This window comes from Dermacentor variabilis, chromosome 4, assembly GCF_050947875.1.
Source record: "Dermacentor variabilis isolate Ectoservices chromosome 4, ASM5094787v1, whole genome shotgun sequence".
Taxonomy (NCBI): Eukaryota; Metazoa; Arthropoda; class Arachnida; order Ixodida; family Ixodidae; genus Dermacentor; species Dermacentor variabilis.
In genome coordinates, this window is record NC_134571.1 from 189,119,494 (window position 1) to 189,191,582 (window position 72,089).

Consider the following 72,089-nt stretch of genomic DNA (forward strand, 5'->3'; position numbering starts at 1 on the left):
CTGAAGGTAGCACGCTTCGAGGAAGATGGTGTTGCGAGAATTCGTGCACCTGCTACTTTCATGGATGCAAGCTCGTCACTTATTGACCACTCTTCAAAATTTAGGAGCATGATTAATACATCGCTCCCCTCTTCGCACCAACAACTACCTCAAGAGCTCCTTGCCTGATGTGCTCGAGTGTTTGACTGCACAAGAGCATCTGCATTCATCACTGCACTCCCGCGCACACCACCGCATCAGTACTGGAAAAGCGTCGCCAATACAACAGAAACCGTACCGTGTTTCTTCTGCCGAGCGCAAAGTGATCGTCGATGAAGTTACAGACATGCTACAACAAAGGCGTCATCCAGGAGTCCAGTGGTCTGTTGGCGGCTCCAGCTATATTAGTCAAGAAGAAAGATGATTCATGGCGATTCTGCGTCAGCTACAGGCACCTAAACACAGAGAGAAAGAAGGATGTGTATCCTTTCCCATATGTAGGTGACGCCATTGACTGTTTACATTCTGCCTCGTAGAGGTGCCTTTGTCGATATGCGCTCAGGTTACTGGTAGACAACTATGCACCCCCCAGACAAGAAAAGACTGCCGTCATAACGCCGGATGGACTCTTTGAGTTGAAAACTTTTCGGAGGCCAACATCGAGCGGAGCATGGGCTTAAGACTGTTTCTAACCCAGGTGCTGCTTGCTTCATGGATCATCTGGCCAGCAACCTTCGTCGAGGAATTCATTCAAGATGCCACGCCTGCAGGTCATATGCTTGGCTATGACAGCGACGGAGTTAACATAACAGGGCAACTTTTTCCGCTCAGCATATACCAGACTGCTCCATCCATCTGGCAACCTGGTACATCGCCAACGAGCGTATCTAAACGCGCACCGCATGCGGTTGCATTTGCGGCCAACAGCGAGCGGTGCATGGGCTTACGGCTGTTCGTACCCAGGTTAGTTACTTGGACAATTCGAGGTGATGTAGGTGTTCTGACAGTTTTCTGCTTATGGTGTGGTGCCCCATTGACATTGACATTCGTGAATGTTCGGAAAACTTGCTCACTGGGTGTTTATATTTGATGTGTCATACTGTTTCTTTGCGTGCGCTGCTACTGTTACCAGGCGATGTTCAAGTCAACCCTGGCCCTAGGAGAGCCCACTTTAACTTTCAGACACACTCCTCCGAAATCGCAGCCATACTCGAGGCGGTCCAGCGAATCGAGTAAGGACAGTCAGAGTTACTGTCAGGAATGGAGACATTGCAACAAATGGCAGGCCAATGTTGACGCAAAACTGGAAAACTTTCATGAGAGAATAAAAAACCTTTAGCAAGCCTTGCCAATTACCGATAATGCTGGTTTTTCTCGAGATACATGTCATGGTGATGCCATATCGCAAATGTCGCAGAGTATCGCAACTTTCAAGGCGGCGGCAGAGGATGCTGACAATCTGTCACAATGTCACAATTTTTTTTGTTTGCCTGACAGCAAGACCAAAACATGGGCTTAATCCGAGAACTGGGTCATTTCTCTGTGCTGAGAGCATGTGGGCATAACGCTGGAAAAATCCAAAATTGAAACAGCGCACAGCATTGGTCATTTTCAGGCTAACAAGAACCGTCCGGTAGTTATGTTCTGTCGCTTTAAAAACAGAGAATCTATTCTTGCTTCAGGGAGTAAACTGAAACCCACCAATTCTGCTGTACGAGGGGACTTTCGTTGCGAATTCGGCAGGCCATTAAAAAGTTTTTGAACTTGTTAAACCAAAAAGTTCTTGCTTCAAGATTCGATATAATGAACTGCCACTTGATGACCGTGGTTACGTTTGGGATGCAGTATCTGACAACGTATTTCAGTTGACGTGATAACTATATGATTGCCCAAATGAAGCAGCCGGGTACAAGGACAGGAATGGTTTTCGATCTCAATCCAGCAAGGCAACTAGTCTCGCAGAATTAAACTTTTGCTGATAAACGGCCACAGGATCAAAAATAAAAGCGACGCACTAGCAAATGTTATTCTCTCGTCGGATACCCAAGTTGTTATGGGTACTAAATCTTGGCTGGATGAAAGTGTGTGTAATGCAGAAGTGTTTCCATCTGGATTTAAAGCATACAAGAGTGGCAGAGGTGGTCACGGCGGCGGTGTTTTCATCTTGATCGATAAGGCATTTTCGAGCACTCTAATTCATAGAAGAAACCATGAATGTGAGGGTGTCTGGTGCAAATCGATGCTACAGAGTGGTGAACATATTGGGTTTAACTGATTTTAACTTAGTGCAGGTGATGGCAGCATTGAACCCATACAATCGATTTCGGACATAATAGAGTGCGACGAGCACGATTGTTTACTTGGAGGGGATTTCAAGATGCCCCATGTGCTATATGTTGGACATTCTTCTCCTTTCTAGCTGTCCCTCTGCATTATCGTTCGAATTTAACAATATAATCACTGCAAACGGTCTCTACCAGAACGTTCATTTCTCAGCACGGAAGCTTGGAAATAAAGCTTGCATACTTAATTTAATTTTTTCTAGCTCCTACAATATAGGTAAAACCTGTCTTAGCGCACCATGCTATCAGCGATCATCAGGCCTTTATGGCGCGGATATCGTGCACGAACCCTTGTACGATGGCTACTCCACCTAGAAAAGTGTAGCTTTTCCACAGAGACAATTACTACTTGATAATGCGAGGCCTTGTCGACTACTTCGAAGAATTTCTAACCGCTAGTACATTTACAAATGTTAATGCCTGATACTAGCTCTTAAAAAACGCGCTACCGGAACTCCTAGAGAAACGCGTTCCATCTAATATCTTCACTGGCATAAACAGGCGAAACAAGCCATGGTTCACTAATTGCATTAAATGTCTAGTAAACCGCAGACCTCGGTTAATTAGCAGGTATAACAGAAGTAAGAATCTCGAATTACTTAATAAAGCGGAACAAATACGGTCAGAAATAAATTTAGAAATAAAGAAAACCAAGGATACATTTTACTCTACCCTGAGCGATTAACTTCGCAACTTCCGTTCTTGGTGAAGGGCTAAAGAAGCGAGCGCGCCACTTTCCAGTCCATTGTCAACACCTACTTCCGTTTCGATAAGGCCATCTACAAGCAAGTCCACGGCATACCCATTGGTGCCTGTCTCGGCGACCTTTTGCGAATCTTACAATGGAATGACTGGAAAGTCGCGCGCACGCATCTTTCAACCCTTCACTAAGAATTTTTTCTACGCTACGTTGACGATTGATTTTGCGTAATTAAGCGCTGTGCTTTAGAACTTTTCGCCACGCATCTAAACAATCAAACAGATTCCATTCAGTTCACGGTTGAGATGGAGACAGACATGGAACTGCCTTTTTTATGTATTGGTGAAAAGAAGCAATGGTGCGCTTTCTTTCAACGTTTTCAGAAAGGGTACACAAACTGGCCGGTACCTGAATTTCTTGTCTGTATCGTGATCTGATAGTACGCTTACCAGCGCAACCCACGTCATTACTTCTACTCGGCACGAGCCGCGCCCTTTCTCTTCACTTTTTCCTCTTTGCTCTTGGCGTGTTTTTATAAGCAAGCGCATTAAAAGACGCAAGCAGTTTTTCGCCCTTCACCATGTCGGCGTGGTCAATGCTTCGCACACGCCCATAACGCACGGAACCTTGCATTGTCCGTGCACCCTGACGCTCACAAGAGACCAGTAGTTGCCTTCTTGTTAAGCCTTGCGAGCCGCTTTTGCACCAAACCTGAATGCTTAAATTCCAACGTGCAGACAATCCGGAAAGATCTTTCCACGAGTGGTTACCGGCCTGCGTTCATGAATGCTGTGGAACACCGTTTGTTCAACCCTTTCCACGCTGGCAGTGCCCGTCCAAAGAAACGCGCTTCCATTCCTTACGTGCCCGGGATAAACGAGACCTGATCACGCGTACTGCGTAAATATGATGTTGAGGTGGCTCACGTTCCTGTTCGCAAATTGAGGTACGTAATCATTAGGGGGAAGGTCAAGCTGCCGAAGGAAGCCTTTCCTGGCATTCTTTACAAGATCCATTGTGAGGATTGCGATTGCGTCTACATAGGGGAGACGGGCAGCTTCAAACAGCGACTGCGCCAACATCAATACGATGTGGATAAAAGGAGTGACATTATATGCGTTGGCAGAGCACGCAGCCATGACTACGCTGGATTCTATTAACGCACAATATTGACTGGATGAATTCTAGTCTGATCGGCCAGAAAAGAAATGAAGTCACGGCTGTACCTGGAGTCTCTCGATATGCAAACAGAACATGCGCTCAGGCGAAACAAAGGAACCCTCCCCCCGTATTACGCGCGGTGCTTAAACGCTGAAAGCTATTTAAACAGGCAATTCAACCTTTTTCGCCCCCTTGTGAGCAAGGCTCGGTATGGAAGCCGAAGCGTCCCGTCTTTGAATAACCTTTACATGGTCGGTGTACGTCTTTCTTTGCCAATAATCACGTATCCAACGCACCGGCTCCCTTCATTTCACCGCACCTAGACCACATGATCAAGGTTAGCTTGCCGCGTCATAACATAGTCACGTATTCCCAGTCCTTCGTTCTTAAAAAATGCCACGACTGGAACCTCCTTCCTGCTTTGTTAGTCAGCATTGCAAACACTGATAATTTCCCCAGATCACTTGCAGCGTAATCTGAACATCGCGTTTTCTGTCATTTTGTTTTCGCGCTCTTATCTGTTCAGTTTACGCATGCTTTATATTTTTCTTCGTTTATACGCCTAAAATACAGTTGCGCGAGGAAATATATTTGATGAAAATATTGTTTATATTGTCACTGTTTTTTTATTTTCATTTTTATGTTTTTCCTTAAACGTGGATGTGATGATAGCCCCCTTCCCTCTCTAATGCATCGTATGCCCTGAGGGTACAATAAATAAATAAATAAATAAATAAATAAATAAATAAATAAATAAATAAGAAAAGGCAAGGTAGGAAAAATGCGGGTAGAAGACGCCTACAGTGACTATCCAAGTACGCGCATAGCCGAAAGGCATTATGCATGAGCACTGAACAGCAGTCGAGCTCTTTTGTCGCGTTTTGGACACGCTGCGCCTTCTGGTACGCGCAAACCGAGTGGCCTATACACAATCACCTTAGTTGGCGCCAAAGAGGCTCAAGGGAGAGCGGTACGTACACATGGCCGCATGCCGAATGGTACAGGCCCAGTGGCATGTATAGATCACTCTATAATTTCCTGTGACAAATTTGGCGTGGATAGTAGGCGTCATTGTACCAAGTACGAGGACACGTGTCCCGCGTCTCGTGAGGCGCTTCTTTCTCAACAATCTCGGTATTACAGCACACAGCGCCATAATCTTGCTTCGAGCGGCGGTTTTCTCACCTGCAAAGACTGGTACCTTCCTTCGTTGGTCGGAGCGAACCATCGCGTGCAGGTACCTCGGCAATTCTTCGAGTACAAGGTCCAGCGCGAGCGTGAAAATTCCGAGGCAGAGCAACACGACGAAAAAATCAGCGCGCATAACATCTGCTACTTCTTCTTACTCCTTCTTGCTTGCGTGTTTCCCATTCCATGGAAAGTACCCACTACGTGGGATTGGTGAACAATCCCAAGGTCAGATTCGGAGGGTAGACAGAATTATGGCTACACTTTATTGTAGACAACCACTACGGTGTGCGGGCCCGTCAGAATATTATACACACAATTTGTCGGGCCCCGTCACTGATGAATTGAGGGGCCCCTTTTTATTCCATCGCGTCTTATGTGCACAGAGTTTTGCTAGTCAGTGAACGGTGACGGGTGTGGGGAGATTCTCTTACAAAAGTTCTTAATCTGCTGCACTTACCCGTCATTATAGTGTTATGGCTATAATAAAGGGCCCCCTGAGTATAATTAGTTCCTATATGCTATGAGAGCGTTTCCCAACGTTGATGCTGCAAGAGAGCTTCGCACTCTCGCGCGTACCATCACGTTGAGCTACTGGCATACACCGCTAAACTCTAAGCGTCGATTATACAGACTCGTCCCATCACTGAAATTGAAATTAACAACAAGACTATCACGACACCACGAAGCACTGCTGTGTCGGCTGTGGGTAGGAGTGGCATTCACTAACTCCTGCAACTATCGTACTGGAATGCACGTTAAGTGCAAGTGTGAAGAGTCCATTATTAATATTCTGCACGACTTTTCTTGCTTCGATAATGAACGTCATACTCTCCAGAGTGCTTTGAATAGACTGGACGATAGGCTATTTCCTCAAGCAAAGGTCTTGGGAGCCTGCACTCGCAGTTCATCAGCCCAGAAAGCCATTCGAGCGCTCCTTCTGTATCTGAACCCAATAGATTTGAGTGCCCGACTGTACACATGCTGCACCTAGATTAGTGCATGTGAAAATGCGATACAGACGCATGTCATCTCTCTCTCTTTCTTTCACTCCCGGCCCCCCTTCCCATGTGTACGGTAGCAAATTGGACTCAACCTGGTTAACCTCCCTGTCTTCCTCCCTCTCTTCTCTCACTCTCTTTCTCCCGGCGTTGACACTCAGCCACGCAGTTCTTGAGTTTCTCGTATGAGGCGGGAAAGCTGTCCCAACGGTTGCGTCACTGTCGCGATGCGTCTTTCTTCATTTTCCTGTGCTACTACCTGCCGCACACCATCGAAAACAATTGGGAAGGGTTCCGTCAGACCAATTTGAGCTACCTAATGTTGCTTGGAGCAAGTTGGTTCGGTGTGCGACTTGTTTAGCTGAGCGTATTTATTGTCAATAGCCTCCGCGGCCAGCACATAGTTCCGGGAGGCTAACTGGCTCTTACCAATGGCTGGATGAGACACATACGTGGTCCTACGCTAACACAATGGCTCATAAACGACTACCCACTGTCCTCGGGTACGCGTTGCGATCGCCAGTTGCGATCGCCAGAGGGGTCGACATTTCAAAGAAGGCTACGTCAGGAACATGATGTACAATCATATTCTTTGCTTTTTGATCACGTTGCATTTGCGACGTTGCGCATCTTGCAGTTTTCTCGGCGCGTACCCATCTGGCGTGTGCGTGTGCATGCAGTCGTTGGTCACTGTAGCGTGAGCAGCAGTAGCCCAGTCGTTCGTCGTGCTAAAGAAAATAACAGCGCAAACCTATCGTTCATTTTCTTTGCGTCTTTTCACTCGTTCACCGTGTGGCAGGCGTTAGAGAATTGTGTTCTATTTGCGATGATACAGAGCTGGCATTCGATATTTTCATTGCAGAAGTTGCTTTTCCTGTATTTCATGCGTTCCACCTTAACTGTATTTTCTTTTTATATTCGTTTGTCCTGCATTTGGGTTTAATTTTTAGCATTTCCACTGTGCGCCTTCGTTTCAAGTAATTGATTCTTCGTTTAATATTGTCACGGTGCCAGGACAGGGACAAAGACGACGACCACCAACAAGACGAAAGAGGCGACCTCGTGGGGAGAACCTAACGTTCGGCCATGCTGGTTGTGCCGGCCATATCTTCTGCAGAGTAAACACGGTCCCATTTAACCTTATATCTCTGCCTGTTTCATTTTTGGTGGAGGTGCAGGGTATTGCACAAGACGCAACTGCGCAGCGGGCTTGTCCTCGGCCGTCCTACCATGCTGACAAACGACCAGGCCGCTGGGTTAAGCTCGGCGTCAGCACCCGGCGCAACCGGGCCGTCAGCATCCGCGAAACCGCAACCATCAGTCGTCTTGGCCGATCTGCGCGACCTCGTCACCTTCTCTGGTAACGGCACCGACAAGGTCGGCATCGAAGAATGGCTTGGCATATACGAACGCGTCGCTGCACACAACCGATGGGACCCAACAGTGATGCTCGCAAATCTTCTCTTCTACCTTCAGGAAACAACACAGGCCTGGTATCACACACGCAGAAGAGTTGACGAGCTGGGACGTATGCAAGCAAACACTTCGCGACCTCTTCGGCAAGCTCGCGGGTCGCAAGTACGCCGCTACGAAAGACCTATCCTGTCGGGCTCAGACAGCTACCGAGTCGTACGTTGCGTACATCCTTAATGTCCTAGCTCTTTGCGGCCGCGTCCATGCCAGTATGCCCGAGGCTGACAAAGTGAAAGCACACTCTGAAAGGCATCGCTGATGATGTGTTTAACTTGCTCGTTTTCAAAGACTTCTCGACGGTAGAGAAAATTACCCGTGAGTGCAGACATTTCGAAGACGCAGAGCCGTCGCATTGCCATACACTTCGTGCGGCTTCCCAACACCGCCTCTCGTCGTCGTGCGAAGACGCTCATTCGGCCCTTCAATCGTACACTACGGATAGCGTTGTCCGAATTGTGCGGCGCAAATTCGAGGCAGCGTCGCCATCTTGTTTTGCGCGCCCTTCTGGGAATACGCAATCGACGATCTCCCTCATCCACGCAGTTGTCCGCGAATAACTGGGCAACGCAGGAATTCAAGCCGTGTGCTCCATAGTACGTGCTCCAGTTAGCCCGGCGCCTCTTCATCGACCTCCACCGACATTTCGGCGCTATCGAGATCCGGCCCAATGGCGAACACCAGACAACAAGCCCATATGCTTCCAGTGTAGCGGCGTGGGCTTTTGGTTGGCTTTTAGGACAGAGCGCCGAAGTTGAGCATCGCATGCATACCGGCGATGCACCGCCTATTCACAGACGGCCCTATCGCGTGTCACAAGCCAAGCGCCGAGTAATACAACAGGATGATGACAAGATGCTTACTAAGGGCATTATTGAACCATCGTCGAGCCCGTGGGCTTTTCCTGTTGTCTTGGTAAAAAAGAAGGACAGCACCTTGCGATTCTGCATTGATTACCGCCATCTAAACACGATAACAAAGGAAGATGTTTATCCACTTCGACGCACAGACGACGCAATGGATTGCTATACGGTGCAACGTATTTTTCATCGATAGACCTGCGCTCCGGTTACTGTCAGATTGCCGTCGATAACATGGACCGTGAGCAGACCGTTAGTCCACATGGCCTTTATCAGTTTCGTGCCATGCCGTACGGCTTGTGCAAGCCTCCAGCCACCTTCGAGCGCGTGATGGACAAGCCCATGCGCAGCTTTAAGTGGTCTACATGCCTTTGTTACATCGACGACCTCATCATCTTCTCGCCCACCTTCGCGACACACCTTGAACGCCTTTAGTCTATTCGTTCCGACTTTCGTGCTGTTGGGCTACAACTAAATTCTCCGAAGTGCCACTTTGGGCGCCGGCAAATTAGTATCCTCGGTCATCTGGTAGACTCCTCTGGCGTCCGCCCCGATCCCGCAAACGTTCCTGCTGTTCTCGATTATCCTGTGCCAACCTGTGCCAAAGACGTCCGCAGCTTTGTAGGCATAGGCTGTTACTTCCGTCGGTTTGTCAGAAATTTTGCGTACATTGCTCGGTCTCTGACTGAGCTTGTGTAGAAAGGCGCCCTCTTTTCATGGGGTCCTGACCAAGATTCTGCCTTCCAACGCCTCATCACCCTGCTCACTATTCCGCCAATTATTGCTCACTTCGACCCATCTGCCCATCTGGCTATGCAATCGGCGCGGTTTTAGCTCAGTTCCAATGTGGATGTGGCAAAGTTATTGCGTACGCAATCGCCTGCTTTCACACGCATAACGCAATTACTTCATTACGAATTCCGGACAGGCATGTCAGCACAGGATGCATTCATCCTCCTCAAGGAAGTCCTCAACGCACAAACGGGCAGTAACAACAACATACTCCTAGCCCTCGACGTGGAAAAAGCCATTGATTATAGCACACGAAACCACCCTAGATGGCCTCGGCGCCATAGGATGCGGAGAGAGAATATATCAGTATACCGTGGCTATTCTCAGTCACCGCAAAGCCCGCGTCGGCACAGCAGGCATACAATCAGACATATATGATCTACCGCAGAAGGGCACTCCGCAAGGATCAATAATATCTCCTTTCCTCTTGAACAGCGGACTTAGAAAACTTGCTTTACAACTAGAAAACATCCCACAACTCGGATGAGCCTTCTATGCCGACGATATCACCCTATGGGCAACCAAGGGTTCATACGGCGACAGAGAAAACACATTAGTCACAGCTATCGGACACATCGAGTCATACCTACCCAAGCAAGAATGAGGTGTGTCCCGCACAATTATGGCCCAAGCAAGCTAGGATACCTCGAGCCCCGCCGATGCATCTCGAGATTGCCGGGAAACCTATAAAGCGCGTCCCGACAGCACGCTTACTAGGTATGCACGTCCAGGAGAATTTACAATCACACATTTATTTATTTATTTATTTATTTATTTATTTATTTATTTTACATACTTTCAAAGCCCTGTAGGCACAACAGAAAGGAGTGGTAAAAATATACTATAATTGCAGTACAGGACAATAATAGAAAATCAAACTATATGGCGTTTTGAATGGCGATATTGAAGTTAGTGGAGTCACAAATTAAGACTCCGGAGGCGGGAAGGCGGTTCCATTCACTGGCTGTTCTTGGCAAAAAGGAAGAATGGCACAAGTTCGACAAGATGACACTTCAATTTTGTGTTGATAGTCGAAGCGAGATGAGATGTGTGGGATGAGGCGAGAGGTGTGTCGCCCGCGACGGCTGTTCCAAGCTTTTATTCGCCTTTGACGTCACGACTCCAGCCTACGCGCGTGGGGTGCGACGAGGTTACGTGGCTCGGTGCTCTCGCAGGTGGTTGCTAGGTGTTACGAAGCGGCGCACTGCTGAGCTGAGTTTTCTGATCACGCTCCACGGCGGAACTAAAAGCTTAAACAGCTCCGCTGTTAAAACGAACTTGGTTGTCCTGATTATTCTGAAGGCGTTGTAGCTGAGGTCACAGTTCTTTACATTAACACTCGGCTCCACTTCCTAACAAAAAGCATGAACCAGAGTACTGCAAAAAAAAAAACGTGAAGCAACTAAACACATAAAGCTCAGTAAGTGCTAAGTATTGACCATGTCTATCTAACGCGTAAATTGTGGTGCGTTTCTGTGGCATGCTTTACAAATAATGAGATGTCCTCGTTTTCATGTTTGATATTTAGCACTGTATTCCGTACAGCAACCTCCTATGTTATAAGCCTTCACCGCAACTATATTTAATTCACGTGAAACGTGTAGTCCTATATTTGGCTATTAATTGCGTTCGCTGTGTAGCGAAGGTTCTGAGCGCTGGTGGTAAATAAAAAGAAATATATGGATGTGGTGGTCACCAAAATATATACAAAGGCTAAGCCACGCTCTGATTAAAATGGCTATTTTATGTTTGAATTAACCAGAAAGCGAACACGCGCATTAGAACTGCAGCTGAAACTGTTGAAGGAACCCTACAACGCGGCCGAAGCTTCTAGAAAGTAGCAGTGGCTACATCTCGCGGCGTTCGTGGAAAACGAGGATGCCAGAGCCCGGCCGGTAGCACCACTAGAGTATCTTCTAGTTCACTATATTTTGAAGCAATCTAGCGCGTACCCATCAATGCAGCGTGCATGGCAAAGACAACGCAATCAGACAACCCGCAGTAGTCATTGCTGATTGCTAGATGTGATCGAATATGCGTTACGGTGAATTGGTGCACCGTGGCCGCTCAAATAATTCCCCCTGGCCTTCAATATAAACGAAAAAAGAAGAGCAGACACTCTCGTGTAGTATGCTTTGTCGGTGCCAGGTGGCGCCAGTGCTCGCCTTAGCGCTCTCCTCCTCACTGGAGTGCTCCCCGAAAAATCGATCACCACCGAGTTGCGCCTCATCCGAGCTCACCCATCGCTGAAGACAACCCATTTCCTCCACTTCATACGACGTTCTCATTTTCGCAGCAGTGCCTGAGCAGTGAATTGTTAATTGAAAGGCCTTATGGTGTCTGCAGCTGAAGCTAAGCGTAGCCTGAGCGCAGTATGATTTGGCAGGAAAGCGTCCACTTGATAAGCGTCCTCGCGCGCCGTAGTGGAATAGTATGTTCTTTCCTTTTCAATAGAACGATAGGAGTCAACTGAACAAGGGTCTGGATCTGAGCTAGTTGCTACGGCTCTTTTCGCCGTCCGTGTCTATGTGCGCTTAACCTACCGAGAGGAGTGAACGCTTTCAGCTGCTGAACGCTTAAGAATATCGATGAAGAAATATTCCTGGATAAAGGACAACTGCGTGCCGCGCACGTCTTGAAGCAACAATAACACCATGCTGTTTTGGTAGCTTTGCCAAGGCTGTGGCTTTCTAGAAGTGCGGGTGAGTGCTGTCAGGAAGAGGGAACGACGGGTCACGGAGACTGAGACATCATGGCGGAGAGTGGTCCTGCACCGGACGGCGAACCACCGATGGAGGAAGGCGCAGCAGGGAGTGAATGTGGGTGAGTTCGTGTTTTTGCGTATATCCCTATCTATTCCCCTATCACATGATGCACCAGTGACCGGGTAACACTAGCGTATTTCGAGCCAAAGAATAAGGTGAATTATATCATTGCGCGCTTGACAAAACAGTTCGAAGGGCAAGTACTTTTCCTGACTCCAGTCAAGGAGACGGGAAAGGCAAGACAACGTTGCTCCAGCTCAACGCCAACGTTAGATGAAATAGGGCTGCGGCATGCGTGACGTGTTGTGTAAGCATCGTTCGGCCTGAAATTGAGGAGTAAATAAATAAACCTGGCTTGGAAAGCTCTTTTCTCGTGAAACTGACGTGCTATTCTGAAATGCACTCACGTGAATGCCGCTTTGGATGGCATATAAAGCTCGTCTTGCGTTTCAAGGCAAAACACACACACACACAAGAACAACACGCAAGGACAGAACGACTGACGATAGAAACAGGACCGGGATCTCATGCAGAACTTTCATACTCGAGTTCAAGCAGACAAGAGTCTTATAAAGGAGTAGGAGGAATAAATTATTTTTTCTAAATATGAGCTGACGTTGGAGTAGTCCGAGGTTAGCGGCGCCCGTAGTCCAGAATGGGTTAAAAAAATGTACTGAAGAAATTTCAGCGAAGGCATCAGAGTTTACCATTAGCGTTGTTTACTATGTAAATATAATTAACGTGCATTTGCCAGGTAAGATTAGTAGCTGTGTATATGAGATCCCACGTACATGTATTGCATGCAAATTTTTTCTAAAGGAAATCTTAGAATGTAACAATCTTGCACACGACTAACTCATTGTATGGCGGTATGCGCGTAGTAATTTGCATTTTTTCGTATTAAGACGCATTTCCTGCGATTTAAACGTAGCGCTGATTTTGTAGAGCTCGTATGTTAGGAAGAAAAAAATTATTGCAAAATTTCAAAGGTGGCCCATATGAGAAAGTTTTGCAACTTTGATGCCCCTTTGCGCGTTTGCTCTTTCATAGAGACACTTGAAGACAGAGTTGAATATGGAATGCTGCCTTTGCAGCATTCCTGCAGAGGATGTGTTGCTACTTCACATAGAACATAAGAAAAAAATAGGTAAATAAGCAAGGTTTTGGAGAAAAGCTCCTTTACGAAAAAAGAAATAAAGAAAGAACCACGAGAACAACTTTTTAATTTTTTATTTGTAAGTCCACTTACATAAGGCAAAACATGGATGCAATATGTTTTTTTTTCATTCCCCCTATTCACAATATACAATAAACCAAAGTGGCCAATTTTTAGCGTCCTGTTTTTAGTGTACTGAGGCCGCGTTCCGGTTTTTTTAACGCTTACTCTCTCTAAAATAAATAGAAAAAGAAAAGCAACGGTTGCCATAAATGAAGGGAAGCTTGCCTCGGATTTTCATTGTTGCGAGAACAGTGAACGTGTTTTCTTCTGGGTTTCCTGGGACTCAATGCCTGAGAGAACCGTCTCGACCCTATTTGTGGTGCTCGAACAAATTTATTGCGTGTCCCTTGCACTTAAAGAAGCTTAATCACCGTCAGTTGCGCGGCAGCGGCAATTCTCGCAGTTCTCGCATCAGCGGCAGTTCTCGCAACGGGCATCACATATCCGCTTGACTGCTCGTGGGCGCCACACCCACACATGCCACGAATCCATTTCCGCTGTCGATGCTGCTCGACGGGTGCAGCAGGCGCACGCAGCAGCGCCACATTCTCGAGCTTGACGCCAAGTTGGGAGAGCATCTCGTGCGCCGTTTGAATGGAGGCGGCACTTGCAGGCCTCTGGTTGGGCAGACAAGCTTCGTGCTTGAGTCCACCCACACCGTGACAGGCTTTCCGTGCCCGGCAGCGGAAAACGTCCGCCTCGCGGACGTCTACTTGGCGCGCCACAACTTATACACTTGGTACTTATTTTTAAAACGGCTCGCTCTACCGATCAATGGCATAGGTGAGGTGACAGCAGATGGGTGCTTTTTCATTGAACATGTCGTGCACCCTACCTAGGGCGTAGCAGGCGTGCGCTGCATCGCGACGCTTGTTGTCGCTTATGACAGCGCAGCTGCGTGTTCCTTTCCTTGTCGCGGAGACGCAGGTGAAGATTTAGATTTGTTTCTCGTGCCAATGATACGATTGTGTTTCATTTGAGAGAAGGAGAGTCCAGTTTCCCGCGAAATCAAAACGTAGAAAGATGTTTCCGCGCGGCTCACACTTATTGTCCTCGTGAATAGCCATGGCTTGATTGCTGCGTATGCATTCGTGAGAAATTCACTTGGCCACCAGTTTCCCTACCTCATTCACAAAAATTTGGAGGACGCTTAAGCTGTAAGAGTGGAACGCGATAGCATTCAAATATCCCTGACTGCGTCTCACGCTTCCCGACAACTAAGACTCATATAACCGTAATGTTTACCTGGAAAAGCTGGCGGCGAACGCTATGCATTAAGGCAAGCTTTCTGGCAGAAACGCAGCCTCTTGCGAGTGCCGACCCCAGAGGTTGTGCACTGGCGCGCCATAAAATTACATAATTTTCACGTTTCTCTTATCGTATCGCATTTTTAAAATTTCAGTCCGAGAAGATTTCACATAAAAGGCATGCACTGTTGGTGTTTTGTTTCATGGAATTTGTTTTTGGGCTGTCATAGTCAAAATTCCAAGGAATAACTTAGTAAAAAACGTAAGACAAGTTGTGAGCAACTTTCATGACATAAGGGGAACTTTAGTACCGTATAATATATATGCCAATTTCGCTCACGGGACGCCAACGCCGGCTACTGCGCCGGACGCCTGATTTTCTGTGACAGGGGGCCGTTAACGCTATCGCGTGAAAAATGGTTGGAGATGACGTCTTCTTGATTAAGTCGCCGCTTTCTCAAGCAGCGAACGTGATCTTGTCCTCGTCAACCATTCTCAGACGAGCCAAAGTGAGGTTTTCACTCCATGGGCAGCTCTCGCATTGACCTACCAAACAATCTACCATCGGGGAACCGCAAAGACACAATGTTTTCATTCCTTGTAGCGAGTTTTCGACCCACCATGGTTGCTTAGTGGCTACGGTGTCGGGCTGCTAAGCACGACGTCACGGGATTGAATCCCGTCCATGGCGGCCGCATTTTGATGGGGGCGAAATGCGAGAACACCCGTGGTACTTAGATTTAGGTGCACGTTAAAGAATCCCAGGTGGTCCAAATTATTCCTGCGTGCCTCATAATCATAAAGTGGGTTTGCCACGTAAGATCTCATAATTTAGTTTTTAAGCGAGCTTTGCATGCCACTTACGTTCCCCGGCAGTGAGACGCAAAGGTTGGCGCAGCAAACCTCATCTGGTGCGAGAAGCACCCAATTTGGACGCAGGCTGTAAAATTTTGACAGAACGGTGGAAGTTCTGGGTTGAGCAGCATCGAACATCTGGAACCGCTCGCGGATAGGACGTGTAATAAATTGCTTTGAGACGTACTCTCTCTGGCCGTCTGCGATGGCTGACACAATGTCCTCCTTGTTCCGAGTCTGGCGAGAGCACCCAAGTTCGTCCTTGGTGAAGTAGCCGAGCGCCGCTTGCACATCCAATGGGCTTAACCTTGACCTCGTGTATGAAATAGAATCTGACCACATACCACGTTCCTCGCGCCAATTTCGGGCCTTTCTGAGCATATACGTTGTGACAGCTGGGATTGCCTCTTGAACGCTTTTGTTTTCCACTTCTGGTGGCACTCTGATCAACAGACAGAGACGCTCTCGAGAGGACCTTGAAAACTTGTACGCTTGCTTCAATCTAGTTAACCAGTCAGCGCATGCCCGACAAACTATTACAGATAACCCAGGTGTACTGACGCTTTGGTATACAGCGTTTAGAGTTGAGCGTATCTTTGTCACAACGATGCTCGGCCCGCTCGCTTAGATCTCGGCCCGCTTTCTCTTTCGGCAAGATAGTGTGCTCCGTTTGTGAATTGAAGATGGTGGCTCCAACGGAGAAACATAAGGAGAAAGGTGGGCGTACCTGTTTAATTCATCAATCGCTTCTTCTTCCTGAGTAAATGCCTCGTCTGCTTCATCGCGGGTCTGAGTAGATGAGGGCAGGATTTCTATATAGTCTAAATTTCTAGATAACTATATTCGCTTCTGTGCACTATTAACGTGGCCGAACAACGCGTCGTAATATTCTGGGGGCCTGGACACAGAGGAATCAAGGGTAATATTTTGCCGATCAACTCGCTACACCGAGAAAAGCTCGCAACGATCCCGTAACCGTCGCATAGATATGAAACCTTTCCTGTGGAAAAAAAAAACTAAGAAGCTATTGGTACCGTCTTTAGCATACTCAAACGATTAATAGGTTTCACCTAATCAACCACGGTTAGGAACGTGGCCACCAGAAAAGAAATCACGGGGAGCCAATGTCGCCTAAAATCGATTGAGAATAGGACACACCGTACGGCAGATACAACTACTTGTTGACAGGTAATGATTTTCCTATCTGTGCCAAATGTAACGAGAGGTTGATCGTCCTCCACATCTTATTGGAGTGCCGGGAAGCAAAATTTGAAAGGAAAAGACACTTCCCTCTAGCTTAAAGACAACATATCTCTATTCATCCAGCGATGTTTCTCGTTAAGGAACCGTTATCGAATACGAAATCACTATTGGATTTCTTCAACGAAATCCCTCTGCTCATCCCAAAGTATTCGTAGCGCGGCCTCTTTTGAGAGGCCGCTTTTGCGATGCTAGCGTTTTGCACAGCGCACGCCTCCAGGCCCTTAGTTTCGAAGGACCCTGATGAGGCAGTAGTGCTACTGACAGTGACATTTTTTATATCACATCTTCGTTGCGTATCTTTTATTTTTCCTCCAATGTGTCATGGTACACCCTACGCATAATTGCCATAATTTTATTTAGGTCTGTATTTTACGCACATTAAGGCGAATGTTTTTTAGGCAACTATACAGCTGTATCACATATATCCTGTGTCAGTGACCACACCATGGATTTCTTCGCACCATATTTTTTGGTGCTCCTTGGCGTCCCCTGGCCATTTGCGTCATAAAAACTTCATTCATCATCATCAACACCAACACAAAAAGAGCGAATTTCATTTGTTTCGCATCAGGGATTCGATGTTACACCTGAAGAGTGAGGATGCTAGCTACAGGAAAAACCGAGCACACACTCATAAGAGCACGAAGATGTTGAATCAGTGTTGTTAGTTCTGACAGCACTTTACGTGCCAGTTACAGCTTTGAAGAGAAGTCGGTACGAGGTGAAAACACAGCTGGTGTAATATGCGGGTGAAATCTAGCATTTGATGTTTCTCGTTTTTGCCGTCTTTCTTTTCTCATTTGAACTGAATTTTATTTTATTCTGTTCATAACAGAACAGAATAAGAAGCTAAATGCCGTATGGTCTGACGAAGGCTTTTGCTCCTTCAACAATTCGGCACGCAAGCCATACACGTACAGCGCACAAATTCCACAAACATGCTGAAATCAAAGCGAGTGTCGCGATACAGAATGGTATTTACGTGAGAGAAATAACATGTATATAAAAATCCGAAAATTTTACACAAAATACTAAAGACAGATGTTGTGTACAACTTACAAGTGTAACTTGAAAAATGAAGCAGAAAGAAAAAAAGAAATATATATCACACAATATGCTGCGGCTTCAATCGTACAGACTCATATTGTTCCTAATGAGAAAATATTGATTTGATTAATTCGAACCCTCCACAATTTCGTCATCATAATCATGTAGTTGATTTAGTAGTAAAGGTGCTTGGTAATTGGATAGTTGTTTTTCATAATTGGTTCTTATTTTTTGGCGTTCTCATATGTTGTCAGAAGCTATAGTGCAGATTAGAGTATATTCTGTATATACTGTGATTTGTTTTCTTTATTGTATCGCAGCAACCTGTAGTAATGAACCTGGCTTGCCTTTAACACAGAAGGTTCTTCTTAAATGGTTCGGTCATAAATTTTTTTGAACATGGCCATGATATTCCTCGAACATACGTTAGACTCTTTTTTTGAAGTGCTATCAATTGATTATAATCTTTTGGCCGAGTAGTGCACCAAATTAATGTTGTAACGATAACTAAGAAATCCGCAAGTGAAAGAAGAGGAAGAGAAGGGCAAGTATAATGCTACAATTATTTTATCTAAAAATTCCTAACACCTTGTTTTAATTTCTAAATGTCATTTCTTTAGTCCCACGCTCTATAATTCAAATTTAGTTTTGTTTTAATTCCAAACACACTAGAAACCACCTGCTTCTTGACCAATCCCCCATAGTGGGTATGAGCCAGGGTTAGGAAACAAGACAAGACAAGAAGGATAGAATAGCACTGGGTCAAGAGAATAGTTGAGTTTTGGGGTGGCTGAGATTTCGGTGGGTCGTGGACCACTTGAAACGCATTCAAGGCGCCGGACCCCTATTACATTTTCGTCGCAGCGGTAATGTTAACCCGCACCAAGACGTCCTTCTTCACCATGCATTCACTCGCATATAGCTGCCGCAATCTAAGCTGGCGCCGTCATCGGCCACTCAATTGGGCCACGCCATTTCCGCGAGCGACGCCACCACTACGCAATCATCGCCTCCATCTCAGGCTTCAGATTCTGGTACAACACCTTCAAACATTCACCCTGGCAATTCCGATTCCACTCGCCCTCAGCCTGCGCCAGACTTAGCGGCTCTCCTGGACTCTCTTGAAGCACGCCTTGACCAACAACTGTTCTCCTTTGAGAACTGTTTAGTCCAGCGTATGTCCTCCGCCGATAGTCGCATCGCCGACCTCACCACACGCGTTTCCAGCCTCGTGTCGCCCGCTTGCGCTGCTCAAGCTCCACCTGTATTGGCATCTCAATCTCGCTTTCCCAATTCTGTCATGCAGCACTTGGGATCCTTCCCAACTTCACCTACCGTTGACGGCACCACGTCATGGTCTACTTTTCGTGTGCATATTGAGTCTGTCGTTACTCTCGACTCATGGTCACCTCGCCACAAAGCTAAAACCCTCGAGGCTCAGGTTCGTTCTGCTGCCGCTGAATGCCTGGAGTTCCTGCCGGCATGCCACCGTTACAACTACGCAATTCTCCTCTCGGCACTCGAGTCCCGCTATGGTGATGCCCATCTTCAGCACTTACGTCTTACAGAATTACAGCACGTGCAACAGGGCCACTGCAACCTGCAAGAGCACTCTGCTCATGTCGAGCGCCTCCCGTGGAAAGCACTGGGTGGTTGTCCAAACTCCGCCGCCGACTTCAATGCTCCCAAAGCCTTCATCGACTCCATAAGATACCTCAATCTTTAATTCTTCGTCCGCCTCGCCCGCCCGTGTACACTTCACGCTCTTTTAGATCTCCCATTGGGGCCTAACATAGTGGAACGCTCCAGTGCAGTGTGCCACACCCGCCCTTTTGCAAGTCAACAGGCGTAAGCATGCCAAGCAGGCCGACACATACCGTCAGCGCTCTCCAGCCATGCGCTGTTATCAATGCAACGAGATCGTCCATTACAGTCGAGGCTGTGTCCGTCGTATTCCTTCGTTGCAAAACTTCACCGCGGGCCACCGAGGGCAGGACCCTGCGCAGGTCGTCAAGTCCCTCTCTTATAGGGCCTGTTTAGAGGTATGCCCACGTTGCAAGTCTAGCTAGGTGAGCCATCGGTAAACGCTGAAATTCTAGTGGATACCTGTACAGGTTATAATTTCGTGACATCAAATTTGCTCCCCATTCAGTGCCATCTGAAGACGGCTACGGTCACAACAGCCGCCCTTTGCCTAGCTGACGGGACTCCTCTATCATCCCTTGGAGAAATCTCCATGACTGTGACTGCTTTCGGAAAATGTGTAAGTGTCCCACTCATTGTGGTGCAAAACGTTTGCGCACCTTTAATTTTGGGCTGAAAATGGTGCTCAACACTGGGCGTACGCATGAACTTTAACCACGCCAGGTATATAATTGCTCCCTCACGATCCGGAACTTGACCTGGCAGCCAACACAGTCACAAATAAAGTGCTGTCCTCGTGCGTTCACTCTATATTTGAGTTCGCCAGCCATGCGGTCGCAGGATATCTCTCCTTTCTCAGCAATGGCACTTCGGCGCTGCGCAAGCATTTCTCTTGCTTTCGTATACGCACCTTGTCAACATGGATGTGTGCACTAACGACAGCGCTTACCGAAGCCGCACAAAAATGAACATGTTCGCCCACCACAACCGTTTTCTCTCCTGTGCTGGCAATATCTACAGCAACTATACGCTTGTCTTCTGCTGCGTGAGTACCCGTTCGTTGCGACATGGACGTATGCTTACATGCGGATGTCTTTGTTGACTGCACTATCTGCTCGGGACCGCGCAATGAGTTTGCCATCCCACGCTCATTACTGTGCTCCTCTTCTGCATTTGCTGTCCTGACGTTCAACCTATCAGACAGATCACTGCGCGTGCACTCTGGAACTCTGTTGGCGTCCTGGACTGTCCTTTATCCCTGCTATGTCCTCGCAACAGTGCAACACTGTACTTCTCCAGAGAGTGGCGATGACATCGTCGTCTTGAATGCGTTCCATTTCGGCCCAAACCTAACGTCATCCGATAAGTCAGATACTCAAGCATTGCTGGTGAAATTTCAAAGGTGCTTGGCGTTATCACTGAGCGAACGTGGCTGTACTACTCCCGTTCGTCAGAAAATAAACACTGGCTTCCATGCACTCGTTTGGCACAATCCTCGTCGTGTTTCTCCTGCTGAACGCGCTGAAATTTCAACTCAAGTGGAAGATATGTTACAACTCGGCATCATATCTCGCTCGTTTAGTCCTCGGTCATCCCCCCCCTATAGTTCTCGTGAGAAACACGGACTGCCCTACGCGATTTTGCGTAGACTATCGTCGCCTAAACAGCATTACCGAACCGGTTGTATACCCTCTTCCTTGCCTCGACGACGCCTTAGATCGGCTTCAGGGGACCAGATATTTCACTACACTCGACCGCCTCTCCGGCTAATGGCAAGTCGGGCTTGACGAGAACGACCACCTTACCTAACGAGCTGGACGCACGGGCCTTTGCACCGGCCGCTCTTCGACTTCATCCAAGCAACAGACCTACATCTTTTTCATTCAATTTATGCCGTAGGGTATACTGGCGCCAAAGAAACAGACCGTTAAGAGCTCATTCGTGCCCCTTACCCCTTCCCTCGAGGGCTTGGAAATGCGCATAATGTTGCCATAACGACCGCGTAATCACAGTTACGGGCACAGGAAGAAGCTATGAAAAAAAAAACTCGCGTGAAAAGCAAAGCCAGGTAACAACTCATGTGTTAACGATGGCACCAAGGTTACACCTTGATGGCCTGTTGTAATTTTTTCCTTTATATTTTCTGTTCCTCGAGCAGGAGTAGCCACTGCGACAGCACAGTAGCTGTAGCGTTGCACTGCTGAGCTCATGGTCGCGGGTGCGATCCCGGTCGTGGCAACCGCATTTAGATGGGGGGCGAAATGAGAAAAATAGGGTTAATCACCGCCCCTTCCAGTCCGTGAAGATGGTCGAACAGTTAAGCTGTGTTAGTTACACCGAGCGTTACACAGGGTGTCTTTTTTTTTTTGCTTGCGCGTGAGGTAGATCCCTACTCCTCCAGTGGGTCTATCTGAGTTGCATGTTAGCACTAGTGCAGTGAATTCATTCACTAGCGATATGTTGGCATCGCACGTCTCCGTGAAACGGATGACATCAACTTTCTGAAGAACGTCATCGTGAACCATGTCAGGAACGTGCTTGTTTAGAGAACGGACGTTTAGCAATGTCAATGTAACTTCACTACGTCCACTGTAAGACCTTCTAGGCGAGCCTCTGTGAGTCTTCACAGGGTGTTTGCGAAGTCTAATGAATTCATCTGCCGGCAGCCGGTCCACATTCTCCTTCCGTGGTAGAATCGGTAATCCCCTTTGATGTTGGTCGAGTACAACCGGTTGATGTCGGTGCATCGGCTGAGCGCCACATAGACAAGGTTCTGCTGGTAAGAGAATGTATGGCTCATACCTTCTTAAGCACTGGTCGATACTCCCGTAAACGCGGCCTCCCCATTACGACGGCGAAAGAGAAGTGAAATTCTACGCTGGAATGACGAGCGGCAACCTAGCCAGCTGGGGAAGAATACGACCACGACAGCGAACGCGGGAGCAGTGACACGAGCGCGTTCGCGCGTTAGCACCACGTAGCGCCAAGGAGCCAGCCGTGGAAGAAGACGACGATGCTCGAGCCATTGCTGATGACGACAGTTTTAGCGAAGTCCGACAACGACGGCACAGGGTCTGCATAAACAGCTTCGCTGTAAAAGGCGGTGCATCCATTCTTTAGAGATTATGGGCAACTTTAAGGCTATTACCAATGTTTGTTGTGCTTAGTGCGTAATTGCAATAACCACTCCACACTTTAAAGCCTTTGGTACTTAAAGTCTCATAAATAAATAAATAAATAAATAAATAAATAAATAAATAAATAAATATAAGTCCCGCCTACGACTCGTCTGGTAATAAGATCGTCGTTATGGCTCGAACAAAATTAATGTTTTTTTTTCGACCCGGATTGTGCGGTGCATCTTTTAAGGTATTCACACGCGTTGATGATGTTGATAGCCCAATGTCGTGCCATTTTCCTGAGGTTGACAGGCACTGTAGCAATAACAGTCTTGGAAATTGCACCGCAACGCCGCACCTATATTTTTGGGACGGCGCGGCGTGTTGTGCTCGGATAAAAAGTTACAGAGGCACTTGAGTCTCCTTACGTGCATTGAATGCGAAAGCATTCTTGCCGTGTCGACTATATCGACGTCCATTTCCCGTGACTATGTCGCATGACGTGATCACTTGGTCACGTTCTCGAATTAGGCAAAGTAAATTTTAAGGGTGGGTCAAGTCAATTTTGGGATTGGGCTAGGTCCGTTTTGAACGTAAATCATACAATTTTCAAATTGGGAAAAGTAAATTTTGGGGATGGGCCACCCAACCTTTGGGGATGATCAATTCAATTTTAGTAAGTGGGCGAGGTCGATTTTGAACGTGGGTCAACTCAAATTTCGAATGGCGCAATGTTAAAATGTGGGTGGGTCACATAAATTTTGAGGGTTGGTCAAGTCAATTTTGAGAGTAGGCCAGGTCGGTTTTGAACGTGTGCCAACTAAATTTTCGAATTGGGCAAAGCTAATTTTTCGGGCGTGAGCCACGGCGTCCGTCGGACGACGTGGTTCACCATGGGATTTCGCAGTGCGAGCCGCAGCAGGCCCGAACGTGACGTCATCATTTAATCACGTTGGTCTTGGTACCATCGTAAGTTAACGCTGGACGCTTCCCGGATTTTCCGCTTCATGGGGCATATAATGCTTTCGCATTAATACACTTCAACTCTCACAACACCGGGCAGGCAACTGCGGCGCCATGCACTCGTGAAGGTTTTCTCAATCGAGATATTTTATAGAGGGTTTAAATTAGCAGAACGTTGTAGTGACAGCAATGATGATAACTTTGAAGTGCGTGAACAAACGTACCTTTCTTTCTATATCTTTTTGCTATCATTTTTCTGTTTCCGCTGTGAAGGTAACCACATATGGTATCGCGCAAGAAGAAATAAGAACCGCGCACAGGTGGAGAGACTCAAGCCAGTCTATAGAGCACAACTGCTTACGTGCATTCCTGGTCACTAAGATTCTGGCCCCATCATACCCCCTTCCGCCTGCGTTTTCCCCCTACCCCAATAGAGCATAGCTTGCAGGCGCATCTACCATCTCTCCGCCTTACTCTGTTAGTATTGTGCAGTGCGAATACCATGACGTTAACAATATATTTCTTTAGTGGGTTTACTTGTGCTCCAAAAAACTAGGGGCTACTCTAATCACAATGATGGTTTGAGCACGGTCAACGTAGGCCTTCGAAATCTGAAATGACAGGTCAAGTCCGTCTGCTATTTACACATGTATGTAATCCCGTACATTCTAGAGTGCTCGCTGGTGGTAGCCTACATTCAAGAATGCGAAATATTATTCTGGGCGCGCGCGCAGTCTCTTTTGTCAAACTCTTTACTACAGAATGAGTGACAAAACTCAATAAGGGCGGGATACAGTAGGCGCGTCTGGCGCCAAGCAACAACCTGATAGCGGTGATAATCAGGTGTAAAAACATTCACCAGCAGAGAGCAAAACAATACACGCATGACATTATTGAAGGTCTGTCTGTCTCTGCATGCAGGTTACCACAGCCGGACAACGTCCTGGACTACGCCCTGTTCGTGTCGCCAGTGTGTCCCGAACTCGGACCAGCAGAACTGCTCGCCGACGCCGTCAGGTGCGCCGACATTCAGCTGGACAGCGTCACCTCGCATTCGATAGCGCCCTCTTGTTGCCGACATACTGTTAACCACCTGCGAGCGTGGAACGAACTTCTCTGGGAGATACGCGTAGAGCTCCTGGAGGCTAGTCCAGGGATACTCGCGCTTTGTTCGAATCCGCCCACCACGTGGTGCAAGGATGACGGTGACGTCATACCGGACAAAGGCGACGTGGGCTTCCGCGCTCAGCGCTACAGGGGTGCCGTGCTTCTCTTCCATTGGCTCCTGCTGAACAACTACTGCGTGAGAACCGTGGAGCTTGACGCCTGCCTCCTGCGTCACCACCACGTGATGTTTTTCGACAGCCTAGAACAGGCACCGTGGTTGCAGCGGCTGAGCTTGGGTTCTTACGAACTCGACGATGCGTCTACTATAGGACTGACGCAAGTCCTCCCTAGACTGGTGCGACTTCGGGAACTCGAGTTGTACGATCTGTCCATGTGGGGACAGGTCAACGAATGCTGTGCCTTTGAGCGTGCCACGCGCTCTCTGCTTAAAAAGACGGCATCGCTGAAGCGCCTACGCCTGACGAGGATCCTTTTCACATTAATTAACGCCACGCATTTCGTGAAAGGGCTCGAGAAGAATTCGACTCTTGAGGATTTGCACATAGACTGGAATATTATCGAGCAACATGGCTCGCGTTTTGCCAGTTACCTCGCTGGGAACGTCACTCTTCGAGAGCTCACGATAGAGGACTGGAGCTACTCGTTACCTAATATGAGCACCGTGTTCAAAGCGTTGGAAACAAACCGAAACATAGTCCGAATAGTCGGTGATGGTATCTACATGAACATGGAAGACATTCGGGCTTTGAGCAATGCACTCTTGGTCAACGACGTTGTCGAGAGCATTGACCTAACCAAGTGCCGTTGGTGCACCGAACACCAACAGGGGGCCAAAGACGCCGAAGGCGTGTTAGAGCATGGTGCGACCTGTCACCCGTTCGCGAATTTTCTAACTCAAAACAAGTCTCTCCATTTCCTGGGACTTCCTGAAGGTATGCTGACCAATGAGTGGGCGGAATGTTTCTTAGAGGCCCTTGGTCGCTCCCACCCGCGCTTGAGGGTCGACGCTGGTTACGTGAACGAAGACAGACTCTGCCATCTTCTCCCTCTTGCCAAGTCAAACGGATGCCTTGGCAAGTTTACCTTCCGAACGACCATTGACAACGTGATATCCGTGATCACACTGAATGAGGTACAATGCCTGAAAGGGATAATCTGTCCCGGACCTTCGGAAGCAGGGCTTGGGCGTGCCAACTCCTCAAAGCCGAGGAATGCCGTTCGAGCTAGATGCCCGCGCAACAGCAAGAGGCGCAGCAGTGGGCACAGCAGACATGCCACGGATACCCCTGCGCTCCTCATCACGGACATGCGAAGAGCCACGGACGCACTGGAGGAGATGATAAGTCTGCTTGTAATGTCGAAGAATCTTACGAGTCTGCACATCAATTTCTTCCGAGACGTAAGTGAAGATGCGACGCAGCTCCTGGCGGATTTTCTGAACCACACGAGGACACTGACTGACTTGGCCATTGTACTCGACTGCAAATCCGAGGCTGCACGTATTATATTCGACGGCCTCAACCATAACAGAAGCCTGTCCACACTATCGGTGCAGACGTCACACGCGCAGTGTTTCAAGGACCTTCCCGACAAACTGGCATTTCTCATATTGTGCAGCGGGCACATGACGCGGCTAGAGTTTCCTCTCCTGGGCCCCTCGCAAACGACACAGGTGTGTGTGTTTTGTCTTGTCGCTGACGTAGAAGTGCAGCCAAGGTTAGAGACTGTCCATTGATTCAAAGGGGCTACGTCTGCAAATACTTGCGGTGACAAAAAGAGTTATATTATTTTAAAAAAATAATAAAACGGCAGGACACGAAGAATAGCCTCCCTCACAGCTACGTTTATTGTGAGCTTTTGAAGGAAAGCGTCAGAATGCGCAAGCCACTTTGCGCACGCAGATGAGATCGGACAGAGGAATTCAAGTTGCCAGAGTGCCCCTTTTGGTGTCTCATTCTTGTCGCTACATATTACGGTAGCACAGACAGTGAAGAAATATACGTGTACGCAGCCCGGCCTTTCGAAAGAACAAACGAAGCATGTTGTCAAAAGAAGTTTGTTGAACTCTATTATCGCCAGTGAAGGGGCTCAAAGGTTGGCATCGCACAACGCTTAGTGAATAATATCGGCTCAGTTCCCGCCGTAACGATGAAATCCGCGCACTACCCCTGATAGTAACACGCTTCCCTACAATGCGCCCAACGCGCGGTGCCATAGCAGACGACGCGGCTCAAGACCCCGCTCTTAGAGCGTCTGCGCCTGCGCGAGTTGCTGCCGCCGCCCGACTCCAGCGCTCACGGCATCGCGATGCAATGCGCTGCGAGTTTTCCCGTTAGTGCGGAACAGCCTATACAGCGCCATGCTTGCCTATCAGGGTACTCTGGGGTACTTGTGTATTCCTTTTAACGAAATATAAGCATGCTAACGCCAGCTTTTGTTTAATATTTCTGAATGAACAAATGTCGCACAATCTGAACAAGCACGAAGTAAGCAAGAGACTAGTCTAGACCGCACGTTGCCAGAGTGTACAATGCAACAGGCCGCTGCTGCGGATGTTTCAGATTGGTTCCGCCACCGTCTGTACCGTCTACACCTTGGGCTTCAGAGAATAATAATAAATTCTGGGGTGTTACGTGCCACAAACACGATCTGATATGAGGCATGCCGTAGTGGGGGAATGAGGAATAATTTTGACCGCCTTGGGTTCTCTAAGACGCGTCTGAGTGTATACATACACACGGTCGTTCAGAAGCATGCTGTCCCCACAGAAGCAGCTGCAGCCAGCATCGAATCCGCGATCTCTAACTCAAACACGATCAGCACGCGGATGCTGTGACCGGTAAATCGAGCCCGAGACCTCAGGCTTATAGATTAAAATTTAGGTTTGGATAACCTTCACGTTTTAAATTGTGGAACTATATGCATGCCGAATCGGCACAATCTGTACACCGATTCTGTAAACAGCGCTCCATAGTAATTTTTTTCTGTCTGAGCTTCTTTAACGTGTATACACAGCACAGTACACGGATGTTTTTGCATTCCACTTCCGTGAAAATGCGGCAGCCGTAGCCAGGAGTCGAATCTGTCCTGTTGATCCTCAAACTTGTACTCAACAGGAGAGCGCCGCTGAGCCATCGATGCGGGTAGAAGCACAATACCATTGTCCCGAGAAACAATGGAATATCTAAGCGCCACTATAAGCAGTAAGTAATTTATATCCACTGCAGCATAAAGGCCATGGACACGGAGTAAGACATTTAGGAGGTGAAACTCCCGTCAGCGCAAGCGAGCGCGGGCGACCAGATAAAGTCACAATTGTTGTATGCGCCTTCGGGGCCATATACAGTGGCGGCGCCATGCGGCGCGTCGTAGAAGCCGCGGCGAAAAAAAAAAATGCAGCGCCCGGGCACCGGCGCGCTCTCAATGGCGGTAATTTCTTTCCAGGCCGCCAGGCGCCGCCAGCACGATAAGGGCTCCGCGGGCTTGTGACCTTTTCTGGTCGCCGCAAACAGCGGAGTTTCCTCTCCTAAATGTTTCTTGCTCCGTGGCCGCTTCGGTCGACGATATCCCATTAGCCCTGTCTTACGCATACAGGCAGACTCCACACAGTGCCCGTGCCTAGTTTCTCCACAAACTTGTAGCCGTTTGCGGATTAACGCAGGAGTAAATGTAAGTTAGCCGGGTTGGTGGTGCCACCTGTTGGAGAAGTGTTCAACGAGACAAACATAGAGCTGTTATGTGTGTTAAATGCGTCTAAGACATTCTGGTTAGACAAATTTTCAACAGATGTCGCTAACAGCATCGTTGCTGTCTCGCACATCTCCGGTAAACCGGAAATGAGCAGGTGTTTGCTAAAGAAGACTGGTTGGTACATTACCTATATATTGCATTCTCCGCAATAAACCCGTTGTTGTTAGATCCTTCTCTGTCATGTTCTCGTCATCCCGGCGAAAGCGCTCTTTGTTCCTGTCCTAGCGGTAAAGCGCAAACGGGAGGAAGCTTGCGGATAACCTAGAACTCTGCGATGTTCGTCCACGTTTTTCAGCACCCAAAGCACCCATTCTGTAATGTAATAGACCACCGGTTATAAGCTCGATGCATTGCATTTTGTTGGGTTGCAGGTCTAACGATTGTTGCCTGTGCAGGTGTACTGGAAGCTGCCGCGACGCGTAATGGAGGCTGTGCCGCTAGTGGTGTCGCCCACTGACGGGCTGGCCGTGTGCCAGCAGCAGATCAAGCTTATCTTCAACAAGGTTCGCACGGACGCCATGCTCGAGCGCGAGGCGACTACTTTCGTCATGGGAACGAGCAGGACAACGGCGGCCGCCGAGGCATTCCAGCGGCTCTGGGGGAGCCCGGACCTGCTCGCCAGAGTGCGGGAAACGGGACTATTAAGAGGAGAGCACGCTCAAGCCAAAATGAAAGCCGCTCGGGAGCGGCTTGCGTTGGACTTTTTTGTTCTCACTGGAGTCGTGCGGGAGCATGTGGTGTGTCTAAAAAGTGCGACTGGAGCAACTCAAATCGATCAGGTGTTGAATGCCCGTGTGCAAATAAACGTCGTCAGGCACCTTATGGTGTCGGACGTGGTCAGGTGAAAGCCCTTCTTCGTTTTACCTGAATGAGCATGGACGTTGAGGTTCAACGGCCGGATACAGGCTCTGCACCCGCCCAAGAGGTGAGTTCTTGCTACGTTATTCGCTCTCATTGCAGGTGAGCTCAAGACCCGCTCTATTATACTGGGCATAGTTGCGTATACAAACGCCGAGGAGCACAAATTTTCATCATGCGGGGAGTGGCAATAACCTTGAATAAAGATAATATGTCCCGATCGAATCATGGCAGTCCAGAATAAAGACATGTTCCCACTTTGTTTCAAATATGACACGCGCCACCTAGAGAGAGAAAGAGAAAACAATGCAAAGAAAGGCAGGGAGGTTAACCAAAGGTAGTTCCGCTAGGCTACCCTGCACGGAGGGAAGGGTTAAGGGGGATAAATAGAGAAAGAGAGTGGGCGGAGGAGGTAGAGAGAAAGAGAGACGAGCACTAACAAAGTGCGTACACTATAGAGCGGTAGCGGGCGGCGTTCTTAAAGTCTATCGTGAAGCCCCGCAGACCGCAGGGACCTTAATAACGCGAGTACGGCCTTCAACGCGGATGTTCTTTCGGAGCATTGACCTAAAGCTCTGAGTTCCGACAGTGGGCGATTGTCCAGCTAGTACATTACTCTGCACATATCACTTGTCGCTGGGCACTATATCGCGGACAGGCACAGATAATATGTGTGAGCCTCTCATCGCTGTTGCTTGCGTCGCACTTGGGGCTGTTGGCCATTCCAATAAGGAAAGCCTATGAGTTCGTAAAGGCAACGCCTAGCCATTTCTTGCTCCGTGGCCTAGCCACAGCCTGTACAGCATGGTCTGTTCACATCGTGGTAACTCTGACGGGAGGTGTATCCGTAAGCCGGAGACAACGAACGCAAACGACACATGGCGAAATGTTTACATTTTGAGGTAGTACACAAATTCATTGTTATGTAGACACGTCTGCGGAAAGAGGCACAGAGTCGCCTCGTTCAATGTGAAAGCCGCTATTGGCGCCTTTAGCTCAGTGGGAAAGATCAACAGGAGATCTGGGCACCACTGAACAAGACGCGAGGGGAAAACTGACTTTGGTGCCTATATTACAATATTATTATTACTGTATTATTACTGTATTACTATACTATACTATAATATTACTATATATTATTATATATTAATATTAAGAGTGTTTGGATGTTCCTTATTGTCTAGTCGTATTCTGAATTAGATTCGTTATTTCACCGCAATGGCTTTTCAAAAGCAACAGAAACGGAAAAAAAGGCAGCTCTATTACAGTGAATGCAATTTGTATGTTTCCAGCCTAGCCTGGGTCTCCAAGCTACTTTTCTTGCCCTATTTCTTACTGTAGATTATCATCATCATCATCAGCCTGGTTACGCCCACTGCAGGGCAAAGGCCTCTCCCATACTTCTCCAACAACCCCGGTCATGTACTAATTGTGGCCATGCCGTCCCTGCAAACTTCTTAATCTCATCCGCCCACCTAACTTTCTGCCGCCCCCTGCTACGCTTCCCTTCCCTTGGGATCCAGTCCGTAACCCTTAATGACCATCGGTTATCTTCCCTCCTCATTACATGTCCTGCCCATGCCCATTTCTTTTTCTTGATTTCAACTAAGATGTCATTAACTCGCGTTTGTTCCCTCACCCAATCTGCTCTTTTCTTATCCCTTAACGTTACACCTATCATTCTTCTTTCCATAGCTCGTTGTGTCGTCCTCAATTTGAGTAGAACCCTTTTAGTAAGCCTCCAGGTTTCTGCCCCGTAGGTGAGTACTGGTAAGACACAGCTATTATATACTTTTCTCTTGAGGGATAATGGCAACCTGCTGTTCATGATTTGGGAATGCCTGCCAAACGCACCCCAGCCCATTCTTATTCTTCTGATTATTTCCGTCTCATGATCCGGATCCGCCGTCACTACCTGCCCTAAGTAGATGTATTCCCTTACGACTTCCAGTGCCTCGCTGCCTATTGTAAATTGCTGTTCTCTCCCGAGACTGTTAAGCATTACTTTAGTTTTCTGCAGATTAATTTTTAGACCCACTCTTCTGCTTTGCCTCTCCAGGTCAGTGAGCATGCATTGCAATTGGTCCCCTGAGTTACTAAGCAAGGCAATATCATCAGGGAATCGCAAGTTACTAAGGTATTCTCCATTAACTTTTATCCCCAATTCTTCCCAATCCAGGTCTCTGAATACCTCCTGTAAACACGCTGTGAATAGCATTGGAGATATCGTATCTCCCTGCCTGACGCCTTTCTTTATTGGGATTTTTTTGCTTGCTTTATGGAGGACTACGGTGGCTGTGGAGCCGCTATAGATATCTTCCAGTATTTTTATTTTACTGTAGATTGTAGCGCTATGCGAATAAATGAAACTTTCGAATAACGAATCGAATAGTGTCTTATTCGATTCGGTCTTTTATCGCTATTAGTGAATTCAATTACTTATGGAATTCTTTTCGAATATTTAGAAATGTCAAATGCGCCTAGATAAAAACTAAAAGTGAAGCAAAAGGACGGCAAATTGTCACCGACGCAGATATGGTACGGGGGACGTTCCAAAAGTTTTTTAATATATGCTATGACTTTGTTATATTCGCTATTTTAGAAATAATGTCGTCAACGCCACGGGATGTGATTAGCTTGAGGTTATTTATCGAGCATCCGACATTTTCAAGTGTTATTTCTATAGGTTACATGTATTGGTAGTGTTGCAAATGGGTCGCAAGCCCCAAGGGTAGCGTTGGCCTGGCGGCCTGGGGCACAGCTGGAAGAATCCCAAGGTCCTGGCAAAGGATGAGTCGACTGCTAACAGAACAACTTGTTTATTCTAGCATCGCAAAATAGCGGCCGGTCAGGTCCACCGAAGTGGAGAAACGGGAGACCACGTTACTCGACTGAATAAATCGAAGCTTCTCGCTGCATTGACTATCTCAACTGAGCTGAGTTCTTTAAGCGGCACTGCTTCAGGGAACTTTGTCGCTGGGCAGATCACAGTCAAAATGTGTCTGTACCCCGTGGTTGTTACCGGCAGAGAACCCACTGTATCAATAACGGGCCGTCTAAAAGGCTCCGTAATGATAGGTACCAACTTCAACGGCGCCCTCGATTTGTCCCCTGGTTTGCCCATCCGCTGACAGGTGTCACATGTCCTCACAAAGTGTTCTGCGTCACGAAAACACCCTGGCCAATAGTACTCTTGCAAGAGACGGTCCTTAGTCTTCTTAACTCCTAGGTGTCCGTACCACGAACCTCCATGCGACAAGCGCAACAGATCCTGACGGTAGCACTGAGGCACGATCAGCTGATCGAACTCCACTCCCCTGCGGTCTAGATACTTCCGGTACATGACCCCACTTCTTTCCACAAAACGAGCATTTTTCTTGGCGATACCTTCCTTGTCATTGCAGCGCATGTTTTCTAGGCTGCTATCCTTTTTTTGCTCGGCTATCAAAGCCGACTGGCTGACTTTTAGCAACCTATTAAGTCCATCTGACGTAGGCGCGATGAGCAAATCTGCAGATAGCTCTTCTAACTTTCCCGTGTCGGGCATTTCCTCTCCAGTATCTGGTGCCTTCAACGCTACAGGCTCAATTTTATTCAGTTCGGGCGTGCTCTGAATATCAGCTTGCTGGGCCTCCGTCCCTTTCTCATTGTTCGACAGCATCGGCCCTGCAACTACCGCCTTTGCAGCGAGCTCCCGAACCTTCGATCTGCTTAAGGCCTGAACGCTAGCCTCACCAAACAAAAGCCCCTTCTCGCGCAGGAGGTGATCGGACCTGTTCGAAAATAGGTACGGGTACTGGGGGGGGGGGGGGCAGCATAGATGACACTGCGGCCTGCGTCTCAAGTGCTCCGAAAGGTCCTTCAATAAGCACTTTTGCTACGGGCAGACACACGCTATGAGTTTCCACGGCTTGCTTGATCCATGCGCACTCGCCCGTGAACATATCGGGTTCTACGTAAGAGGGGTGAACTACATTCATTGTAGCTGCGGAATCACGAAGCACTCGGCACTCTTTCCCGTTGACGAGGAGGTCTCGCATGTAAGGCTCGAGAAGCTTCATGTTCTCGTCAGTGCTGCATAATGACAAACACACGACTTTTGTTTTTGTTTGTGAACACTGCGCCGAAAAGTGACCCGGTTTCTGGCACGTATAAGACACGCGCTCTTGCCTCGTCTCGAACCGCTTTCTGCGTTCGGCTTCGGTTGCCGCCGTCTCCTTACGTTCGGTCGGACTGCTTTCACTCGCATTCGCACTACGTGTGTCCCCCCTCGCTCTCATGGGTGTGAACTTCGGCCTCTCAAACTTGGAGCCAAATTCACCCTTTTGACCGTCCTTAGCTCCGCGAGCCCGACGCGTCACAAGCTCCTCGGCTAGCTCGGCGGCTTCAGCCGCCGTACTAACGTCTAGCCTATCCAAGACCCAGTACCGCACGTTCTCAGGTAACCAACTATAAAACTGTTCCAGCCCGAAACACTGCAGAACTTTCTCGTGGTCACCAAGCGCTCTCTCTTTTTTGAGCCACTCCTGCATGTTTGACATAAGCCTGTAGGCAAACTCTGTATATGACTCACTCCTGCCTTTCTCATTTTCCTGAAACTTCCGACGGAACGCCTCCGCTGACAGCCTGTACTTCTTTAGCAGACTCGATTTCACTTGGTCGAAATCCTCTGCCTCCTCTCTCTTCAAGCGAGCGACTATGTCGGCCGCATCGCCGGGTAACAAAAGTGAGCAAGCGCTGTGGCCATGTTTCCCGACAGAACCCCTGCTTCTCGCACGTTCGCTCAAAGTTAACCAGGAACAAATCAATGTCCTCTCCAAGCTTAAACGGCCGCATCAGGTCAGTCATTTGAACGATACTCGTTCTCCTGAACCGTGTGCCTGACTTCTATTATGAGCGCGTTCCATCTCTACCTCGAGACGCTTCATTTCCAAAGCGTATTGACGGTCGCGCTGCTCTTTCTCTTTTTGCTCTTTACGTTCGCGCTCCTCTTTCTCTTTTTGCCGTCTCCCTCCCCTCAATGGTCTCAAGGCATTCCGACAGCTCGTCATCCTCAGCTTCTAACTCAAGAATAGCCCTTAGCAGTTCTGGTTTTCTGAGTTCGTCTGAGACATCCAGACCCAACTCTCTTGCAAGCTCCAGCAATTTCGGTTTGCGCAACGACTTCCAATCCATGGCTGCTCTGAATGCTGCTTTCTTTACTGCCTACTATTGTCTTGCCGCAAACTAACCCGGCAGCAACGACAACCACAAATACCGGCTCTGTTTCTGACACTAACAAAAGCCTGGCAAAACTCAGAAGAAGAAAGTCCCGCACTCACCAAACCTCGCAGCCAAGAATTCAGCGCAGTCGTTCCGCTGCAGGCAACCAGTCATCACACAGGGCTCGTTGCACTGCTCCCGGATTGTCGTTGTGCTGCTCAGCATAGAGTCGACCGCATATCTTCGCTGCTGGCCTCCGTTGTCGCGATCTCACCGCTGGCAACCAGTTGTTGCAAATGGGTCGCAAGCCCCAAGGGTAGCGTTGGCCTGGCGGCCTGGGGCACAGCTGGAAGCATCCGAAGATCCTGGCAAAGGATGAGTCGACTGCTAACAGAACAACTTGCTTATTCTAGCTTCGCAAAAGAGCGGCCGGTCAGGTCGACCGAAGTGGAGAAGCGGGAGACCACGTTACTCGACTGAATAAATCGAAGCTTCTCTCTTGGCGTCCGGGGGCAGCTGCTTTTATACTTTCGGAGTCGAGGGCAAGAAGGAACGGCTCGGAAGAGGCGCACGTGACGGCGGCGCACGGACACGTTGTGACAAGTATCCGCCGGGCCGGTGCCGCTCGGACCTCCTCGCTTCACAGTTGGGGAGCTCCTCTCCCCGGCTGCCGCGCTTTGACAAGCGTGGGCACCAACATGCACACACACACACACACGCGAAGACACTTGGCATTGAGACATGCCTGGACGCGCTTAGCAGGAGGTGTTGGGGCAGTGCTGAACTGGCCAAAATGTCCGCCGCTGTGAACGAAGCTTCGGCGTCCGTTGCATCCGCGCCGGCTATACCGCACGTCGGAGGCGAAATGTAACAGTAGTTTCGATACATCCGGCAGATAAGGCTGACCTTTTGTGGTGAATATTGAAGAAAAATAAGTATTGAAAGCAGACGCGCACTGAGTACCTGAGAGGGTAGTGTTGTTATTGCAGTGGCTGACTATAGTGAAAAATGGAGAGCCAGCTATTATAGACAGTTACGATCAGTTTTAAACACAAGATCACTATAGTTGTAAAAAAATGAACTGCGCTGATAGCTACTGTACAATTTTAGAGCCACGTTGCAAACAAGCTTTCCACGAACGACAGGCTACTTTGTGAGCAGCTTTCCAGAAACGCTAAATAAGTGGTTGTTGAGAAAACACCAGACGCTATAGAAAAAAAATACAGAAAGGTGTGGAAAGTATCTGCATACAGTAGATAAATAACTTACCCTCTACATGGCAAACATCACTGGTGGTAGCTTAAAAGATAATACTGCTCCATGAATGGACTGCAAGAAACACTCATTGACAGACCAGAAACAAAAATAACCGGTGGGCATGTAATGGATAAGAAGAGGAACTGAAGGGCCCGATTTTTGTTAGTCAAAATCATACGAAGCCAAAAGTCAATGAAGAAAACAGGAGCATAGGGAAAATGATTTAATGTTTGACTAAAGCTAAAAATTTATAAGCTAAAGCTAAGTGAAAGTGGAGCAAGAAGAAAGTTGCTGCCGGTGGAAGCTGAACCAATGACCCCTGCATCGCGGGCGTGTTGCACTCGCCCATTCTGCGACGGCGACAGCCACGTCCGCATTGTAGGGTACTTATGGTATGTTCAGGATCTAGCCCAAGGAGTGTTAGCCAGCACAGCACTTACACTGCGAAACCGAAAACAATGCATGCAATACCGATTTTGTTTGTGCATTCCTTCGAAAACTATTGTCGTTGCACTCCTGGTAATTTGCGAGGCTGCGTTAAGCAGAACAGTAATCCTGACTTTAAGAGTCGCTTGTTGCGAAACATTTGGTTAATTCCAATATTCAAAAATACCCAATGGATCATTTTTTAATACGAATCGATTACGCACTAAATATTCACATTCGTATTCGCAACTTCGAATATTTGGCCACCTGTAATAGCTTTTTTTTTCCTACGATAAGACACCACGAACGGCTGATCGTCGGATTTTATTTTTTTGTGCATGCTGCTAATTTTACCTGGACGACATTGGATTGACAATTACTGTATGTATGTATGTATGCATGTATGTATGTATGTATGTATGTATGTATGTATGTATGTATGTATGTATGTATGTATGTATGTATGTATGTATGTATGTATGTATGTATGTATGTATGTATGTATGTATGTATGTATGTATGTATCGTGGACTCCCTCTCTGAAGCGGCTTGAAATTCGGCGATAAAGCCATTTTTCAGAAGAAAAAAAAAGAAGTGTGGTGCGTAAAAATTTAATGCTCCTTTTTGTTACATGTATGCAGGTTGGCTGTGCCTGGAGAAGAATTTTCGAGCTGCACCAAGAAGCAAGAATCTCGACGCCAGTGTTATGGAATTCTAGCAGGAGCGTCGCAAACACACATGAATTGCTTGTGACGACGCCACGAATATCTGAGCACGGTCGGTGAAGGCAGAGCTGCAACGTCTCGGAAAACTGCCGTTTTGAACACTTTCGCCTACAGGCAAGCGACTGAGGAGGCGCAGCGGCCTCTGCTGGTGCTTACGGAAGCAAATAGTACCACGTGATGACTTTGCTATCATTCTGTGCAGTGCTGGCCATTTGAAGTCTGTGTCGGTGTGTGGGAAGTGTGAAGCCCGTTGCAACAAAGTTTATGCGGAGTTCCTGTTGCTGAGCCTTTCCTCGTCGTCGAAGAAGCTGTCTGATGAAGTATAACTTTGAATGAGCTTCCGTGCCACGCTGGGATAGGCCGGATGCCTACCGAAGAGCGTTGGGGGAGCTACGCCAGGACTGTGGAAGTACGCGCATGCTGAACTCTGTGTACAGGTGCAACAAGATGACAAACTAAGACACGCCACACACGGTGCAGCTTTGTGTAGTTGTCTCGAACAGTAGAGGAGGGTCGTGTGAAGTTGGCAGGAATATACGCATGTGGCGCTCAAGACAGCAATAGGGAGCGGCCGCCTTGATGAGCCGTAATGAGACCTCAGAGACGGATGCTTTATTGGGACCTATGAAGGTACGACGGCAAGTGAGATTCTAATGTTCGCTGTGAACCAAGGGTTAGAGAACTCGCTGCAGGATGGGCACGGGAAGACGACGATTGTCGGAGCGTTGACAGTATAGCAGCGGGCCTACTTGAGGACTTTTCTGATCCACCGCGCCTAAACTACATGAGACCAGCAACTGCCGTCTCTGCTTGCCGGACTCGGAAATGTGACAGGTTGCGGGCGGCCCTGTAAGACAGCGGCGGAGAGGCGCCGGAGTGAATGGCCACTGTTGTAGGAGAGGGCGGGTACATTAGTGTTCCTGTATATGCTATACAGGAACGCTAGGGTAGATAGGTGTTGCGCGCCACTTCAGTCCTGCGCAGAAGAGCGGTCGTTGTGATTTCAGCAGTTTCTGACGCGAATGAAGGTGCAATCGTTGGGAGAAGAGGTTGGCGAAAGTAGCCACTGCGGAGCGGCGATATTGCAGCAGGAGGTGCTGTAGTTGGCGAATACGCCGACAGCGAGCGCGCTGAGAGTGGCAATGCGAAAATCGCCCGGAGAAGAGTGTTAAAAAATCGCCCGGAGCTGATGCAATCCCGAATGCGTTTCTCTCCGGCTGCGCCGAATGGTGTTCAAAGTATTTAACCTTAATATTCGAGAAATACTGTCACGCGCGGAAACTCCAACCGACAGGAAGTACGCGAAAGTCATCCCCATACCAAAAACAATAAATCCGTCTCCTCACATGATACAGGCCAATATTTTTACTATGCACATGCGCAAAAACCCTCGAACACATGATTTTCAAACACATTTCTGCCTTTCTTAGCGATAACGTAATAATTAAGCAGTCAGCATATTTTAACACTGCTGTAAAAGAATTCTTTCTTTTCGACCTAAACTGATTAGTCTTTAACAAAAGTTATAATGATGTCAACAACTGGATACAGCGTTGCTGCTACGCTTTTTTGTTGTTTCTACGTACGTATGTGTTTATGGATGTATAGTAACGTAAGTGTCAATGCCGGTGTACGCTTGTTCTTACTCGGCACACCGTGCATCAAATGTATATATAGCATATCAGTGTACATTCTTGCTGCGTTGAGTAAATAATAATTACATGTTACCGTTATAAAAACGGCTAAAGTCACAAATGTTCGACAAATTCTTTTTGTGTAACCGTTTCATGTATTCTTATCGCAAGCATGTATGTGTGCAGGCTGTCGTGGGATGGAGGCCATGGGTCTTGTCTCGGATACGTGCTGCCTCACTGCTGGTGTGGGGCTCCTGTAGTGGGTGATACTTAGCAGTTTGCACAGAAACTAAGCCTTTTCGCTTCTGGGTGCCGATGGCTGTGTCGTCGGCATGCGGGGAATGGCGCGCGCCCGAGCCGGCGGGGGCCGATGCTTTCTCCCTCCTGCGGTGCTCTGCACCTTAGTTTACTGGTTTTTGTTTGGCTGCATTTCCTTCTTTTTTTCCTGTTTTTGTTTTGTTTGTTTCATACAAAACAAGAAATGATTGTGCTCGTGTCTGAATGGTTTACTTTTCTTTGTATAACTGCATGGATCAATAACTAGCCTATGGCTAAAGATCCAGACATTGTCGTATACCAGTGTTGATTATTTGAATAAAATTACTGTTGAATTGAAAAAAAAAAATTGGTGCGAGACAACATGGTTTCCGGCGAGGTTTTTCTACGGTAACTCAGCTCGTAGAAACAGTTCAGAACTTAGCGACAGCTTTACATAGACAAGGCCACACAGACTTAATATTTCTCGATTTTGCATTTCTCGAAGCATTTGACCGCGTCTCTCACTCCAAACTACTTCTTAAACTAAAACCCATTTTAAAGAACGACGCCTTAGTTAACTGGATTAAAGCATACCTTTCATTACAGAAACAAAGTGTTCAGGTCAACGATGCAGCTTCGACACCCGCAACTGTAGACTCAGGCATTCCACAGGGATCAGGGATTCCTGTGGAATGCTGAGTCTACAGACACAGGATCCCTGTGGCTACAGGCACAGGGATCAGGGATCATCATTTAGGGCCGCTCCTCTTTCTTATCTTTATCAAGGACGTCATCAGTGACAGACGCGGCAAGATAACGCTTTTTCGCATGACTGCATTTTTTACAACAAAATACGAAATTCAAATGATCAGGAAGCTTTAAACACCGCGCTGTCTACAATACAAACATGGTGCTAGAAATGGCAGATGAGTATTAACCTCAGAAAGACTGCCGCAATGACCATTACTCGCAAAAAGAATTCCTTAACCCCTACTTATATCATTAAAAACCTGTCTTTATCAGTCGTGTCTACGTACAAATACCTGGGAGTAGTAATAATATCAGATCTTTGGTGGAATGAACATGTAACATACATTTATAATAAAGCAATGAAATAAACTAGGTTTTTTAAGGCGATCAATAGGAAACGCTCCACCTGAAATAAAACTTTAGCATATAAAACATTCATCCGACCCATTGCAGAATACGCTGCCATTGTTTTGGATCCGCACACACCAACCAACATCACTAAAGTGAGAAAGTCCAAAGAAAATCAGCCAGGTTTATTTTCAATTCGTACAGCTGGCGCACATCCTCGTTATCTCTTCTAGAAGCTGCAGAACTGGAAAACCTTGCAATAGGGCGTTACCGGAACAGAATGAAATTTTTCTTCTTACTCTATAACAGTCAATGAGGAATAGATTAAACATTATATATTCTACCGGCTAGCCACCGCTGCACGCGCTCTTGACCCAACAAGAAGGTTAGAGACTTTTCCTGCAGGACCAACGCATTTAAAAATTCTTTTTTCCCGCGCACGATTTCCGAATGGAACGCACTACCTGCCACAACTGTCGACTGTCCAACGGTTTCATCCTTTCTTTATGCACTTTGTGAATAAACCATAGCGTTCATCCCTCGTTTTTACCAGTCAAATCATGATTGTGAAAAGGTTTCGCTTATGTTGTTTGTTATGCAGATTCTTGTTCAGTGTCTGTTATCTTGTTTGATCGTATTTCATACTTGTTTTTGTTTTGTTTTGCTTCAAATGCCTACTCCTGCCTAAGGCCTGGTAACAAGGCTGGCAGTACTAGTGAAATAAATAATAAAAATAAAAATAGGGAGCGCTTTACTATGCGCAGTCTCAACGGGCCTATCAGCAGATTTGGGCATTGGAAGCAGACAAGCGCAGTGCGCACGTCGCACGCTGTCTGCAATACATCGAACCGCGGCACGGCGCGAGAACAGTTGAAATTTCGAACGAAACCAATGTTGACAGCTAGGCCTGTAAGCGTGGATGCATTGATACAAACCGCGCGATAACACGGGGAAAGAAGGAGACAGATGGGCGCTGACTTACAACTGAGTTTACTGAGTCCATCAGCATCAATCTATGTTTCGTTGTGTCCCAAGGCTAGACGTACTACTTTTGAAGGCACCTATAATGACGCGTGGCTTCGATAAGACATCCAATGCAAAGCGCGCAAAACCGCCACTGTAAGAGCGCCGTGCAGCAAAAAGACGAAGACAGCTAAAGAATGGAGGCAGCAATCGGTGGAGGTAACATGACAAGGTCCTTCGGATTTGGTGCGGGGGAAGGCAAGGAAAAAACGTCGCTTGCGGATGCTAGTTTTGGCAGTGGGCATCTGTCGGCGAATTGGGTAAAGGATGCTCAGTATGGTAGCCATAAATTCAAGAAATTATTCTCTCTCTCTCTGCGTGGGTCTCTGCTGGCAATGAAGCTCGCTTCAGGGCATCATAACTACGTGGCACTTTAATTACTCCCGTATCTCCTCGACAAACACAGCGAATTGAAAATTTAGTGAGGTAAAGTGCTTTCTTGACGGCGCTTTACAACCAGTGTATTAGAAGATGAAATTTTTATGGTAGCACGAAGGGAAGTGCCTTACTGTTTGAGGTCCCAGCTGCATGGCAAGAAAAAAAAAAACGTGCCGGAGCTAACATTCGCAACAGGATGAGACATGCGTGCGCAGCAGCGAAAATTCAAAGACAACTCGACACATGCTAATGCAATGCGAGGTTCTTCACCCAGCAAGGCCGGTAGGGATCGTCCGGCTTCCAGGTATTTAAATTAGATGGAAGCATTAAGCGGTCAACTGTCGACATAGGAGATTTTTAGAGTATAGGATTAAAAAAAAGGGAAGAGATTGACAGGACTGAATCCGTTGCAGGTATAGGTGTAGAAATACAGGTTTTAAGGAAGACAGGAAAGATTAGGGAGACATCTACATAACGCTAGCTAGGCTGTTGAATAATTTATATATTACTCACTTAGATAATCAGGCTATGTGACTATTCGTCGCCCCACCATTTCGAAGGATATCCGAATAAATCAGCGTCGTCCACATCGTAACCAAAAATTTTGATTGGACCTGGCGAGGGAATCATTCAATATTAATGCAGGTTGGCTGAGTTCCTATAGCCGTCTTCCTAGAGGAAGCTTTCTTACGGTGAGCGAATGGCTTCCAACGGCGACAATTCTGTCCGGGCCGTCATTCAATTCGTTTCCGATGACTGTGCAGCGATCATTTTGCCAGGAAGGAGTAGGGCAATAAAAGTTGACTTGTTCTGTTGCAGTGTCAGATCAGTGCCTCTCTACTTTAGTACGGGGGTGTGCGAATAATCAAAATTTACGATTCGTATTCGATTTGAGAATTTACTATTCCAAGCTGTCAAATATTCTTTTTCGGACTGCGAACTGTTGAATTCATGGTAACAAATAAAACTCATTGCTAATACGAAGAAAGGAAGTTGCACGGAAAAAGCGCTGTCATACAAACGGAATTTTATTCGTGTCTACCGAGAACTGTTTATACACATACAGAAGAACTTAAAAAGAACGAAAAGGAAGAGCAAACCACAATCAAGCGATATGACAAGCAGAGAGAAAGAGAGAATAAACATATTTATTATGTAACACATGTGATTACACGGTATCATGCAAAGTTAGTGATCTTTGGCTGAAGCATGCGAAAGCATATGTTCATGTGTAATGCGGTCTCTCCTCTTATATAAAAATGTGCGCCTGCTAAACTACGGTGTGTAGCGGCACTTAATAAAGTCTGAAGCCGCATTAGAAGTTCTTTTAACCCTTTCCGTGCCACTGACATACCGGCACGTTTTGCACTGTCTCTGCTTGGACGTGCGCACAAACATGAAGGTGGGGAGCTCCGAGGTAGTTGCGGCACCTCTTGTATATTTCTATAAGCATATTTTCTCATTCATAGCCTCCGAGGTTTGGTATTTCGTACACTACTCCAGCAAAGTGGAATGACGTAGTACACCGGTCGGTTTCAAGACGTGCTTGTAAGCTAAAGAGGAAATGTTGTGTAGCCAGTGGATCGAGGCAAATAACATATTTCCACTTTGCCCTACGTTCTTAAGACCATGGGCCGATGTGAGGTCGTGACATGTTCACTATCAGGACGCACAAAGTTTAGCGACCATTCCGCGTTACTGTATCAGAAAAGGCCACTTGGCAGCCATGTGGAGCCAAGATATATCTACAAAAGAACCAGGCTACCCTGAATGCTGGCGACCCTTTTCATATCAAACATTCCGAGCATATTGTGAACTATTTTACGATCCACTGCACGGTCGCTTATTCCGCCTTTGTCATCGATGTCGTCCACCTTAATATTCACTCCCGCAGCTGTGGAATTATTTAAAAACATGAAAGAGTACACCATACAGGTAAACCACGGAAAGATTTTTGTAGGCAAATGCGGCATTTCGGTGCATGCTTTCAATGAGCTATTTCCTTTATATTTAAAATCAACGACCGCATATCGGGGAGGCAACGTTCATCTACACAAAGCGCAAGTGTGCAGCAGGCCGAGAATGCGAAAATTAGCCATACTCTAAAAAAAAAGTCAGTGGTATGACGCACCGCATTTTTGGGTACGTACGCGGATCATTACTTGATGAATAATGCAGAACTTTCGAAAGGTGGCAAAATTACTTTAGACAATGTTACGCTAGAGAGAAAAGACCTTCAGCTCACTCATGAACTGCACTTATTAGACATCTGTCTCAAGTTTCGCCGCGATCACGTTTAATGATGCCTATATTCCAAGATCCGGAATACCTATCCTTCCATTCAGTTAAGGCCATTCAAAATGACCGTAAGAGGAATTGCTCTTTTGTGCGTTATACGTTCGCTAGTGAAATATTGTGTAGGTCACATCGAGTACAGCATTTCGGCGCAGTGGACGCGCTGGAGAAAGGCAGGATTTCATGAAGGAGTTAATGGCGTGGTGCGCGAAAGTTGCATTAACAAATAAAAGGAAATATCCTTCAGCGATACATGCTAATAATACAGCTGATACACCAAAGAATTGAGTACTAAATGTCAAGCCACCACGATAACGAAGCCGCTTCGTATCACGCGTCGCAGCACTACGGCGACTGTAAATACGGCCGACCTCCAACTCTTAAGGCCCTAGAGGATACGGAATTATTGGTCTTCAAAAGACGCGCACATCTTTTGTTTTTGTTTCTATTCGGATCATATACAGACAGACAAGCTAACTTGTAGTGTAATCATTCACGTTTCAAAGCCCATTCGCGCCCAGGTCGCGTGTACAGTGTAATACATGACACGCTGCCCCACGAGAAGCGTGTACGATACAGCGAGCTTCGCTATACAAGTACGCGGATTATGCACTAGCTAACTAATATTGCACTAACTGTGGGATTCGGTGCAAGCGAAGATTTCGTGAGGCAGTAAGGCAAAATTGGCCCCCTACGGTCGTTGCCTGCTGTTTTTATAAACAAAGCTTATTGCTAATGCTACTACTACCACAAGAGAGACGCTACGTATTTCAGTGACGAGCGCGTCCTTCAGCCATCATGGTGAACCTTGCAGAGAAACCAGAACTTGCATTCAGCATTAAAAGGTCAGGAATCATAAAAGACCGCGGGCGCGATTGATCGAAACGTGTCCCGTAACTGATATCTTCATCCACGGCCATACTGGACTCTGTCCCGCGGAGGTCCAGTGGAGCCGTGCTTCTTCGTCAGGTAGAAGAGGCACGCGCTCACGTTTTGCGAGTAAATTGTTGCCAGGCGACGCGGGTTAACACGTCAAGCGTCTCAAAGGGCTTTCGTGGAATTTGGCAAGGCGGTTTTATTCTGCCGTTCCAGTCTTGCGTCAAAGCCTTCATAAATTTGCAGAAGGACAAAAAATTGGGGAGCCCGCAACACTTCCGGGGCCTACTACAAAAGCACTAAAGGAAACACATTGGGGGACTACAAGGGGGATTACAGTGGGAAACTATTATGATTCACTTTTGTTTCGTAATGTAGTTTCCCAAAGTATGCCCCTCAGGTGTTCCATTTAGTGCTTTTGCAGTAGCCCTCAGAAATGTCTCGGGATTGCATAGCACAAACTTTAAAGGCACTCTAAAGAGAAAAATGATTTCTTCTGCTTCAGTAAATTACCTTTCTACGACACCAAAAACACCACTCTTACCACGATAAGACGCCTGGCAAGCCAGAAAAAGCGCAAGAACGTAAGACGGGTGGCGACGCCTCCTGGAGGCTCCTACACCTGGTCGCTGTGACGTCATGGATCTTGATGGCATCTTCTAAGGCCTACTTAAGTATACAGCAGTGCAGATTGACTACATTGTGTTCTAAAAAACCCAAACATTAAACATGGCAAGTTTCGGGAACCTCTACACAGCCAACGCGGCCCAAATGCGAAAACATACTTTGGAATCGCTGACGTCATAGTGACGTAGCGACGTCGGGGTTTCGGCGCGAAATTCAAAACTGATACTTCAACCTTCATTTTCTCATCTAATAATCAAGCTAATATATTGAAATTACTGCCTGAAGAGTTCACAAACAGTGATTTATTTGTCTAAACTGATTTATTGTTTTACATTAGTGTTCCTTTGATAAAGGTCCTGCAGGACGCACGTGAATGCGCAGTGGGCGTCTCCTACGCAGGGACAGACTCCGTACCTGGCGGCCGCTGCGAGAGCCTGCTGGGCGGCCCATTGATGGTCTAGTAGGAGCGGGTTTCATAGGGTCTTCTCCCACTTGTCCGAGGAAGAGTCAGGCGGAGCGTTTCTACACTCCCAGAGCGCGTGTGCGATTGTCGCCGTGACCCGCAAGAGGGGCAGGCATCGTCGGGATAGACGTCTGGGTAGATCATGTGTAACGTGGCCGGGTTGGGATAGGTATGTGTTTGTAACAAGCGTAGCGTTAGCGCGTGCGGCCTGTTTATATTGGGGTGCGGGGCCGGAAAGAGACGTGGTCACAAGTAAAAGTATTTAGTGATTTCATCGTACGTTACTGGGACGTCCCTGTTCGCCTCCAACTCATAGAGACGCGGTTGCCCGGGGGTGACGGTGCGGTCGGTAAGCGCGCGCGCAGCGTCGTGCGCTGTCTCGTTGTGGTTGGGTGGGGCGCCCGGTATGCGACCCAGGTGGGCGGGAAACCAGATGACGGTGTGGTGCTTGAGCGTGCTCGGATCCATGCCGCGGAGGACGCGTAACGCCTAGTCTTTGATGGTCGATCATGCTTTGATGGCCGGTCTCGAGTCGCTGAATATTATCTTTCGCTTGTCGTCGAGCATTGCCAGGGCTATGGTCACTTGCTCCGCCACCTCGGGGTCACTTGTGAGTACCGTGGCGGCGTTTAGTGTCCACTGCGAGGACGAGACCGCTACCGCGGCGAAGGCTCGGTTGCATGGGTAGGCGGCGGCGTCCACGAAACCGACGTCGTCCACTTTCTTGGTTATGCGTTTGAGGGATGCGGTCGCCTGGGATAGGCGCCTGCCTCGCTTGTGTTCCGGATGTACAGGCGCCAACAAAAGTGGTATACTCCACGCAGCGGGAGCCGGAGCACCGGCTAACTGCATCGCAATGCCATCTATAGGCAGCATCTGGGATCGAGACAGCCAATGCATGCCCTTTATTATCTACAGGCATGTCGCTTGACTCGCGTCAATGTTTCGTGCTTCAGCTCGCCAAAATGCCGAGCGATACCGCTGCTCCGGCTCCCTCTGCGTGTAGTATACCACTTTTGTCGGCGCCTGTACGTTTCGCGGAATGGGTGCGATCGTCATCAGATCGCGGAGCTCGCGGGGAACCGGCGTAAACTCCGGTGGATCATGTGTGTTCTGTGGGAAGTAACCGAGATCGCGCAAGCTGTGACGGCCCGTCTTGGCTGTCGTCAGTAGTACCATCTGCGCCCTCTCCTGAGCCTCAGCGATCTCTTCGAGCGTATTGTGCATCCTGAGCTCGAGGAGTCGATACGTCGGTGTAGTGATCGGGAGCGTTGTCCGTCTTTGTCGTCAGCTTGTGGACCGTTTGGATGTTTGAACCATAAGGCAGCGCAGCCGAAGGGCCGAAATTTTTTGTCGAGAACATCCTGCCGCGACATGGTGCCCCAGAAATCCTCATCACCGACATAGTAACGGCTTTTACAGCAGAGCACACCCAAGCCATTCTGCAATACAGTCAGACAATTCAGAGGAGGACAACTGCCTACCATCCGCAAACGAATGGTCTCACGGAACGCCTGAACAGGACCCTCGCCGACATGCTAGCAATGTACGTCGACGTCGAGCACAAGATGTGGGACGCGGTCCTGCCGGATGTAACCTTCGGTTACAACATGGCGGTACACAAAACAACACAGATCACGCCATTCAGGTTGGTTTACGGCACGAACCCGACAACGACGCTCCACGCCATGCTGCCGAAAATCACTGACGAGGAGAATCTTGACGTCGCTACCTATCCCGGCGCGGCGAAGAAGCCCAACAGCTCGCCCGCCTACGGATCAAGAACAGGCAGCATACTGACAGCCGACAGTACTACCTCCGACGACGCTTCGTCCAGTACCAGCCCGGCGACCGTGTTTGGGTACAGACCCCGATACGCCGACGAGCACTGGGTGAGAAACTGGTGCGACGCTATGTCGGACCCTACAAGGTCATCCGACGTTTTTGCGCACTATAATATGAGGTTGTGCCAGACGGCATTTCGCATTCACAGCGGCGCCGAGCACAATCTGAAGTGGTCCATGTGGTGCGTCTTAAACCCTTTTACGGACGCTGACGAACTTTCCTTATTTTGTTGTTTTCTTTGCTACAAGTGCTTCTTTATTGCTTTCGTTTGTTTGCAGCATCCTGACGATGCTTTTTAAGAGAGGGGTATTGACATGTGTACTTGTCTTTATCGGGCGACACGTTTGACAGTCTAAGAAATGTTATCGCACAGCGCAGGACGCGCCTGCATGTATCGGAAGGTTCTGGAATGCTATTGTTGGCTCCATGCGCAGTCTGTGACCGAACCTTGTGTAATCTGATTGCATGCGTGCGCGACGCGAATAAAGTAGAACTTTGCGGAAGACACGCGTGTCCCAGCGATTGCCCTGGGACATTCGACGACTGATGTATAAAACCCGACGCGCTTGACCAGCTTATCAGATCTTCGACGATCGCCGACCGTGTTCGCCGCTATCGTTATGCTATAAGTGTAGCCTGTTCTTTTGGGCGCAGGTTTGCCCAATAAAAGTTAGCTTTGAATTTCACAGTAGTGCTACTATGTTCTTCAACGTCAACACAACGTGACATTATTCATATTAGATTCTGGTGGAGGTGCTGCGGTTTTCCCCCAACCTGGAATTGCGCAGCCTAACTCTGGTATCCGTCATGCCTGGCGGCCCCAGCCCGACATCGCCACCGGTTACTCCAGCCATCGCAAGTGCCGGTGCCCGGCGTCAGCGGGATCCTGATATCTTCAGCGGCACCGATGAGAAAGACGTTGAAGGTTGGATAGAATCGTATGAACGCGCCAGCAACACCAAAAAATGGGACGATCGCATTAAGCTCGGCAACGCGATATTCTATTTATCGGGCGTCGCCAAGCTGTGGTTCAAAAACCACAAAGCCGATCTCCGCATGTGGGCTAGCTTCAAAACAGGCATCGCACAAGTTTCAGCCGTCCTGGCGTCCGCAATCTTCGCGCTGAACAACGCCTACGAAGCTGTTCCCTACCCGCCGTGGTTGCTCAGTGGCTATGGTGGTGGGCTGCTGAGCACGAGGTCGCGGGATCGAATCCCGGCCACGGCGGCCGCATTTCGATGGGGGCGAAATGCGAAAACACCCGTGTGCTTAGATTTAGGTGCACGTTAAAGAACCCCAGGTGGTCAAAATTTCCGGGGTCCTCCACTACGGCGTGCCTCATAATGAGAAAGTGGTTTTGGCACGTAAAACCCCAAATATTATTATTATTATATTAAGCTGTTCCCAACAAAGTGGTGAAACGCTCACCAGCTACATACAGGACACCGTCGACCTCTGCCGGCTTGTCAACTGGACGATGGCGAAAGCGAACAAGGTACGTCACAACATGAAGGGCATTTCCGACGATGCCTTTCATATGCTGCTGTCCAAAACCCCAGGCACTGTTGCTCAGGTCATTAAGCTTTGCCAGAGTTTCGCCGAGCTCTGCAGACACCGTCTGCACACCCGGCGCCCCGCCTGCGTCCGAAGAAACCATCGTGAGCATGACCACGACTCCTGAGATGGACTGCCTGCTTTGCCAAATAAGAGTTCGTCCGCGCTGAGCTCGCCCTTCAGCTTTCGCTGCTGTCCTCAGCCACGCCACCACCTTCGCCTTTGCCGGCCAACCTTCGCCAGGTCATCCACGAGCAAGTGTGCGCCGCTCTCCCTTCTGCCCGCGAAACTCCGCCGATGCCGACTCCCATTGCTTTTCCCGAGGCTACTGCACCTCTCAGCTGCGCCGAGGCTCTCGCGCGGCCACCACCTCCGAACTTTGCGCCATTCCCATCAGTCGTGCCACTGCGTCCAGCTCCTCACTTCGTTCAGCTGTGGTACCCACACAGCAGTAGACAATGGCGCCCTCCTGACAACCGGCCAATATGTTTTGCCTGTGGTCTACCTGGTCACGTTCCACAATTTTGTCGTCGCCGCGCACCGTCCTACCGCAGTAGCTTCGCCGCCGCAACATACGTTTCCCCATACCCGTCATCCTTCGCCTCTAAGAACCCTGGCCAGATGTCTTCCTACTTCGGACCACCACCCTCTTGTTGGCCGCAATTCGCCATCGCCTCGACGCCGCTCGCTTTCGCCGAGGCGTCGTCGTCCTTCTTCGCCGGAAGGAGAAAAATAATCGTCGCAGTTCCAGAGGCAAGAACTGCGTCACCCACGAACAGACCAAGGCCTCTCCTTCCTCCAACTAAAGTTATTGACGTATATGTGGACGGCGTCACTGCACTCGCCCTCGTTGACACTGGTGCCACTGTTTACGTTATTACTAGCACACTTCGCTGTTCGCTCCGAAGTGTTACGACGCCACTGTCCAACGTGTCACTTCGAACTGCCAGCGCAGAACGCATCACGCATGCAGCTGCATATACAGCTCGCGTTGTGATCAAAGGCCTCCTCTACGCCGTCGAATTTTTGGTGCTGTGTTCTTGTTCCGATGATCTTATTTTGGGCTGGGAATTGCTTTCCGCAAATAAGGCCGTCATCGACTGTTCTCGTGCTGAAGTGGAATTTCAAACGCTGTGTAATGCCCCACTCCTTGACGCTTGTGAACCTGAAGATTTTGTTGCCGAAGACATTACAATTCAACTGCACTCATCTGCTCTTGCCACTGTGTCATGCAACATGGTTGCTAATGCCAGCGTATTTTTTAGGCCATCTGCAATTATCCCTCGTCGCAGATGCTCCCCGCTGCCTTTCGGTCTTTTGCACGTTCATGCCGGCATTAGCAGACTGCTCGTCGCGAACCAATTGTCCTGTCCTCTCACTTTGCTTCGTGGGGAGTGCGTTCGCCGTGCCCAGTGTGTCGACCCTGCTGCCATCATTTACATGCCAACTGGTTCCATCGCCGATCATGAGGTCGCCGGAGTGACGTGTAACCCCGCGAGAGGGCCGACTACGCACGATCTTTTACATAGCTCCATCGCCGACACATCGACTGGTTCTCAACGCGCCCAGCTTCTACGCCTTCTAGACAAGTTCTGTTCGTATTTATACGGCCAGCATGTTCCCTTGGGCCGCACGTCAACTGTTTGTCATCGCATCGACACGGGTAACAGTGCGCCACTGCGATAAAGACCATATCGTGTATCCGCTACAGAGCGCCGTGTTATCGACGACCAAGTAGCTGACATGCTCATGCGCGGCGTCATTCAGTCTGTGGATAGCCCCTGGGCAGCTCCCGTTGTTCTTGTTAAGAAGAAGGATGGATCGATTCCCATTCTGTGTCAATTACCGTCACCTTAACAATATAACTCGTAAAGATGTTGACCCTCTTCCGAGAATTGACGACGCCCTTGACTGTCTCCAAGGCGCGGAGTTCTTCTCTTCTATCGACCTACGCAGCGGCGTTTGGCAAGTCCACATGGCACCCGAAGACTAACCTAAAACGGCCTTCGAATCACGAGATGGCTTATATGAATTTTGTGTAATGCCTTTCAGTCTTTGCTACGGCCCCCCCCCCCTCAACATTTGAGCGTGTGATGGACAACCTTTTGCGTGGTCTCATGTGGAAAACGTGCCTGTGGTACTTAGATGATGTGGTTATTTTTCGCACGATCTTCCCACCCATCTCCGTAGGCTGGATGGAGGAAGTGTTACAGTGCCTAATTGCTGCCGACCTTCAGCTCAACTTAAAGAAATGCTACTTTGGCGCAAGTGAGCTCACCAGCCTTGGCTATGTGTTATCTAAACAAGGTATTTTTCCTGACGCCGCCAAGCTCCGTGCAGTGGCTGATTTTCCCAAATCTTCCACCGTAAGAAAATTTCGCAGCTTCCTTGGCCTGTGTTCTTACTTTCGCCGCTTCATTGGGAATTTTGCAGCCATCACCGCTCCCTTGACTCAGCTTCTACGGAGTGACTTGAACGGCTAAGTCAGGTCGTCCACTTGTGACGACGCCTACCAACAGTTGCCTCGTCTACTGACCTCGCCGCCTATACTGCGTCACTGCGAACCGACAGCTCCGACCGAAGTGCACACCGACAGCAGTGGTGTTGGACTCGGTGCTGTGCTCGCGCAGCACAAATCTGGATTCGACGAGTACGTCGTTGCATACGTAAGCTGCACCCTCACCAAAACCGAGAATTATTCCGTTACGGAGGAGGAATGTTTGGCCATTATCTGGGCACTTGGTAAATTTCGACCCTACCTCTATGGCCATCCCTTCGACGTGATTACAGACCACCACGCACTTTGCTGTCTGTCCACGTTGAAGGTCGATTCGCTCAGGTCGATTAACTCGCTGGGCTTTGCTGTTGCAATATTTCAACCTGCGCGTTGTCTACAGGTCTGGCCGCCGCCCCACCGATGCCGACGCGCTTTCCCGTTCGCCCGTGTCAACCGAAAGCGATGCCAGCCTCTCTGCCGTTGACCAAGTACTTTCGTTCCCAAGAGGCTGCGACATGGCTTCGGAGCAACGCAAGCATACCTGCATTCGTAGTCTTATCCGCTTCCTTTCAGACCCGTCGACTGTTCCTTCACCGTCTCGAGCTTTGCGCGACAAACATCTCACTTCTAAAATCGGGATGGACTTTGCTATCACCGGAATTCCGTCTCTGACGTCCGCAAATGGTTGCTAGTCAACATCTTCTTGGTGAAATATGCTCTGCCTTCCATACTGACCCGCTGTGTTCACATGCGGGTCTCTTCAAGACGTACACACGGCTTTGCTCCAGGTTTTTTTGGCGTGGCATGTACACCTTTGTGTGCAAGTACACTCATTCGGTCGTGCCCTCAGTGCCAACGCCGCAAGGTTGCTGCTTAGCATGTCTCTAGTCCACTCCAGCCAATCCCGTGTCCTGCCAGGCCCTTCAATCACATTGGCATTGAGCTGTATGGACCCCTTCCGAGCACGGCTTCCGAAACCGCTGGATAGTCGTCGCAATCGACCATTTGACGCGATACGCTGAAACAGCCGCTCTGCTTGCTGCCACCACCCGGGATACGGCGTCCTTCTTCTTGAAAAACTTTATTCTCCGTTACGGTGCACCTCGCGAACTTTTCAGTGATGGAGGACGTTTCTTCCGCTCCGAATTCGTAAACGCGCCCCTTGCTGAATGTCGCATCGTTCATCGCACCACCACTGCCTACCATCCTCAAACTAATGGTCTGACGGAAAGATTTAACCGCACCCTTGGCGACATGCTCTTCAAATACGTCGCCTGTGATCACACTGATTGGGACCTCATTTTGCCATTCATCACGTTCCCCTACAACACTGCACCACAGGTGACCATAAACTTCGCCCCATTCATATTCTTGTATGGCCGCGAAGCTTCGACTACCCTCGACACCATTCTTTCGTACAGAACGGACTGATCCGAATGTACGCCCATCTCTGAAGCTGCCCGCCGTGCAGAGAAATGCCGTCAGCTGGTCAGTTGCTTTACAGCCGTCGACTAATGGCAACAAAAGTCTCGACCTGACGATGATCACCCGCATTGTCACTTTCTTCCGGACTTCCTTGTGTGGGATTGGGTTGCCGCCGTTCCTGCAGGACTGTCATCCAAGCTTGTGTCCAAATATCAAAGACCCTTCCCTGTTGTCGCGCAGACATCGCCTGAGAACTATATTGTCGTGCCGGCCACGCCACCTAAGGACCAACGCTGTCGTGGTCGTGAAACCGTCCACGTACGACGCCTGAAGCCGTATTACAACCCCATGATTCTGTGTTCACCATGAGTCGCCAGGATGGCTCCTTTTCCTATGGGGGCGATTGTAGTGAAGAGGAATGCCCGGCACTGCCTGTCGTCCAGGAGACGCGAGCTGGAAATTGCCTGAGTTGCTCTGGTTGGGACACACTGCTTGCTGCTGTCTTGTACCGTATTGTTATTAGACATATAGCAGCATCACAAACGTCACCGACAGCCTCCGATTAACACTTATTTCGAAATACGAATGGTATCGGCAAACATATTTTCTTTATTTCCTAATGAACCGTACCGTCGACTTATTTATTGATCACGTTTCTCGGACTTGCTTCCCGCTTCGGCCATCGCACGAACCAAAATCATATAAGGTACTTTAAACCCTACACTTACACCGTTCGGGGTAGCCCAGTGGCTTGGGGGTTGCGCGACTGTGCTGCAGTGGGACGGGTTCGAAGCCCGGCCCCGAAGGCCGCGTACAAATGGAGGATGTACGCGAAAACCCTCTTGTACACACCCTACAGACCTCCACTGCAGGGCTGTATATATTGTATATAGTGTTGATCCGTTGATATAGTGTGTTGTTATTGTGTGTTGTTAAGTTTCTGTTTGAGGGAAGAGGTTGGGTCGGGGTTTTTTTTTCTGAGCTTTTATCCTTCTTTTACGGACTTTCGCAATACAGCTGTCACTCGATGCTGCCTCGGCCTCAAAGCTACAACTTGGACTACTGTGCAAGTGCCAATAGCTATCCACACGATAAGACAACTTGGGTGACCGGGTGTAAGCTCAGGCACGTGCCATAGGGTACGCGGGCGGGCAACGAAGTTGGGCCACTCATCGTGTACAATTGAGGGAACATATTGTGTTCGCAGCCACCGGCAAACCACGCTGCTCGTCTCGGAGGCCACGCCTGGGCTTCATAACAGCGCCACTACATGGCGCAGTGTGTAGCAATATTTTCTAGGCCTGTAAATTATACGGGAGCGACAGGCGTAGGCTGATAGTTTGCTGTGTCATTTTTGTTAGCGCACTTAAAGCGGTCCTCAACCGCCTATGGGCCTTGGCGAAAAAACTCCGTTCGCGTGTAGCGGACGCTGTTGTGAAAATGTCAGCCAAATTTTGCACTCGTACACAGCCCCTGGATCTCCCAAGCTAGCTTTTTCTCAAACACTCTCTTTTCAGCCGAAGCCTGGCACTCAGTCTTTTCTAGATGCTTTATTCCGTAATATAGCATTTTCTCATACGCGGCTGGTATTGGTAAATACCTCACAGTCAAGAAGCGTGTTTGGATCAGTGCGCTTCTTCCTACTGTTACTGTTTATATTTATTGACGCAGTTTATGAAACAGGTTGGAGGATTGAAAACGGGGTTTCGTATTTCGAGAAGAATTACGTGAAAGACGCCGAGGTTCGTCTGCTCACGCTCGGCGACGGCCGCCCACGTAGGAACTAAACATTGGCCAGGCTGTTTATCGGTGTCGCAGCCGTGGCGTCTAGCTGATTTCGACTAGTTTTGGACGCTCAACTATGCTCGAACGACGCGAAACGTAAGGTCAGAGCACACGAACGCTTGCCGGCGCACGCTCACTTCTGGCCGCTCCTGCTTAGGCACCTTAGCAGAATATTGACAGCGCTTAAACGTGCGCGAGTTGAATGTGGCTACTGTCCGTCGGTCAAGCTGGTGAAGGACAAAGCCGGTCCGCTCCCCGTAGCTCGGTCAGACTGGAGCATTTGAGCGCGAGCGTGCACTCAAGCACTGTCGTGCTCAGAGCAAACGCTTCGCCTACACAATACACTTGCATGCAGCTACCGTCTGCCACGTAGCGTAGATTCCGCGGCCGCCGCGGGGTGTCGCGACAAGTCCACTGACAAAGCGCACTGCGGCTCGCTGAGGACAAACGTGCTTGGCTAAAGCCCCTCAATAATTTACGCTTCGCGCATCGTAGGCGCTACAAGAAAAAAGAGTGTCGTCTAAGCGAACATCCAAAATCAAACTTGAACTGCTCGGCACTGTGACGTTGCGTAGGCAGAGCGTTGTGGGCACATCCCGCTCAGCTGTAGCCTTCGCTTTGCAAGGCACTGAAGCAGAAGCGGCAACACCGTTCACATGCACAATGTGAAGAAAAGTCAGGTGTAGGAATATTTTCCCCGATTCTCGATTGGACATTTTCTCTTCGGCTGCCAGATTTCATACCGATCTTTTTAGCCGAATTCATGGCCGTGGTGCTGGCATTACGCAAATTAGGACCATCAATTACGTCAGCCGTGAATGTCACTGATTCGTTAACATTGTGCTCATCCCTTGGTGCTTCTAGTGATTCTAGCGTGATGAGGACATTTCATTCATTGGTACCTTGTTACTTGAGAAGCGTGCGTTGGTTTTGGGTGCCTGGCCGTAAAGGACTAATCATTATTGAAATTGCAGACTCTCTAACCGAGGCATCGATAAATGGCCCGATTCTCCCTTGCTGCCCTTTGACTGCTTATGTTACTGCTGCTAGATTTCGCAGGAGCATCATTATACAGACTGTATAAGGCTCCGCAATTACTAACTCTGTGGATTACGGACATCTCCTACACCCTTGGAACAGAGATTTTTGCCAAACACGGAAAATTGAACTGTCCGTCACGAAGCTGCGCTGCCGTATACCTGCATTGAACTTCTGACTCCACAGGTCTGGTCTAGTCCCCTCACCATTATGCTCATTCTGTGGCGAAGCGGAGACAATAGACCATTTCTTGTTGTCTTGCAGACGCTTTTCCATTATAAGAAAACGACTACTCGAAATCGCGCGTCGCTCTATTGGTCTGACTTTATCAGTGCCTGCGATCCTATATTTTGGAGCCTCCATTATTGGGTTCAGCCACAGGAATGTTTGCTTGGCAATCCAAAATTACCTCATTGAAACCAATCGATTTACATGTTAGATTGATCGTTCTCCCTCCCAGCCATTGCTTTCTTTTATTTCTTATCTATTATTATTATTATTATTGTTATTATATACCCGGTTTTCATCTGATTATTTCCTTTTTTCTCCAAACACAAAACATTTACTTTTAAACTCCAACGCTCAATTGTTAACTCCCTTGTTATCATTATTATTTTTATTCACCGTATTGAACTACCCGATTCTTGGCCAATCCCCCAGTATTGGTATGTCCCACGGCCACTTAGGACAACAACAACAACACCTCTCGCAGGCGCTTTTGTAACTTTGTTTGTGTGTCTGTTTACAACCTAATTGAGGTGCGACCTTGCCTTTGCGTCGTGGGCTGTCTCGTAGTGGTTGGGTGGGGCGCCCGGTATCCGGCCCATGTGGGCGGGAAACCAGATGACGGTGTGGTGCTTGAGCGTGCTCGGATTCACGCCGCGGAGGACGCGTAACGCCTGGTCTTTGATGGTCGATCACGCTTTGATGGCCGGTCTCGAGTCGCTGAATATTATCTTTAGCTTGTCGTCGAGCATTGCCAGGGCTATGGCCACTTGCTCCGCTACCTCGGGGTCACTTGTGAGTACCGTGGCGGCGTTTAGTGTCCGCTGCGAGGATGAGACCGCAACGGCGGCGAAGGCTCGGTTGCATCGGTAGGCGGCGGCGTCCACGAAAGCGACGTTACCGCTTTCTTGTTTATGCGTTTGAGCAATGGGGTCACCCGGGTTAGGCGCCTGCCTCGCTTGTGTTCCGGATGTACAGGCGCCGACAAAAGAGGTATACTCCATGAACCGAGAGCCCGAGCAACGGCAGACTGCATCGCAATGCCATCTATAGGCAGCATCTGGGATCTAGACAGCCAATGCTTGCCCTTTATTATCTGCAGGCACGTCGCTTGACTCGTGTCAATGTTTCGTGCTTCAGCTGGCCGAAATTCCGAGCGACGCCGATGCTCCGGCTCCCGCTGCGTGTAGTATACCACTTTTGTCGGCGCCTGTGCGTTTCGCGGAATGGGTGCGATCGTGATCAGATCGCGGAGCTCGCGGGGAACCGGCGTAAACTCCGGTGGATCATGTGTGTTCTGTGGGAAGTAACCGAGATCGCGCAAGCTGCGACGGCCCGTCTTGGCTGTCGTCAGTAGTACCATCTGCGCCCTCTCCTGAGCCTCAGCGATCTCTTCGAGCGTATTGTGCATCCTGAGCTCGAGGAGTCGATACGTCGGTGTAGTGATCGGGAGCGTTGTCCGTCTTTGTCGTCATCTTGTGGACCGTTTGGATGTTTGAACCATAAGGCAGCGCAGCCGAAGAGCCGAAATTTTTTGTCGAGAACATCCTGCCGCGACATGGTGCCCCAGAAATCCTCATCACCGACATAGTAACGGCTTTTACAGCAGAGCTCACCCAAGCCATTCTGCAATACAGCCAGACAATTCAGAGGAGGACAACTGCCTACCATCCGCAAACGAACGGTCTCACGGAACGACTGAACAGGACCCTCGCCGACATGCTAGCAATGTACGTCGACGTCGAGCACAAGATGTGGGACGCGGTCCTGCCGGATGTAACCTTCGGTAACAACACGGCGGTACACAAAACAACACAGATCACGCCATTCAGGTTGGTTTACGGCACGAACCCGACAACGACGCTCCACGCCATGCTGCCGAAAATCACTGACGAGGAGAATCTTGACGTCGCTACCTATCCCGGCGCGGCGAAGAAGCCCAACAGCTCGCCCGCCTACGGATCAAGAACAGGCAGCATACTGACAGCCGACAGTACTACCTCCGACGACGCTTCGTCCAGTACCAGCCCGGCGACCGTGTTTGGGTACAGACCCCGATACGCCGACGAGCACTGGGTGAGAAACTGGTGCGACGCTATGTCGGACCCTACAAGGTCATCCGACGTTTTTGCGCACTATAATATGAGGTTGTGCCAGACGGCATTTCGCATTCACAGCGGCGCCGCGCACAATCTGAAGCGGTCCATGTGGTGCGTCTTAAACCCTTTTACGGACGCTGACGAACTTTCCTTATTTTGTTGTTTTCTTTGCTACAAGTGCTTCTTTATTGCTTTCGTTTGTTTGCAGCATCCTGACGATGCTTTTTAAAAGAGGGGTATTGACATGTGTACTTGTCTTTATCGGGCGACACGTTTCACCGTCTAAGAAATGTTATCGCACAGCGCAGGACGCGCCTGCATGCATTGGAAGATTCTGGAATGCTATCGATGGCTCCATGCGCAGTCTGTGACCGAACCTTGTGTAATCTGATTGCATGCGTGCGCGACGCGAATAAAGTAGAACTTTGCGGAAGACACGCGTGTCCCAGCGATTGCCCTGGGACATTCGACGACTGATGTATAAAACCCGACGCGCTTGACCAGCTTATCAGATCTTCGACGATCGCCGACCGTGTTCGCCGCTATCGTTATGCTATAAGTGTAGCCTGTTCTTGTGGGCGCAGGTTTGCCCAATAAAAGTTAGCTTTGAATTTCACAGTAGTGCTACTGTGTTCTTCAACGTCAGCACAACGTGACATTATTCATATTAGATTCTGGTGGAGGTGCTGCGGCTTTCCCCCAACCTGGAATTGCGCAGCCTAACTCTGGTATCCGTCATGCCTGGCGGCCCCAGCCCGATATCGCCACCGGTTACTCGAGCCATCGCAAGTGCCGGTGCCCGGCGTCGGCGGGATCCTGATATCTTCAGCGGCACCGATGAGAAAGACGTTGAAGGTTGGCTAGAATCGTATGAACGCGCCAGCAACACCAACAAATGGGACGATCGCATTAAGCTCGGCAACGCGATATTCTATTTATCGGGCGTCGCCAAGCTGTGGTTCAAAAACCACAAAGCCGATCTCCGCATGTGGGCTAGCTTCAAAACAGGCATCGCACAAGTTTCAGCCGTCCTGGCGTCCGCAATCTTCGCGCTGAACAACGCCTACGAAGCTGTTCCCTACCCGCCGTGGTTGCTCAGTGGCTATGGTGTTGGGCTGCTGAGCACGAGGTCGCGGGATCGAATCCCGGCCACGGCGGCCGCATTTCGATGGGGGCGAAATGCGAAAACACCCGTGTGCTTAGATTTAGGTGCACGTTAAAGAACCCCAGGTGGTCAAAATTTCCGGAGTCCTCCACTACGGCGTGCCTCATAATCAGAAAGTGGTTTTGGCACGTAAAACCCCAAATATTATTATTAATATATTAAGCTGTTCCCAGCAAAGTGGTGAAACGCTCACCAGCTACATAGAGGACACCGTCGACCTCTGCCGGCTTGTCAACTGGACGATGGCGAAAGCGGACAAGGTACGTCAGAACATGAAGGGCATTTCCGACGATGCCTTTCATATGCCGCTGTCCAAAACCCCAGGCACTGTTGCTCAGGTCATTAAGCTTTGCCAGAGTTTCGCCGAGCTCTGCTGACACCGTCTGCACACCCGGCGCCCCGCCTGCGTCCGAAGAAACCATCGTGAGCATGACCGCGACTCCTGAGATGAGCTGCCTGCTTTGCCAAGTAAGAGTTAGTCCGCGCTGAAATCGCTCTTCACCTTTCGCTGCTGTCCTCAGCCACGCCACCACCTTCGCCTTTGCCGGCCAACCTTCGCCAGGTCATCCACGAGCAAGTGTGCGCCGCTCTCCCTTCTGCCCGCGAAACGCCGCCGATGCCGACTCCCATTGCTTTTCCCGAGGTTACTGCACCTCTCAGCTGCGCCGAGGCTCTCGCGGGGCCACCACCTCCGAACTTTGCGCCATTCCCATCAGTCGTGCCAATGCGTCCAGCTCCTCACTTCCTTCAGCCGCGGTACCCACAGAGCAGTAGGCAATGGCGCGCTCCTGACAACCGGCCAATATGTTTTGCCTGTGGTCTACCTGGTCACGTTGCACGATGTGTCGTCGCTGCGCACCGTCCTACCGCCGTAGCTTCGACGCCGCAACATACGTTTCCCCATACCCGTCGTCCTTCGCCTCTAAGAGCCCTGGCCAGATGTCTTCTTACTTCGGACCACAACCCTCTTGTTGGCCGCAATTCGCCACCGCCTCGACGCCGCTCGCTTTCGCCGATGCGTCGTCGTCCTTCTTCGTCGGAACGAGAAAACTAATCGTCACAGTTCCAGAGGCAAGAACAGCGTCACCCACCAACAGGCCAAGTCTCCTCCGACTAAAGTTATTGACGTATATGTGGACGGCGTCGCTGCACTCGCCCTCGTTGACACTGGTGCCACTGTTTACGTTATTACTAGCACACTTTGCTGTTCGCTACGAAGAGTTACGACGCCACTGTCCAACGTGTCACTTCGAACTGCCAGCGCAGAACGCATCACGCCTGCAGCTATGTGTACTGCTCGCGTTGTGATCAAAGGCCTCCTCTGCGCCGTCGAATTTTTGGTGCTGTGTTCTTGTTCCGACCATCTTATTTTGGGCTGGGAATTGCTTTCCGCTAATAAGGCCGTCATCGACTGTTCTCGTGCTGAAGTGGAATTTCAAACGCTGTGTAATGCCCCACTCCTTGACGCTTGTGAACCTGAAGATAAAGTATTTGTTGCCGAAGACATTACAACTCAACTGCACTCATCTGGCCTTGCCACTGTGTCATGCAACATTGTTGCTAATGCCAGCGTTCTTTTTACGCGATCTCCAATTATCGCTCGTCGCAGATGTTCCCCGCTGGCTTTCGCTCTTTTGCGCGTTCATGCCGGCATTAGCAGACTGCTCGTCGCCAACCAATTGTGCTGTCATCTCACTTTGCTTCGTGGGGAGTGCGTTCGCCGTGCCCAGTGTGTCGACCCTGCTGCCATCATTTACATGCCAACTGGTTCCATCGCCGACCACGAGGTCGCCGGGGTGACCTGTAACCCCGCGCAGGAGCTGACTTCGCACGATGTTTTACATAGCTCCATCACCGACACATTGACTGTTTCTCTACGCGACCAGCTTCTACGCCTTCGTGATAAGTTCCGTTCGTATTTGGACGACCAGCATGTTCGTTTGGGCCGCACGTCAACTGTTTGTCATCGCCTCGACACCGGTACCAGTGCGCCACTGCGATAAAGACCATATCGTGTATCCGCTACAGAGCGCCCTGTTATCGACGACCAAGTAGCTGACATGCTCAAGCGCGGCGTCATTCAGTCTTTGGATAGCCCCAGGGCATCTCCCGTTGTTCTTGATAAGAAGAAGGATGGATCCATTCGATTCTGTGTCGATTACCGTCGCTTTAACAATATAACTCGTAAAGATGTTTACCCTCTTCCGAGAATTGACGACGCCCATTGACTGTCTCCAAGGCGCGGAATTCTCTTCTATCGATCTCCGCAGCGGCGTTTGGCAAGTCCCCATGGCATCCGAAGACCAACCTAAAACGGCCTTTGAATCACCAGATGGCTTATATGAATTTTGTGTAATCCCTTTCGGGCTTTGCAACGCCCCCCCCCCCCCCCCCCCCCAACATTTGAGCGTTTGATGGGCTACCTTTTGCGTGGTCTCATGTGAAAAACGTGCCCGTGTTACTTAGATGATGTGGTCATTTTTTCGCACGATTTTCCCACCCATCTCTGTAGGCTGGAGGAAGTGTCACAGTGCCTAACTGCCGCCGGCCTTCAGCTCAACATGAAGACACGCTACTTCGGCGCAAGTCAGCTCACCATCCTTGGCCATGTAGTTTCTAAACACGGTATTTTTCCTGACGCCACCAAGCTCCGTGCAGTGGCTGATTTTCCCAAACTTTCCACCGTAAGAGAACTTCGCAGCTTCCTTGGCCTGTGTTTCTTACTTTCGCCTCTTCATTCGGAGTTTTGCAGCCATCACCGCTCCCTTGAATCAGCTTCTACGGAGTGACTTGAACAACTAAGCCTGGTCGTCCACTTGTGATGACGCCTACCAACAGTTGCCTGGTCTACTGACCTCGCCGCCTATACCGCGTCACTGCGAACCTACAGCTCCGACCGAAGTGCATACCGACAGTATGCACTTGTGTTGGACTCGACGAGTGTGTTGAACACTCTGTGCATACCGACAGTATGCACAGAGTGTTGGACTCGACGCTGTGCTCGCGCAGCACAAATCTGGAGTCGACGAGTACGTGGTTGCATACGTAAGCCGGACCCTCACCAAAACCGAGAATTATTCCGTTACGGAGGAGGAATGTTTGTCCGTTATCTGGGCATTTGGTAAATTTCGACCCTACCTCTATGGCCATCCCTTCGACGTGATTACAGACCACCACGCACTTTGCTGTCTGTCCACGTTCAAGGACCCCTCAAGGCGATTAGCTCGCTGGGCTTTGCGGCTTGCAAGATTGCAACGTGCGCGTTGTGCACAGGTCTGGCCACCGCCACACCGATGCAGACGCGTTTTCCCGTTCGCCCGTGTCAACTGAAAGCGATGCCTGCCTCTCTGCCGTTGACCAAGTACTTTCGTTCCCAACAGGCTGCGACATGGCTTCGGAGCAACGCAAGGATACCTGGATTAGTAGTCTTATCCGCTTCCTTTCAGACCCGTCGACTGTTCCTTCACCGTCTCGAGCTTTGCGCGTCCAACATCTCACTTCTAAATTCGGGATGGACTTTGCTATCACCGGAATTACGTCTCTGACGTCCGCAAATGGTTGCTGCTCGACATCTTCGTGGTGAAATATGCTCTGCCTTCCATACTGACTCGCTGTGCGCACATGCGAGTGTCTTCAAGACGTACACACGGCTTTGCTCCAGGTTTTATTGGCGCGGCATGTACACCTTTGTGTGCAAGTACATTCATTCGGTCGTTCCCTCAGTGCCAACGCCGCAAGGTTGCTGCTTAGCATGTCTCTAGTCCACTCCAGCCAATCCCGTGTCCTGCCAGGCCGTTCAATCGCATTGGCATTGAGCTGTATGGACCCCTTCCGAGCACGGCTTCCGAAACCGCTGGATAGTCGTCGCAATCGACCATTTGACGCGATACGCAGAAACAGCCGCTCTGCTTGCCGCCACCACCCGTGATACAGCGCCCTTCTTCCTGAAAAACGTTATTCTCCGTTACGGTGCACCTCGCGAACTTTTCAGTGATGGAGGACGTTTCTTCCGCTCCGAATTCGTAAACGCGCCCCTTGCTGAATGTCGCATCGTTCATCACACCACCACTGCCTACCATCCTCAAACTAATGGTCTGACGGAAAGATTTAACCGCACCCTTGGCGACATGCTCTTCAAATACGTCGCCTCTGATCACACTGATTGGGACCTCATTTTGCCATTCATCACGTTCCCCTACAACACTGCACCACAGGTGACCATAAACTTCGCCCCATTCATACTCTTGTATGGCCGCGAACCTTCGACTACCCTCGACACCATTCTTTCGTACAGAACGGACTGATCCGAATGTACGCCCATCTCTGAAGCTGCCCGCCGTGCAGAGAAATGCCGTCAGCTGGTCAGTTGCTTTACAGCCGTCGACTAATGGCAACAAAAGTCTCGACCTGACGATGATCACCCGCATTGTCACTTTCTTCCGGACTTCCTTGTGTGGCATTGGGTTGCCGCCGTTTCTGCAGGACTATCATCCAAGCTTGTGTCCAAATATCAAAGACCCTACCCTGTTGTCGCGCAGACATCGCCTGAGAACTATATTGTCGTGCCGGTCACGCCACCTAAGGACCAACGCTGTCGTGGTCGTGAAACCGTCCAAGTACGACGCCTGAAGCCGTATTACGACCCCATGATTCTGTGTTCACTATGAGTCGCCAGGATGGCTCCTTTTCCTATGGGGGCGATTGTAGTGAAGAGGAATGCCCGGCACTGCCTGTCGTCCAGGAGACGCGAGCTGGAGATTGCCTGAGCTGCTCTGGTTGAGACACACTGCTTGCTGCTGTCTTGTACCGTATTGTTATTAGACATTTAGCAGCATCACAAACGTCACCGACAGCCTCCGATTAACACTTATTTCCAAGTACGAATGGTATCGGCAAACACATTTTCTTTATTTCCTAATGAACCGTACCGTCGAGCTTATTTATTGATCACGTTGCTCTGACTTGCTTCCCGCTTCGGCCATCGCACGAACGAAAATCATATAAGGTAGTTTAAACCCTGCACTTACACCCTTCGGGGTAGCCCAGTGGCTTGGGGGTTGCGCGACTGTGCTGCAGTGGGACGGGTTCGAAGCCCGGCCCCGAAGGCCGCGTACAAATGGAGGATGTACGCGAAAACCCTCTTGTACACAACCTGCAGACCTCCACTGCAGGGCTGTATATATTGCATATAGTGTTGATCCGTTGACATAGTGTGTTGTTATTGTGTGTTGTTAAGTTTCTGTTTGAGGGAAGAGGTTCAGTCGGGGTTTTTTTTTCCGAGCTTTTATCCTTCTTTTACGGACTTTCGCAATACAGCTGTCACTCGATGCTCCCTCGGCCTCAAAGCTACAACTTGGACTACTGTGCAAGTGCCAATAGCTATGCACACGATAAGACAACTTGGGTGACCGGGTGTAAGCTCAGGCACGTGCCATAGGGTACGCGGGCGGGCAACGAAGTTGGGCCACTCATCGTGTACAATTGAGGGAACATATTGTGTTCGCAGCCACCGGCAAACCACGCTGCTCGTCTCGGAGGCCACGCCTGGGCTTCATAACAGCGCCACTACATGGCGCAGTGTGTAGAATTATTTTCTAGGCCTGTAAATTATACGGGAGAGACAGGCGTAGGCTGATAGTTTGCTGTGTGATTTTTGTTAGCGCACTTAAAGGGGTCCTGAACCGCCTATGGGCCTTGGCGAAAAAACTCCGTTCGCGTGTAGCGTACGCTGTTGTGAAAATGTCAGCCAAATTTTGCACTCGTATGCGACCCCTGGATCTCCCAAGCTAGCTTTTTCTCAAACACTCTCTTTTCAGCCGAAGCCTGGCACTCAGTCTTTTCTAGATGCTTTATTCCGTAATATAGCATTTTCTCATACGCGGGTGGTATAGGTAAATACCTCACAGTCAAGAAGGGTGTTTGGATCAGTGCGCTTCTTCCTACTGTTACTGTTTATATTTATTGACGCAGTTTATGAAACAGGTTGGAGGATTGAAAACGGGGTTTCGTATTTCGAGAAGAATTACGTACTTCTGGAAGACGCCGAGGTTCGTCTGCTCACGCTCGGCGACGGCCGCCCACGTAGGAACTAAACATTGGCCAGGCTGTTTATCGGTGTCGGAGCCGTGGCGTCTCGCTGATTTCGACTAGTTTTGGACGCTCAACTATGCTCGAACGACGCGAAACGTAAGGTCAGAGCACACGAACGCTTGCCGGCGACCGCTCACTTCTGGCCGCTCCTGCTTAGGCGCCTTAGCAGAATATTGACAGCGCTTCAACGTGCGCGAGTTGAATGTGGCTACTGTCCGTCGGTCAAGCTGGTGAAGGACAAAGCCGGTCCGCACCCCGTAGCTCGGTCAGACTGGAGCATTTGAGCGCGAGCGTGCACTCAAGCACTGTCGTGCTCAGAGCAAACGCTTCGCCTACACAATACACTTGCATGCAGCTGCCGTCTGCCACGTAGCGTAGATTCCGCGGCCGCCGCGGGGTGTCGCGACAAGTCCACTGACAAAGCGCACTGCGGCTCGCTGAGGACAAACGTGCTTGGCTAAAGCCCCTCAATAATTTACGCTTCGCGCGTCGTAGGCGCTACAAGCAAAAATAGTGTCGTCTAAGCGAGGATCGAAAATCAAACTTGAACTGCTCGGCACTGTGACGTTATGTAGGCAGAGCGTTTTGGGCACATCCCGCTCCGCTATAGCCTTCGCTTTGCAAGGCACTGAAAAAGAAGCGGGAGTACCGTTCACATGCACAAGGTGAAGAAAAGTCAGGTGTAGGAATATTTTCCCCGATCTCGATTGGACATTTTCTCTTCGGCTGCCAGATTTCATACCGATCTTTTTAGCCAAATTCATGGCCGTGGTGCTGGCATTACGCAAATCACGACCATCAATTACGCCAGCCGTGAATGTCACTGATTCGTTAACATTGTGCTCGTCCCTTGCTGCTTCTAGTGATTCTAGCGTGATGAGGACATTTCATTCATTGGTACCTTGTTACTTGAGAAGCGTGCGTTGGTTTTGGGTGCCTGGCCGTAAAGGACTAATCATTAATGAAATTGGAGACTCTCTAACCGAGGCATCGATAAATGGCCCGATTCTCCCTTGCTGCCCTTTGACTGCTTATGTTACTGCTGCTAGATTTCGCAGGAGCATCATTATACAGACTGTATAAGGCTCCGCAATTACTAACTCTGTGGATTACGGACATCTCCTACACTCTTGGAACAGAGATTTTTGCCAACCACGGAAAATTGAACTGTCCATCACGAAGCTGCGCTGCCGTATACCTGCATTGAACTTCTAACTCCACAGGTCTGGTCTGGTCCCCTCACCATTATGCTCATTCTGTGGCGAAGCGGAGACAATAGACCATTTCTTGTTGTCTTGCAGACGTTTTTCCATTATAAGAAAACGACTACTCGAAATCCCGCGTCGCTCTATTGGTCTAACTTTATCAGTTCCTGCGATCCTATATTTTGGAGCCTCCATTATTGGGTTCAGCCACATGAATGTTTGCTTGGCAATCCAAAATTACCTCATTGAAACCAATCGATTTACATGTTAGATTGATCGTTCTCCCTCCCAACCGTTGCTTTCTTTTATTTCTTATCTATTATTTTTATTATTATTATTATAATTATATACCCGGTTTTCATCTGATTATATCCTTTTTTCTCCAAACACAAAACCTTTACTTTTAAACTCCAACGCTCAATTGTTAACTCCCTTGTTATAATTACTATTTTTATGCACCTAATTGAACTACCCGATTCTTGGCCAATCCCCCAGTATGGGTATGTCCCACGGCCCCTCAGGACAACAACAACAACACCTCTCGCAGGCGCTTATGTAACTTTGTTTGTGTGTCTGTTTATAACGTAATTGAAGTGCGACCTTGCCTTTGCGTCGTGGGCTGTCTCGTTGTGGTTGGGTGGGGCGCCCGGTATCCGACCCAGGTGGGCGGGAAACCAGATGACGGTGTGGTGCTTGAGCGTGCTCGGATCCACGCCGCGGAGGACGCGTAACGCCTAGTCTTTGATGGTCGATCATGCTTTGATGGCCGGTCTCGATTCGCTGAATATTATCTTTCGCTTGTCGTCGAGCATTGCCAGGGCTATGGTCACTTGCTCCGCTACCTCGGGGTCACTTGTGAGTACCGTGGCGGCGTTTAGTGTCCGCTGCGAGGACGAGACCGCTACCGCGGCGAAGGCTCGGTTGCATCGGTAGGCGGCGGCGTCCACGAAAGCGACGTTACCGCTTTCTTGTTTATGCGTTTGAGCAATGCGGTCACCCGGGCTAGGCGCCTGCCTCGCTTGTGTTCCGGATGTACAGGCGCCGACAAAAGAGGTATACTCCATGAACCGAGAGCCCGAGCAACGGCAGACTGCATCGCAATGCCATATATAGGCAGCATCTGGGATCTAGATAGCCAATGCTTGCCCTTTATTATCTGCAGGCACGTCGCTTGACTCGTGTCAATGTTTCGTGCTTCAGCTAGCCAAAATTCCGAGCGACGCCGCTGCTCCGGCTTCCGCTGCGTGTAGTATACCATTTTTGTCGGCGCCTGTGCGTTTCGCGGAATGGGTGCGATCGTGATCTGATCGCGGAGCTCGCGGGGAACCGGCGTAAACTCCGATGGATCATGGGTGTTCTGTGCGAAGTAACCGAGCTCGCGCAAGCTGTGACGGCCCGTCTTGGCTGTCGTCAGTAGTACCATCTGCGCTCTCTCCTGAGCCTCAGCGATCTCTTCGATCGTATTGTGCATCCTGAGCTCGAGGAGTCGATACGTCGGTGTAGTGATCGGGAGCTCGAAGGCCCACTTCACTGCCTTTCGGATGAGTGTATTGAGCTTGTCACGCTCCGATTGTTTCCACTTGTGCATTGGTGCGACGTAGGTAAAGTGACATAGGACGAACGCATGTACGAGACGTAGCAGGTTGTCTTCTTTGAGGCTGCGCCACGGTTGGCCACTCTGCGTACGAGTCGTATAGCCTTGTCCGTCTTTGTCGTCAGCTTCTGGACCGTTTGGATGTTTAAACCAAAAGGCAGCGCAGCCGAAGTGGCGAAATTTTTTGTCGAGAACATCCTGCTGCGACATGTAGCCCCAGAGGTCCTCGTCACCGACAGAGTAACGGTTTTTAAAGCAGAGCTCACCCAAGGCATCCTGCAATACTGCCAAACAAGCCAGAGCAGGACAACTGCCTACCATCCGCAAACGAATGGTCTCACGGAACGCCTGAACAGGACCCTCGCCGACATGCTAGCAATGTACGTCGACGTCGAGCACAAGATGTGTGACGCGGTCCTGCCGCATGTAACCTTCGCTTACAACACGGCGGTTCAAGAAACAACACAGATCATGCCGTTCAAGTTGGTTTAAGGCACGAACCCGACAACGACGCTCGACGCCAGGCTGCCGAACATCACTGACGAGGAGAATCTTGACGGCGCTACCTATCCCAGCGCGCCGAAGAAGCCCGATAGCTCGCCCGCCTACAGATCAAGAACAGGCAGCGTACCGACAGCCGACACTACTACCTCCGACAACGCTTCATCGAGCACCAGCCCAGCGACCGTGTTTAGGTATGGAACCCGATACGCCGACGAGGACTGGGTGAGAAACCGGTGCGACGCTATTTCGGGCCCTACAAGGTCATCCGACGTTTTGGAGCACTGGACTATGAGGTCGTGCCAGACGGCATTTCGCATTCACAGCGGCGCCGCGCACAATCTGAACTGGTCCACGTGGTGCGTCTTAAACCCTTTCAAGGACGCTGACGAACTTTCCTTATTTTGTTGTTTTCTTTGCTACAAGTGCTTCTTTATTGCTTTCGTTTGTTTGCAGCATCCTGACGATGCTTTTTAAGAGAGGGGTATTGACATGTGTACTTGTCTTTATCGGGCGACACGTTTGACAGTCTAAGAAATGTTATCGCACAGCGCAGGACGCGCCTGCATGTATCGGAAGGTTCTGGAATGCTATTGTTGGCTCCATGCGCTGTCTGTGACCGAACCTTGTGTAATCTGATTGCATATGTGCGCGATGCGAATAATGTAGAACTTTCTGGAAGACACGCGTGTCCCAGCGATTGCCCTGGGACATTCGACGACTGATGTATAATAGCCGACGCGCTTCACTCGCTCAACACATTTTCGACGATCGCCGCAATATTCGCCGCTATCGTTATGCTACAAGTGTAGCCTTTTCTTGCGGGCGCAGGTTTGCCCAATAAAAGTTAGCTTTGTCTTTCATAGTATTGCTACTGTGTTCTTCAACGTCACCACCACGTGACAATATTCATATTAGATTCTGGTAGAGGAGCGGTTTTCCCCCAACCTGGAATTACGCAGCCTAACTCTGCCATCCGTCATGCCTGGCGGCCCCAGCCCGACATCCCCACCGGTTACTCCAGCCATCGCATGTGCTGGTGCCCGGCGTCAGCGGGATCCTGATATCTTCAGCGGCACCGATGAGAAAGACGTTGAAGGTTGGCTGGAATCGTATGAACGCGCCAGCAACACCAACAAATGGGACGATCCCCTTAAGCTCGGCAACGCGATTTTCTATTTATCGGGCGTCGCCAAGCTGTGGTTCAAAAACCACGAAGCCGATCTCGGCACGTGGGCTAGCTTCAAAACCGGCATCGCAGAAGTTTTCGGCTGCCCTGGCGTGCGCAATCTTCGCGCTGAACAACGCCTACGAAGCTGATAAGCTGATCCCAGCAAAGTGGTGAAACGCTCACCAGCTACATAGAGGACACCGTCGACCTCTGCCGGTGTGACAAACCGACGATGCCGAAAGCGCACAATGTACGCCACACCATGAAGGGCATTTCCGACGATGCCTTTCATATGCTGCTGTCCAAAAGCCCAGGCACTGTTGCTCAGGTCATTGAGCTTTGCCAGAGTTTCGACGAGCTCTGCACACAGCGTATGCTCACGCGGCGCGCTCCTGCGTCCGACGAAACCATCGTGAGCATGACCGCCACTCCTGAGATGAGCTGCCTGCTTTGCCAAGTAAGAGTTCGTCCGCGCTGAAGTCGCTCTTCAGCTTTCGCTGCTGTCCTCAGCCACGCCACCACCTTCGCCTTTGCCGGCCAACCTTCGCCAGGTCATCCACGAGCAAGTGTGCGCCGCTCTCCCTTCTGCCCGCGAAACTCCGCCGATGCCGACTCCCATTGCTTTTCCCGAGGTTACTGCACCTCTCAGCTACGCCGAGGCTCTCGCGGGGCCACCACCTCCGAACTTTGCGCCATTCCCATCAGTCGTGCCAATGCGTCCAGCTCCTCACTTCCTTCAGCCGCGGTACCCACAGAGCAGTAGGCAATGGCGCGCTCCTGACAACCGGCCAATATGTTTTGCCTGTGGTCTACCTGGTCACGTTGCACGATGTGTCGTCGCTGCGCACCGTCCTACCGCCGTAGCTTCGACGCCGCAACATACGCTTCCCCATACCCGTCGTCCTTCGCATCTAAGAGCCCTGGCCAGATGTCTTGCCACTTCGGACCACCACCCTCTTGTTGGCCGCAATTCGCCACCGCCTCGACGCCGCTCGCTTTCGCCGGTGCGTCGTCGTCGTTCTTCGTCGGAACGAGAAAACTAATCGTCACAGTTCCAGAGGCAACAACTGCGTCACCAACCAACAGGCCAAGTCATCTCCAACTAAAGTTATTGACGTATATGTGGACGGCGTCGCTGCACTCGCCCTTGTTGACACTGGTGCCACTGTTTACGTTATTACTAGCACACTTTGCTGTTCGCTACGAAGAGTTGCGACGCCACTGTCCAACGTGTCACTTCGAACTGCCAGCGCAGAACCCATCACGCCTGCAGCTGTGTGTACTGCTCGCGTTGTGATCAAAGGCCTCCTCTGCGCCGTCGAATTTTTGGTGCTGTGTTCTTGTTCCGACCATCTTATTTTGGGCTGGGAATTGCTTTCCGCTAATAAGGCCGTCATCGACTGTTCTCGTGCTGAAGTGGAATTTCAAACGCTGTGTAATGCCCCACTCCTTGATGCTTGTGAACCTGAAGATAAAGTATTTGTTGCCGAAGACATTACAACTCAACTGCACTCATCTGGCTTTGCCACTGTGTCATGCAGCATTGTTGCTAATGCCAGCGTTCTTTTTGCGCGATCTCCAATTATCGCTCGTCGCAGATGTTCCCCGCTGGCTTTCGCTCTTTTGCGCGTTCATGCCGGCATTAGCAGACTGCTCGTCGCCAACCAATTGTGCTGTCATCTCACTTTGCTTCGTGGGGAGTGCGTTCGCCGTGCCCAGTGTGTCGACCCTGCTGCCATCATTTACATGCCAACTGGTTCCATCGCCGACCACGAGGTCGCCGGGGTGACCTGTAACCCCACGCAGGAGCTGACTTCGCACGATGTTTTACATAGCTCCATCACCGACACATTGACTGTTTCTCTACGCGACCAGCTTCTACGCCTTCTTGACAAGTTCCGTTCGTACTTCGACGACCAGCATGTTCGTTTGGGCCGCACGTCAACTGTTTGTCATCGCCTCGACACCGGTACCAGTGCGCCACTGCGACAAAGACCATATCGTGTATGCGCTACAGAGCGCCCTGTTATCGACGACCAAGTAGCTGACATGCTCAAGCGCGGCGTCATTCAGTCTTCGGATAGCCCCAGGGCATCTCCCGTTGTTCTTGATAAGAAGAAGGATGGATCCATTCGATTCTGTGTCGATTACCGTCGCTTTAACAATATAACTCGTAAAGTTGTTTACGCTCTTCCGAGAATTGACGACGCCCTTGACTGTCTCCAAGGCGCGGAATTCTCTTCTATCGATCTCCGCAGCGGCGTTTGGCAAGTCCCCATGGC

The 72,089-nt window shown here is 49.4% G+C and overlaps 1 protein-coding gene across 1 annotated transcript; it reads left to right on the top strand.

Annotated features, from left to right (window-relative positions):
* The first annotated feature begins 11,758 nt into the window (after window positions 1–11,758).
* LOC142580020 (uncharacterized) lies at window positions 11,759–39,251 on the top strand. Its single transcript, XM_075690746.1, has 4 exons — window positions 11,759–12,316; window positions 24,537–26,415; window positions 28,889–29,418; window positions 36,878–39,251. Exons 1-3 carry the CDS (start codon window positions 12,246–12,248, stop codon window positions 29,336–29,338), a joined length of 2,400 nt encoding a protein of 799 aa, XP_075546861.1. The 5' UTR covers window positions 11,759–12,245; the 3' UTR covers window positions 29,339–29,418; window positions 36,878–39,251.
* Window positions 39,252–72,089: the final 32,838 nt, after the last annotated feature.

What these genes read in the sequence shown, in the direction of transcription:
- LOC142580020 (XM_075690746.1), top strand. Translation starts at nt 12,246, where the DNA reads ATGGCGGAGAGTGGTCCTGCACCGGACGGCGAACCACCGATGGAGGAA. An exon ending in GCAGCAGGGAGTGAATGTGG is followed by an intron (nt 12,317 to 24,536) that starts GTGAGTTCGTGT and finishes CTCTGCATGCAG; the next exon opens with GTTACCACAGCCGGACAACG. An exon ending in GCCCCTCGCAAACGACACAG is followed by an intron (nt 26,416 to 28,888) that starts GTGTGTGTGTTT and finishes TTGCCTGTGCAG; the next exon opens with GTGTACTGGAAGCTGCCGCG.